The sequence below is a fragment of the Talpa europaea genome (assembly GCF_964194135.1).
Source record: "Talpa europaea genome assembly, chromosome: 10".
Lineage (NCBI taxonomy): Eukaryota > Metazoa > Chordata > Mammalia > Eulipotyphla > Talpidae > Talpa > Talpa europaea.
In genome coordinates this window covers 24,614,426-24,686,514 of record NC_140077.1, presented here as the reverse complement: position 1 = coordinate 24,686,514, position 72,089 = coordinate 24,614,426, and the positions used below count along the sequence as shown (strand labels likewise).

Sequence of the window (72,089 nt, the reverse complement as noted above, 5' to 3'; positions counted from 1 at the left end):
ATAGGAAGGCTACTGACTTTTGCATGTTGATTTTGTATCCTGCCACTTCACTGAATGGATTGATGAGTTGAATTAGTTTTTCTGTGCAGTTTTGGGTTTCTCTATGTATATTATCATATCACCTGCAAATAGTGATAATTTGACTTCTTCTTTTCCTATTTGGATTCCTTGTATGTCTTTTTCTTGTCTTATTGCTCTGGCTAGGACTTCCAGTATTATATTAAAAAGCAGTGGTGAGAGTGGGCATCCTTGTCTTGTTCCAGATCTTAATGGAAATGCTTTCAACTTTTCACCATTGAGAATGATACTGGCTGTTGGCTTGTCATAGATGGCCTTTATGATGTTGAGGTATGTTCCTTGTATCCCAAGAATTTCAAGGGCTTTTATCATGAATGGGTGTTGCGCTTTGTCGAAAGCTTTCTCAGCATCTATTGATATTATCATTTGGTTTTTATATTTCTTTTTGTTGATGTGTTGGATAACGTTGATTGATTTTCGGATGTTGAACCATCCTTGTGTCCCTGGCAGGAATCCAACTTGGTCGTGGTGAATTATCTTATGGATACATTGTGGATTCTGATAGCCTCAATTTTATTGAGGATTTTTGCATGAGTGTTCATTAGGGTGATTGGCCTTCAGTTTTCCTTTTTTGTTTTGTCCCTGTTCAATTTTGGTATTAGTGTAATGTTGGTTACATTGAACATGTTTGGTATTGTCCCTTCCTTCTCAATTTTTTGCAAGATTTTGTGAAGGATAGGCACTAAACCGTCTCTGAATGTTTGGTAGAATTCAATGTAAATCCATCAGGTCCTGGGTTTTGTTTTTGGGGAGGTTTTTGATTACCATTTCAATTTTGCTGCTTGTAATTGTTCTGTTTAGGTGTTCTATTTCTTCTTTATCTAGCTTTGGATGATTATATTATTCTAGGAATTTGTCCATTCTTCTAGATTGTTGAACTTGTCTGCATATGACTGATCACATTAATCTCCGATTATTCCTGTGAGGTTCTTTTAGACTATAGGACTATGTGAAGAAGCCATCAAATTGCTGCTTTTCTTTGTTCTGCGAAAGGTTACATTGAGTCTTGGACTTACGCAATTTGCAGGGTTTTATGGGTAAACTTCTCTGACCCCCGTTTTAGTTAATAATATAATTATTAACTAAATTAATACAACTGGAAGGTCACCATGAGGATGAATCATGCAATGTTGATTCATAGCACACATTCAGTAAATATGGTGACCTGATGAACTGCATGTTTGCTTGGAGGGGATTGTGCATGATAAGCGATATGGGTTCTCCACTATGGAGAGCTGTGTGGAGATTTCTTGACCTACTAAACCTAGAGCTTCCATATGATCCAGCAATTCCACTCCTAGGTATTTACCCAAAGGACACAGAAACATCAGTTCCAAAGAGCACCTGCACCCCTATGTTTTTAGCAGCACTATTTACAATAGCTAAGTTTTGGAAACAACCCAAATGCCCAAAAATAGATGACTGGATCAAGAAGATGTGGTACATATACACCATGGAATATTACTCAGCATTCAAAACAGATAAACACATGCCATTTGCAGCAACATGGATGGCGCTGGAAGGGATCATGCTAAGCGAAATAAGCCTGAAAGAAAAAGAAAACTACAGGATGGTCTCACTCATAGCAGGAATCTAGAAAACTGAAATAAGGGAGCAGGAAAAAGATTAACTATAAGAAAGAAAAAATCAAAATCAACAAACAACTACGAACCAGAGATACCCTATGGGGGTTAGGGGACAGGGAAAGAAGGGCTTGGGGTCAAAATAAGGGGTTTGTAATTGTATGGGGAATATACAAATAAAATTTAAATTAAAAAACAAAAAGAGATGTGGGTTCTAGTCTCAGACCACCACCTGTAGGTACCATGCCTGGTACAAGTTTTGTAGTTTTCAGGCCAAGTTTCCTCATCCCTAAAATGGAACTAAGTTTATCTCAAGCAAGGTAATGAGAGAATCAATAGAGAAAAGATGGGTATGAAAATTCATGAGCAACAGAATTTTTTAATTTGGTCTTGGAAAAAAAAACTTATTTTTCTTACCAATGGAGTTTAAAACCTGTACTAATCAAGTTTGAACACGGGCCTCCCCGGTGGTGCAGCGGTTGAGTGCTGGGTTGCGAAGCTGCCCGTAGCCTCTGCAGCGCCGGTTCGATCCCCGGCTGCTCCCGACCACTGGAGGAGGGTCCCACACGGCGCACAGACCTCTACTGCCGTCCACTGCTCCCCTCAGCAGTGTACTTCAGTCTTTCTGCCTGCTCTGCTCCCTGCTCTGGCTCTGGTGAATTCTCTCACCCTCCCGCGCCTCTCACCCTTCTGACTGTACCCAGTGCTTGAATGAATGAATGAATGAATGAATGAATAAATAAATAAACAAATAAATGTTAAAAAAAAGAGACTAAACAAACATGACCATATCCTTATAAAACTTATGTTTCTAACGCATTGTCATTACTGACCTAATAATGTATCATAGATATTCCACTGATATTTAGTCTTGTGAGCACTAAGTACCATGTCTTTTTTATCTTTATTTATTTATTTACTTATTTATTTACTTATTTTTTCACACAAATATTTTATTTATTTTTTTGTTTGTTTGTTTATAATTTTATTTTTATATTCCCCATACAACTGCAACCCCCTTATTTTGACCCCAATCCCTCTTTCCCTCCCCCACCCCCTATAGTATGTCTCTGGTTCATAATTCTTTGTTGATTTAGATTTTTTTCTTTTTTTAAATTTTATTTTTATATTCCCCATATAATTGCAACCCCCTTATTTTTACCCCAATCCCAGGTTTCCCCCCCTGCCCCCCCATAGTGTCTGGTTCATAGTTGTTTATTGATTTTGATTTTTTCTTTCTTACAGTTATTCTTTTTCCTGGTCCCTTATTTAGGATTTCTAGATTCCTGCTATGAGTGAGACCCTCCGGTATTTTTCTCTTTCTTTCTGGCTTATTTTGCTGAGCATGATCCCTTCCAGCGCCATCCATGTTGCTGCAAATTGCAGTGTTTATCTTTTTTGAATGCTGAGTAATATTCCATGGTGTATATGTACCACATCTTCTTGATCCAGTCATCTATTTTTGGGCATTTGGGTTGTTTCCAAAGCTTAGCTATTGTAAACAGTGCTGCTATAAACATAGGGGTGCCGGTGTTCTTTGGAATTGATGTTTCTGTGTCCTTTGGGTAAATACCTAGGAGTGGGATTGCTGGATCATATGGAAGCTCTATGTTTAGTAGGTCCAGAAATCTCCACACAGCTTTCCACAGTGGTTGGACCAGTTTGCACTCCCACCAACAGTGCAGAAGAGTTCCTTTTTCTCCACACCCTCGCCAACATTTGTTGTTGCTAGTTTTTTTAATATGTGCCATTCTCACTGGTGTAAGATGGTATCTCATGGTAGTTTTGATTTGCATTTCCCTGATGACAAGTGATGTTGAACATTTTTTCATATGCCTGTTGGCCATTTGCATTTCCTCTTCAGAGAAGTTTCTTTTAAGCTCTTCTGCCCATTTTTTGACTGGATTATTTTCTTTGTTGTTGTTGAGTCTCATCAGCTCTTTGCAGATTTTTGTGATCAGTCCTTTATCATTAGTGTTGGGTGCAAAAATGTTCTCCCAGTTGGTGGGGTTTCTCTTTGTTTTTGTTATTGTCTCTTTTGCTGTGCAAAAGCTCTTTAATTTGATGTAGTCCCAGCTGTTTATCTTTGCCTTCACTATCACTGCTTTGGGTGATGTGTCTGTAAAGATGTCTTTGATGTGCAGATCACGTAGTGTTTCGCCTATATTTCCTTCTATATATTTTATGGTTTCAGGTCTTATGTCTAGTTCTTTAATCCATTTTGAGTTGATTTTTGTGTATGGTGTGAGGTGGTGGTCAAGCTTCATTCTTTTGCATGTAGCGACCCAGTTTTCCCAGCACCATTTATTGAACAAACTTTCTTTGCTCCAATGCATATTCTTTGCTCCTTTGTCAAAGATTAGTTGACCATAAATCTGTGGGTTTATTTCTGGATTTTCTATTCGATTCCATTGGTCTGTATGTCTGTTCTTGTTCCAATACCATGCAGTTTTGATGATTATGGCTTTGTAGTATAGTTTGAAGTCTGGGAGTCTGATGCCTCCATTCCCTTCTTTTTTTTTCAGGAGAGCTTTGGCTATTCGGGGTTTTTTGTGATTCCATATGAATTTCATCAATAATTGTTCTATTTCTTTGAAGAATGACATTGAAATTTTGATTGGAATAGCATTGAATCTGTATATTGCTTTTGGAAGGATGGCCATTTTAATAATGTTTATTCTTCCAATCCATGAGCAGGGGATGTCTCTCCATTTCTTTGTGTCTTCTTCTATTTCTTTTAACAGTGTTTTATAGTTTTCTTTGTATAGGTCCTTTACCTCTTTTGTTAGATTTATTCCCAAATATTTGATTTTTTTTGTTTCAATAACAAAAGGGATGGTCTTTTTGATTTCTTCTTCTTCAGATTTATTGTTTGTGTATAGGAAGGCTACTGACTTTTGCGTGTTGATTTTGTATCCTGCCACTTTACTGAACTGATTGATGAGTTGAATTAGCTTTTCTGTGGAGTTTTTGGGGTTCTCTATGTATAATATCATATCGTCTGCAAATAGTGATAGTTTGACTTCTTCTTTTCCTATTTGGATTCCTTGGATGTCTTTCTCTTGTCTTATTGCCCTGGCTAGGACTTCTAGTATTATATTGAAAAGCAATGGTGAGAGTGGACATCCTTGTCTTGTTCCAGATCTTAATGGAATTGCTTTCAGCTTTTCACCATTGAGAATGATACTTGCTGTTGGCTTGTCATAGATGGCCTTTATGATGTTGAGGTATGTTCCTTGTATCCCAAGAATTTCAAGGGCTTTTATTATGAATGGGTGTTGCACTTTGTCGAAAGCTTTCTCAGCATCTATTGATATTATCATATGGTTTTTATATTTCTTTTTGTTGATGTGTTGGATAACGTTGATTGATTTTCGGATGTTAAACCATCCTTGTGCCCCTGGAATGAATCCAACTTGGTCGTGGTGAATTATCTTATGGATACATTGTTGGATTCTGATAGCTAAAATTTTATTGAGGATTTTTGCATCAGTGTTCATTAGGGAGATTGGCCTGTAGTTTTCCTTTTTTGTGTTGTCCTTGTTCGGTTTTGGTATTAGTGTAATGTTGGCTTCATAAAACGTGTTTGGTATTGTCCCTTCCTTCTCAATTTTTTGGAAGAGTTTGTGAAGGATAGGCACTAATTCGTCTCTGAATGTTTGGTAGAATTCATTTGTAAATCCATCAGGTCCTGGGCTTTTGTTTTTGGGGAGGTTTTTGATTACCATTTCAATTTCGCTAATTGTAATTGGTCTGTTTAGGTGTTCTATTTCTTCTTTATCTAGCTTTGGGTGATTGTAGAGTTGTAGGAATTTGTCCATCTCCTCTAGATTGTTGAACTTGTTTCCATATAACTGATCATAGTAGTTACTGATTATTCTTTTGATTTCTGCTGTGTCCGTTGTGATTTCTCCTCTTTCATTGATGATCCTGTTTATTTGTGCTTTCTCCCTTTTTTCCTTTGTGAGCCTGGCTAGGGGTTTGTCTATTTTATTGATTTTTTTCAAAGAACCAGCTCTTGGTTTCATTGATCTTTTGGATTGTTTTTTTAGTTTCAATTTCATTTATTTCTGCTTTGGTTTTTATTATTTCTTTTCTTCTACTGGTTTTGGGGTTTTTTTGTTGTTCTTTTTCTAGATCTTTGAGCTTCGAGATTAGGTTGTTTCTTTGCGTTCTTTCTTGTTTCTTGATGTGAGCTTCTATTGCTATATATTTTCCTCTTATTACTGCTTTTGCTGCATCCCATACATTTAGGATATTGGTGTCCTCCTTGTCGTTCAATTCAAAAAATTTTTTAATTTCTTCTTTGATCTCCTCATTAGTCCAATGGTCTTCCAGTAGTGTGGTTTTTAATCTCCATGAGGTAGGAAAGTTCCTTGCCTTCTTTTTATAGTTTATTTCTAGTTTGATGCCTTCATGGTCAGAAAAGATGGTTGATATGATTTCAATCTTGGTGTATCTGTTGATGTTTGTCTTGTGCCCCAGTATGTGATCGATCCTGGAGAATGATCCGTGTGCGCTTGAGAAAAATGTGTACTCCGTTTTTTTGGGGTTTAGTGTTCTATAGATGTCTGTTAAGCCCAATTGCTCTAGGTCTTTATTTAGAGCTTTGGTTTCTTTACTTATTTTTTGTCTTGTTGATCTATCCATTGTTGATAGTGGTGTGTTGAAGTCTCCCACTACGTATGTGTTTTCTCTGATGTCTGTTTTCAGAGAGGACAACAGTTGTCTGATATATTTTGGTGCTCCTTCGTTTGGTGAGTATATGTTAATGGGTGTTATTTCTTCTTGAAGTATTGTCCCCTTGATCATAATGTAGTGACCATTGGGGTCTCTTTTTATCTTTTTGAGTTTGAAATCTGTTTTATCTGATATAAGTATAGCTGTTCCTGCTTTCTTTTTTTGTCCATTTGCTTGTAGGATTGTTTTCCATCCTTTAACTTTGAGCCTATTTTTATCTTTTGTAGCTAAATGTGTTTCCTGGAGACAGCAAAAGGTTGGGTTTTGTTTCTTAATCCAGGCTGCAACTCTGTGTCTTTTTATTGAAGAGTTTAGTCCATTTACATTTAGAGTTAATATTGATATGTTAACATCGGTATTTGCCATTGTGTTTGTCTTTCCTTTGATTTTATTTATTTATTCTTTTAATAACTTTTTTTTTTTTGGCCTTCTTTCATTGTTATTCGTCGCTCTGAGGTTCTGGCTTTAGGACTCCTTGTAGTATTTTTTGGAGTGGGGGTTTAGTTGCAATGAAATTCCGGAGTTTCTGTTTGTCTGGGAAGGTCCATATTCTTTCTTCAAAGAGGAAGGAGAGCTTTGCGGGATAGAGTATTCTTGGTTGGCATCTGTTTTCTTGGAGTCTGTTGACTATGTCCCTCCACTCTCTCCTTGCCCGTAGTGTTTCTTCGGAGAAGTCTGATGTCAGCCTGATTGGTTTTCCTTTGAATGTTATCTGTTTCTTCCCTCTTGCCAGCTTCATTATTTTTTCCTTGTCCTGGATTCTTGGGAGCTTTACTATTATGTGTCTTGCTGTATTTTTCCTTTCGTCGTGGAAGTTTGGTGTTCTTCTTGCTTCTTGTATATCAATTTTCAGCTCCTTCTTCACATTTGGGAAGTTCTCTTCAATTATCTCTTTGAATATTTTCTCTGTTCCTACATCTCTCTCCTCTCCTTCTGGTATTCCTATAACTCTTATATTTCCTTTCCTCATGGAGTCAGATAGTTCCCGAAGTCTTTCTTCGTTCTTTTTCCTTCGTACTTCTCTTTCCTTTTCTGTTTTGGTTCTTTTTATTTCTGTGTCTTCAAGATTACTTATTCGTTCTTCCATTTCATCTATTCTGCTTTCATTGCTTTTCCCAGAATTCTTTAGTTCTTCCATTAATTCTTTGATCTCCTGCATTTCTTTTACTTCCCTCTTTAGGGACTCAATTTCTTTCTTCTGACCATTGTTTTCCCTCTCTAGGGACTCAATTGCATTCTTCTGATCGTTGATTATTTTTCCCTTATGATTGTTTTCCTTTATGACTTCTGTCAGTTTTTTAATCACGGCAATTTTAAATTCTCTTTCTGGAAGGCTCAGAAATTCTTCCAAGTTATTGTCGTTGCAGTCTGGGGGCTGGCTTTCTTTTTGTGGTGTGCTTTTTCTCTGGAGAGTTGCTAGGTTGCGTGTGGTTCTTCTCCTCCCTACTGTCTGTTTTCTAATTTGCCGTATGCGTTGGGACACTGTGTTGTTGGGACTGGCCGGCATCTTGGGTGGGCTTCTCTGTTCCCCTCTGGTTCTTCCAGGAGTCATCTGTCAGTTTCAAGCAGCCTTTACTGGAGAAAGGTCCCTGTTCTAAAATGCCGATGTGGGGACACACTCCCCTGTGCGCCTGGTCTGCCCTGGCAGTGGGTTCCTGCTCCCCTCTGGGCTTGGACTGCAGGACAGAGGGGGTCTGGCGTGGGCGAACTTCCCCCGCTCACCTCTGGCTCCTGAGGAAGCCTTCTGCAGGTAGTCTTTACTGAAGAAATGTCCCTGTTCTAAAATGGTGATGTGGGACACACTCCCTGCGCTTCTGGTCTCAGGCACACTCTTCTGCGCGCCTGGTCTGCCCCGGCTGTGGGTGCTCGCTCTCCCTGTGGGCTCAGACTACTTGTTCGGAAGGGGCCCGGTGTGGGCTAACTCCCCAGCTGGCCACTAGCTCCTTCAGTAGCCTGTGCTGGGGTCAAGTCGCTAGGTGGCGCCAGAGATCTCTCCTAGAGCCCTTGGGGAGCTGATTTTCCACCCCGTGGGACAGGGAGCAGAGCGGGGATGGTAGGGTACACCTCAACGGCTTTGGGGTGCTGTGTCTGCCTTGTGCCCCACCGTCGTGGGGAACCCACGCCCCTAATTTCGTGCCCCGGGTCTCAGTTCCAAAGCCCTCAGTTCCAGGACGCGGGCTGTAGCCCAGATCAGTGGCGCGGGAATGGTGCCTTTTGAATCCCGCTCCCCTGCCTGGGCGCCTTGTTCCTGCTCACTCAGGGAGGGCCTCCGCCCGGGTCTCAGTTCCAAAGCCCTCAGTTCCAGGATGCGGGCTGTAGCCCAGATCAGTGGCTCGGGAATGGCGCCTTTTGAATCCCGCTCCCCTGCCTGGGCACCTTGTTCCTGTTCACTCAGTGAGGGCCTCCGCCATCTCCCCGCAAGCCTAGGTCGCAGGCGCGGGGACCTGGGCAGCTGCAATCTGAGCGCTGCTTTCGCGCAAGCTTACCGGGCGGCCTGGGCTGTGTGCTGGTGCTGGTCTCCTCCTGGGGGGCGTGGCTCTCTTTAATGGCGCCTGGAGCTCACCTCCACGGCGGATCCTGCAGGGTTCGCCTCAGCTCCCGTTCACGGGGTGTGGTGGCTGAAATAGTTCCTTTCCACTCACAGTCCCACTTGCTGCATCCGTTTTTCTTGTTGGGCGTTTTGGTTTGTTGTTTCCCTCCTCTCTGCCGGTCGGAGAGTGCCGACTTTGTGGGCGGGGGAGGGGAGCAGGGTTCTGCGCTTCCCTCCCTTCTGGTCCTCTTTTATGGCAACTTTCTTCTTTGGGCAGTTTGCTGGAGTCGTCCGTTTATCTTCCGTGTCCCAGTTCTCACTGGGACCTGCCGCTTTTCCTCCCTATTAACTTTTTTTAATGGGAGATCTTACTCGCAGAGTCTCCTCGCCGCCATGTTGCTCCGCCCCCTCCTCATGTATTTATTTATTAAACAAAAAGCTTTCAAGTCCTTAACTATTCCCTCTATCTGTATGGAAGCTTAACTCTCTGTAGACTTTGTGTACAAGTGAGGCTCAGCACTGATAACTTTATTAATAGTTATATAAAAATGGTTTTAAGGCCTCACTGGTGACTCAAGGGGTTAAGTGTCAGCACTACACTGAAGCCATTCCCAGTCAGGGAATTACCACATGGCACGACCTCTCCTGTCCGACCTCTCCTGTCGTGCCCACTGCTCCCCTTAGCAGTGTATTCCAGTCAGTCTGCTAGTTCTGCTCCCCACTCTGTCTCTGGTAGACCCTCTTACTCTCCACACCTCTGGGCCACACCTCTGCTCTTGTATGCATAAAGAAATAAAATAAATCTTAAAAATATTTTTTTTGTTATTTTCTTTCTTTTAGCCTATTATTAAGTCAACCTGATTGGAAAGTGTATGAACAAAGACAATGGAAGTAAATAGAATATTCAAAAATAACCACTATTTAACTAGCTTGGTTGAACCATATGTCCCAGGTTAATGAAAAAGTGATAGGTGATTTCAATTTTTATGATCATTATTATGGAGACCATGATTTAAAACACTGTGTATGTTTTAGGGCTATAGCTTCACAGTGCTGCCATCATATGTTGCCACACCATGCTTCCCACCCAAGCTCCCTTAATCCTTCACCATGAGCTCCTTCCTCCTTTCCTCCCATCCTTTTTTGTTTTCTTTTTTAGTTTTTCTTTTTTTTCATAATAAAATTTATTTTTATATTCCCCATAAAATTGCAACCCCCCCATTCTGATCCCAATCCCTCCCCTCCCTCCCCCACCCCCCCAATAGTGTCTCTGTTTCATAGTTTTTTGTTGATTCTGATTTTCACTTTCTTAGAGTTATTCATTTTCCTGGTCCCTTATTTAAGTTTTCTAGATTCCTGCTATGAGTGAGACCATCCGGTATTTTTCTTTTTCTTTTTGGCTTATTTCGTAGTTTCCTCCCATCTTTTATCTTACTTTCTGGTAGCCTCAGTTCTGCAATTAGATTTCAAGGGTCTGTTTGGGTCTGTTCCTTTGCTTTGTTTCTTTATATTCTCATATGCATGAAATCATCCAGTGGATCTTTTACATTGTGACTTCTTTTTTTAGCATAATCCTCTCCTTTCCACCTATGTTGTTTCACGTGGCAAGATTTCAGACCTGAATACTAGTGAGTAGTATTCCCTCGTGTATACATATCCCATTTTCATTTCCATGATCTGGTGATAGATACTTAGGTTATATCCAAACGTGACTATTGTAAATAGTGCTACAGTAAACGTAGAGTGCATATACCCCTTCAAATTAGTGTTTTTGTATTCTTTGGTGATACTTAGGAAAGAGATTGCTGGATCATATGATAGATCTATTATACAATATTTGGAGAAATCTCCATGCGGTTTTCCACAGAGCCTGCACTAGTCTACATTCACTGATATGTTCCTTTTATAAATGATGTCTCTTGCAATTAAAGGAATTTATATATAAGGCAATGAACTTCCTTAAATATTTTTTCCTGTTATCTAAAACAAAGTGTTTTCCTTTCTGTATATATGTGTGTGTGTGTATGTATTTTGCTTAATAGTGTTTTCAAATTGTTTCTGATTTTTTAGCTTCACCCTGTGATCCCACTTTTATCTTGGCCTGTGCACCCTGCAATATAATCTGCTCAATAATTTTCCAGAATCGTTTTGATTATAAAGATACAATGCTTTTAAACATAATGGAAAGATTCAATGAAAATGTATTGATTTTGAGCTCTCCATGGACGCAGGTGAGGTCCTGATCCTTTTTTCAGAGGAATTGTTTATGTTCTTTTGTCTAAAAAGTCCAAATCTCCTCATGTACCAAGCTGTGAAGTGAATGCGTGAGCACCACAGTCCTGCCAAGATAGATTCAGCCTCAGAGAGTGGTCATCTGGGAACGATGGCCTAGACAATTAAAGATACAGAAGAAATCATATTCTCAGAACACAGACCTGGATCCAATCCTATTGACACTATTTCGTGTTGTTTCTACTACACTTCAAAACCCAGATTCCATGTACTTTGGTAACTTCCTCAAACCATGTCCAAAGAATGAAATAGACCCCAGGTCCTTGTTGAAAGACTTCCATCCCCCAGAACTCTGTCATCCTGTTAACTCTCAAGAAGTATAATTCACATTGTTGGCAGAAATAGGCAAATTTAGGAAGAAAAAGAGTATCTCTTTCAAGGAGGAAGAATAGTCAAGACAGTAGAAGCTGCAAGGAACACATATTAGGGTTGGGGTGTTTGATGCATCAAATGGGATCCTACCTGTGAAGGTACTTGTTTTGGGGATGATGAATTGATTGATTTTATGGTAACTAGCCCATAACAAATCTCACAATTTCCCCTGTGCTGTTCCAATGTGTTTTGTAGACTGCCTGATACATAATGATATGTCTAGAAAATGTCAGTTCACTACAATTGTGCAGTTTTATTACACATAAAATGTTGAGGTGTGTTTCCTGGTATCTTCAGTACTCTCCCTGTTCTCAAGTACTGATTCTGTGTTTGAGGCTACTAAACATATATAGAAATGGCTGAGACTAACTATGCCGAGCTTTATATAAGGTTCCCCAAGCTTCCTTCATCTCTATTGTCTTAGTCATAGTAATTTATGCCATCCATATTTCCAGTATTGACATAAGCAAAAAGGGAATTTATATAAAATTAGCATGTAGTATAAGTGTAATGTTTGAGAATGGAAAATGATACCCTGATCAGAAATGTCTCTCTCCAACACTCTTAGCTGTCTATAAAATTATACATGTGTAAGATAAAAATTTTCCTCAAGATATAGACCACATTTTATGAGTATTTATAATGTAGTCTCTACCCAAGCCTTGTCTATGTCATATAAGTTTTCAGTAATTTTTTTTATTGAGTAAACTCTAATTTTCTCTTCTAGATCTGTAATATGTTCCCTATTCTCCTTGACTTCTTTCCTGGGAGTCATAAAAAATATTGAAAAATAGTGCATATATAAAAAGTTATGTTTTGGCAAAAACATTGGAACACAAAGCCTCTCTTGATATTAGTAATCCTCGCGACTTTATTGATTGTTTCCTTATCAAAATGGAAAAGGTAAAAATTAATGACAGTTGTTTTTCTACTTAATTGCTTGTGTATATTATGGTTCATGGAATTGTTCTGTATTTATCAGGGATGTTTCAATGGTCAGTGGCTAAGCCTTCCAAGCTATTTTGTACCTACATTGTATGTGCCATTACACTAAGTATTATGGAAGTCATAAAATTAAACAGCTAATTAAGTGGAATACATTGATCTTGTTTCTAGATACCAATTTCAGTGTTGTTTTGGATGTTCTGGTTCCCTTGTATTTCATTATGAATTTAGCATAATGTAATTTCTGTAAAGAAGCCAGTGAAGAGTTTGATACACCTTGCTTGCCTTACATGTGAGGCAGTAGAAAATGATACTTGAGTCTTCTGACCTTCAGTGTTTTGAATACCATATGGGAATTTTTCTAGAACTGAACATGCAGTTTACTTTTGGTGAAAAATTCGTAACAGTCTGAATATTTTTGGACTAACTATAATTCTGGCAAAATAATTTGTCAAGTCATTTCATCATTCCTAGGAAAAACACAATCAAAACTTGAAATTAACTCTAGAATCCTTGGCAGTTACTGCGCTTGATCTGCTTGGAGCTGGGACAGAGACTATGAGCACCACCCTGAGATATGCTCTCCTCCTGCTGCTGAAGCACCCAGAGGTCACAGGTATGACCAATGTGGTGGGCAGGGTGAATTTCAGGGAAGTTGCTGAAAGACACTGCAAGTGCTCATTGCCTCCTGTTTCTCTTAGAGAACCTTCATTATTTCATTATCTATCTGACGAGCTTAATGTTCCCAAGTGTAATGAAGATATAATAATGGGACATCTTTATATAATATGGTAGGATGAATAGGAGTAAAGTCTCCATGGGCAGTCAGAAAAGCCATCAGGTAGTGACTGCATTTCACGGGAGCTTATTTGTGGCAGGCCCGTCCATATGAATCAACCTGGGACTGCATATTGGTTTTCCTAAGAAAGGGTCCCTTAGAAAGTAGGTAAATTATCCGAGATCTCTAGTATTCTGAAAATGCATGTTCTAAAGCCGGGTTAAAAAAAATGAAAATTTCCCTATTAAACATATGTGGAAAGCTTTGAAATCTTGTTGTCTGCCTGAGATAATTTCTGCAGTCAAGGAAGTAGTCAAAAAATTAAATCACATGTGTGTGTTTCTACTACTCAGTCTTTTTTTTTTTTTGCAATTTTTAAAAATGTTAGCATTTAATTAATAATAATTTGTGACCACAAAAGTTATAATATTTACAAAATACAAGGTTTCTTCAATACGATTCTTTTAAAATGCTTAAAAAGAATACTCGAATGCATTTTATTGTATATCCAGTAAGAAAGGAACTTCACATTTGCCATTTAAATCATCATCAAGACAGCTATTTTCAAAGCCAAATGTGGGAAAATGTGTGTGGCATTAGACCTTGGTTATGAAGAAGAATGAATCATAGAAATATTTAAGTTGGTCTATGCTGACTATATTTCTTTTTTTTTAAAAGATTTATTTATTTATTTATTCTTTTTTTTTAAATAATAAATTTTATTTTTATATTCCCCATACATTTGCAACCCCCCCATTCTGTCCCCAATCCCTCCACTCCCACCCCCCACTCCCCAAAAAGTGTCTCTGGTTCATAGTTTTTTGTTGATTTTGATTTTCACTTTCTTATAGTTATTCATTTTCCTGGTCCCTTATTTAAGTTCTCTAGATTCCTGCTATGAGTGAGACCATCCGGTATTTTTCTTTTTCTTTCTGGCTTATTTCGCTGAGCATGATCTCTTCCAGCGCCATCCATGTTGCTGCAAATTGCATGTGTTCATCTTTTTTTGAATGCTGAGTAATATTCCATGGTATATATGTACCACATCTTCTTGATCCAGTCATCTATTTTTGGGTATTTGGGTTGTTTCCAAAGCTTAGCTATTGTAAATAGTGCTGCTATAAACATAGGGGTGCAGGTGTTCTTTGGAATTGATGTTTCTGTGTCCTTTGGAAAAATACCTAGGAGTGGAACTGCTGGATCATATGGAAGCTCTATGTCCAGAATTCTCCACACAGCTAGGTCCAGAAATCTCCATACAGCTCTCCATAGTGGTTGGACCAGTTTGCACTCCCACCAGTGCAGGAGAGTTCCTTTTTCTCCACACCCTTGCCAACATTTGTTGTTGCTAGGTTTTTTAAAATGTGCCATTTTCACTGGTGTAAGATGGTATCTCATGGTAGTTTTGATTTGCATTTCCCTGATTACAAGTGATGTTGAACATTTTTTCATATGTCTGTCGGCCATTTGCATTTCCTCTTCAGAGAAGTTTCCTTTTAGCTCTTCTGCCCATTTTTTGACTGGATTATTTTCTTTGTTGTTGTTGAGTCTCATCAGCTCTTTGCAGATTTTTGTGATCAGTCCTTTATTATTAGTGTTGTTTGCAAAAATGTTCTCCCAGTTGGTGGGGTTTCTCTTTGTTTTTGTTATTGTCTCTTTTGCTGTGCAGAAGCTCTTTAATTTGATGTAGTCCCAGCTGTTGATCTTTGCCTTCACTATCACTGCTTTGGGTGATGTGTCTGTAAAGATGTCTTTGAGGTGCATATCACGTAGTGTTTCGCCTTATTTCCTTCAATGTATTTTATGGTTTCAGGTCTTATGTCTAGTTCTTTAATCCATTTGGAGTTGATTTTTGTGTATTTTGTTAAGTAGTGGTCAAGATTCATTCTTTTCCATGTAGCGACCCAGTTTTCCCAGCACCATTTATTGAACAAACTTTATTTGCTCCAATGCATAGTCTTTGCTCCTTTGTCAGAGATTAGTTGATCATAAATCTGTGGGTTTATTTCTGGATTTTCTATTTGATTCCATTGGTCTGTATGTCTGTTCTTATTCCAATACCATACAGTTTTGATGATCATGGCTTTGTAGTATAGTTTGAAGTCTGGGAGTGTGATGCCTCCATTCCCTTCTTTTTTTTTCAGGAGAGCTTTGGCTCTTCGGTTTTTTTTGTGATTCCATATGAATTTCATCAATAATTATTCTATTTCTTTGAAGAATGACATTGAAATTTTGATTGGAATAGCATTGAATCTGTATATTGCTTTTGGTAGGATGGCCATTTTAATAATGTTTATTCGTCCAATCCATGAGCAGGGGATGTCTTTCCATTTCTTTGTGTCTATTTCTTTTTATTTTAACAGTGTTTTATAGTTTTCTTTGTATAGGTCCTTTACCCCTTTTGTTAGATTTATTCCCAAATATTTGATTTTTTTTGTTTTGATAATAAAAGGGATAGTTTTTTTTATTTCTTCTTCTTCAGATTTATTGTTTGTGTATAGGAAGGCTACTGACTTTTGCGTGTTGATTTTGTATCCTGCCACTTTACTGAACTGATTGATGAGTTGAATTAGTTTTTCTGTGGAGTTTTTGGGGTTCTCTATGTATATTTTCATATCATCTGCAAATAGTGATAGTTTGACTTCTTTTCCTATTTGGATTCCTAGTATGTCTTTCTCTTGTCTTGTTGCTCTGGCTAGGACTTCCAGTATTGTATTGAAAAGCAGTGGTGAGAGTGGACATCCTTGTCTTGTTCCAGATCTTAATGGAATTGCTTTCAGCTTTTCACCATTGAGAATTATACTGCCTGTTGGCTTGTCATATATGGCCTTTATGATGTTGAGGTATGTTCCTTGTATCCCAAGAATTTCTTTTTTTTTTTTTTTTTTTTTTAATAAATTTTATTGTTATATTCCCCATACAATTGCAGCCCCCCATTCTGACCCCAATCCCTCCCCTCCCGCCCCCGCCCCCCTAAAAGTGTCTCTGGTTCATAGTTTTTTGTTGATTTTGATTTTCACTTTCTTATAGTTATTCATTTTCCTGGTCCCTTATTTAAGTTTTCTAGATTCCTGCTATGAGTGAGACCATCCGGTATTTTTCTTTTTCTTTTTGGCTTATTTCGCTGAGCATGATCCCTTCCAGCGCCATCCATGTTGCAGCAAATTGCATGTGTTTATCTTTTTTGAATGCTGAGTAATATTCCATGGTATATATGTACCACATCTTCTTGATCCAGTCATCTATTTTTGGGCATTTGGGTTGTTTCCAAAGCTTAGCTATTGTAAACAGTGCTGCTATAAACATAGGGGTGCAGGTGTTCTTTGGAATTGATGTTTCTGTGTCCTTTGGGTAAATACCTAGGAGTGGAATTGCTGGGTCATATGGAAGCTCTATGTTTAGTAGGTCCAGAAATCTCCACACAGCTTTCCACAGTGGTTGGACCAGTTTGCACTCCCACCAACAGTGCAGAAGAGTTCCTTTTTCTCCACAACCTCGCCAACATTTGTTGTTGCTAGTTTTTTTAATATGTGCCATTCTCACTGGTGTAAGATGGTATCTCATGGTAGTTTTGATTTGCATTTCCCTGATGACAAGTGATGTTGAACATTTTTTCATATGCCTGTTGGCCATTTGCATTTCCTCTTCAGAGAAGTTTCTTTTAAGCTCTTCTGCCCATTTTTTGACTGGATTATTTTCTTTGTTGTTGTTGAGACTCATCAGCTCTTTGCAGATTTTTGTGATCAGTCCTTTATCATTAGTGTTGGGTGCAAAAATGTTCTCCCAGTTGGTGGGGTTTCTCTTTGTTTTTGTTATTGTCTCTTTTGCTGTGCAAAAGCTCTTTAATTTGATATAGTCCCAGCTGTTTATCTTTGCCTTCACTATCACTGCTTTGGGTGATGTGTCTGTAAAGATGTCTTTGATGTGCAAATCACGTAGTGTTTCGCCTATATTTCCTTCTATATATTTTATGGTTTCAGGTCTTATGTCTAGTTCTTTAATCCATTTTGAGTTGATTTTTGTGTATGGTGTGAGGTGGTGGTCAAGCTTCATTCTTTTGCATGTAGCGACCCAGTTTTCCCAGCACCATTTATTGAACAAACTTTCTTTGCTCCAATGCATAGTCTTTGCTCCTTTGTCAAAGATTAGTTGACCATAAACCTGTGGGTTTATTTCTGGATTTTCTATTCGATTCCATTGGTCTGTATGTCTGTTCTTGTTCCAATACCATGCGGTTTTGATGATTATGGCTTTGTAGTATAGTTTGAAGTCTGGGAGTGTGATGCCTACATTCCCTTCTTTTTTTTTCAGGAGAGCTTTGGCTATTCGGGGTTTTTTGTGATTCCATATGAATTTCATCAATAATTGTTCTATTTCTTTGAAGAATGACATTGAAATTTTGATTGGAATAGCATTGAATCTGTATATTGCTTTTGGAAGGATGGCCATTTTAATAATGTTTATTCTTCCAATCCATGAGCAGGGGATGTCTCTCCATTTCTTTGTGTCTTCTTCTATTTCTTTTAACAGTGTTTTATAGTTTTCTTTGTATAGGTCCTTTACCTCTTTTGTTAGATTTATTCCCAAATATTTGATTTTTTTTGTTTCAATAACAAAAGGGATGGTCTTTTTGATTTCTTCTTCTTCAGATTTATTGTTTGTGTATAGGAAGGCTACTGACTTTTGCGTGTTGATTTTGTATCCTGCCACTTTACTGAACTGATTGATGAGTTGAATTAGCTTTTCTGTGGAGTTTTTGGGGTTCTCTATGTATAATATCATATCGTCTGCAAATAGTGATAATTTGACTTCTTCTTTTCCTATTTGGATTCCTTGGATGTCTTTCTCTTGTCTTATTGCCCTGGCTAGGACTTCCAGTATTATATTGAAAAGCAATGGTGAGAGTGGACATCCTTGTCTTGTTCCAGATCTTAATGGAATTGCTTTCAGCTTTTCACCATTGAGAATGATACTGGCTGTTGGCTTGTCATAGATGGCCTTTATGATGTTGAGGTATGTTCCTTGTATCCCAAGAATTTCAAGGGCTTTTATCATGAATGGGTGTTGCACTTTGTCGAAAGCTTTCTCAGCATCTATTGATATTATCATTTGGTTTTTATATTTCTTTTTATTGATGTGTTGGATAATGTTGATTGATTTTCGGATGTTAAACCATCCTTGTGTCCCTGGAATGAATCCTACTTTGTCGTGGTGAATTATCTTATGGATACATTGTTGGATTCTGATAGCTAAAATTTTATTGAGGATTTTTGCATCAGTGTTCATTAGGGAGATTGGCCTGTAGTTTTCCTTTTTTGTGCGTCCTTGTTTGGTTTTGACATTAGTGTAATATTGGCTTCATAGAATGTGTTTGGTATTGTCCCTTCCTTCTCAATTTTTTGGAAGAGTTTGTGAAGGATAGGCACTAATTCGTCTGTGAATGTTTGGTAGAATTCATTTGTAAATCCATCAGGTCCTGGGCTTTTGTTTTTGGGAAGGTTTTTGATTACCATTTTAATTTTGCTGCTTCTAATTGGTCTGTTTAGGTGTTCTATTTCTTCTTTATCTAGCTTTGGGTGATTGTAGGGTTGTAGGAATTTGTCCATCTCCTTTAGATTGTTGAACTTGTTTCCATATAACTGTTCATAGTAGTTACTGATTATTCTTTTGATTTCTGCTGTGTCTGTTGTGATTTCTCCTCTTTCATTTATGATCCTGTTTATTTGTGCTTTCTCCCTTTTTTCCTTTGTGAGCCTGGCTAGGGGTTTGTCTATTTTATTGATTTTTTCAAAGAACCAGCTTTTGGTTTCATTGATCTTTTGGATTGTTTTTTTAGTTTCAATTTCATTTATTTCCGCTTTGGTTTTTATTATTTCTTTTCTTCTACTGGTTTTGGGGTTTTTTGTTGTTCTTTTTCTAGATTTTAGATCTTTGAGATTAGATTGTTTCTTTGAGTTCTTTCTTGTTTCTTGATGTGAGCTTCTATTGCTATATATTTTCCTCTTATTACTGCTTTTGCTGCATCCCATACAGTTAGGATATTGGTGTCCTCCTTGTCATTTAATTCAAAGAATTTTTTAATTTTTCTTTATCTCCTCATTAGTCCAGTGGTCTTCCAGTAGTGTGGTTTTTAATCTCCATGAGGAAGGAAAGTTCCTTGCCTTCTTTTCATGTTTATTTCTAGTTGATGCCTTCATGTTCAGAAAAGATGTTTGGTATGATTTCAATCTTGGTGTATCTGTTGATGTTTGTCTTGTGTCCCAGTTTGTGATCGATCCTGGAGAATGATCCGTGTGCGCTTGAGAAAAATGTGTACTCCCTTTTTTGGGGGTTTAGTGTACTATAGATGTCTGTTAAGCCCAAATGCTCTAGGTCCTTATTTAGAGCTTTGGTTTCTTTACTTATTTTTTGTCTTGTTGATCTATCCATTGTTGATAGTGGTGTGTTGAATTCTCCCACTACGTATGTGTTTTCTCTGATGTCTGTTTTCAGAGATGACAACAGTTGTCTGATATATTTTGGTGCTCCTTCGTTTGGTAAGTATATGTTAATGAGTGTTATTTCTTCTTGAAGTATTGTCCCCTTGATCATAATGTAGTGACCATTGGGGTCTCTTTTTATTTTTTTGAGTTTGAAATCTGTTTTATCTGATATAAGTATAGCTGTTCCTGCTTTCTTTTTTGGTCCATTTGCTTGTAGGATTGTTTTCCATCCTTTAACTTTGAGTCTATTTTTATCTTTTGTAGCTAAATGTGTTTCCTGGAGGCAGCAAAAGGTTGGTTTTTTTTTCTTAATCCAGGCTGCAACTCTGTGTCTTTTTATTGAAGAGTTTAGTCCATTTACATTTAGAGTTAATAGTGATATGTTAGCATCTGTATTTGCCATTGTGTTTGTCTTTCCTTTAATTTTATTTATTCTTTTAATAACTTTTTTTTTTGGCCTTCTTTCGTTGTTATTCGTCCCTCTGAGTTTCTGGGTTTAGGACTCTTTGTAGTATTTTTTGGAGTGGGGGTTTAATCGTAATGAAATTCCAGAGTTTCTGTTTGTCTCTGAAGGTCCTTATTCTTTCTTCATAGAGGAAGGAGAGCTTTGCGGGATAGAGTATTCTTGGTTGGCATCTGTTTTCTTGGAGTCTGTTGACTATGTCCCTCCACTCTCTCCTTGCCCGTGGTGTTTCTTCAGAGAAGTCTGATGTCAGGCTGATTGGTTTTCCTTTGAAAATTATGTGTTTCTTCCCTCTTGTCAGCTTCATTATTTTTTCCTTGTCTTGGATTCTTGGGAGCTTCACTATTATGTGTATTGCTGTATTTTTCCTTTCGTCGTGGAAGTTTGGTGTTCTTCTTGCTTCTGGTATATCAATTTTTAGTTCCTTCTTCACATTTGGGAAGTTCTCTTCAATTATTTCCTTGAATATTTTCTCTGTTCTTACATCTCTCTCCTCTCCTTCTGGGATTCCTATAACTCTTATATTTCCTCTCCTCATGGAGTCAGATAGTTCCCGAAGTCTTTCTTTGTTCTTTTTCATTCGTACTTCTCTTTCCTTTTCTGTTTTGGTTCTTTTTATTTCTGTGACTTCAAGAGTACTTGTTCGTTCTTCCATTTCATCTATTCTGCTTTCATTGCTTTTCCCAGAGTTCTTTAGTTCCTCCATTAATTCTTTGATCTCCTGCATTTCTTTTGCTTCCTCTTTAGGGACTCAATTTCATTTTTCTGACCATTGTTTTCCCTCTTTAGGGACTCAATTTCCTTCTTCTGATCATTGTTTTCCTTTATGAGTTCTGTCATTTTTTTAATCACGACAATTTTAAATTCTCTTTCTGTAAGGCTCAGAAGTTCTTCCAAGTTACTGTCGTTGCTTTCTGGGGGGTGGTTTTCTTTTTGTGGTTTGCTTTTTTCCTGAGGAGTTGTTAGGTTGCGTGTGGTTCTTCTACTCTCTACTGTCTGTTTTCTAATTTGTCATATGCATTGGACTCTGTGTTGCTGGGACTGGCCAGCATCTTGGGTGATTTTCCCCGCTCCCCTCTGGCTCCTCCAGGAGCCATCTGTCGGTTTCAAGCAGTCTTTACTGAAGAAAGGTCCCTGTTCTAAAATGCCGGTGTGGGGACACACTCCCCTGTGCACTTGGTCTGCCCCGGCGGTGGGTTTTCGCTCCCCTTCTGGGTTTGGACTGCAGGCCAGAAGGTGCCTGGCGTGGGCGAGCTTCCCCGCTCACCTCTGGCTCCTGAGGGAGCCTTCTGCAGGCAGTCTTTACTGAAGAAAGTCCCTGTTCTAAAGTGGCGATGCGGGATGCACTCCCTGCGCGTCCGGTCTCAGGCACACTCTTTAGCGCGCCCGGTCTGCCCTGGCCGTGGGTGCCTGCACCCCTGTGGGCTCAGACTGCTGGTCTGAAGGGGCCTAGGGTGGGCTAACTTCCCAGCTGGCCACGGGCTCCTCCAGGAGCCTTCTGCTGCTTTCAAGCAGTCTTTTCTGAAGAAAGGTGTTAGTGGCTTTTTTTCTGGTCACTAGGTGGCGCCAGAGATCTCTCCTATTGTTGTTGGGGAGCTGCCTTTTTCACCCCTTGGGACAGGGAACAGAGTTGGAATGGTAGGGAAAACCTCAACGGCTTTGGGGTGCTGTGTGTGCCTTGTGCTCCACCGACGTAGAGGACCCACGCCCCAAATTTCGTGCCCTGGGTCTCAGTTCCAAAGCCCTCAGTTCCAGGACATGGGCTGTAGCCCAGTTCATTGGCATCCGGAATGGCTCCTTTTGCACCCCGCTCCGTGTCCGGGTGCCTGTTTCCTCATTACTCAGTGAGGGACTTTCACCTCATTGAGGGCCCCCGCACATCTCCCCGCAAGCCTAGGTCGCAGGCGCGGGGACCTGGGCAGCCGCGATCCCGATCCGCGTTTGCTTTTCAGGCACGCTGCTTTTCCGAGCAAGCTTACCTGCTGGCCCACGGCCGTGTGCGCGTCTCCAGAGTCTCTTTGTTCTCTAATGGCGCTGGAGCGGTTCGCTCACCGCCGCGGCAAATCCTGCAGGGTTCTCCACAGCTCCAGTTCACGGGGTCTGGTGGCTGAAATAGTTCCTTTCCACTCCCAGTCCCTCTTGATGCGTAGTTTGTTCTTTTTTTTTTTTTCCTTGACTTTCATAATGATTAATTTACACAAAGCTTTGGGTTTGCAGGTGATTCATCTTGATGTTTGGAAGCATAAAAGGGATGTGTGTGTGCGCTCGTGCACATATATACAATTACAGCAATGCTAATTATTACAAATTGAGAAACATTTCATTGCTCTTTTTAGAAAACATCCACCATTTTAACTTTCTCCCTCTGATCCTCTCTGCTCTCTCAGCAACATGTTCCAACCTCTACCCTTCCCCCCGCCAGTGAACAATGCTTCCCATTTCATACAGAGCAATTAAACTTTCTCAATCTCATATCCCCAAATCCAACCTTCTGCCCACTTGTGCTTATCCAACTCTCATTGTTGTTTTTCAGGACTCAAGGGACATCTATATAGAGTGTCATTACTTTTCTTGTCCCTATTTAAATATTTACTTTCCCACTGGCAGGAATTGTAGCAACTTTTTTTTTTTTTTAAAAATAAATTTTATTGTTATATTCCCCATACAATTGCAGCCCCCCCATTCTGACCCCAATCCTTCCCCTCCCGCCCCCGCCCCCCTAAAGGTGTCTCTGGTTCATACTTTTTGGTTGATTTTGATTTTCACTATCTTATAGTTATTCATTTTCCTGGTCCCTTATTTAAGTTTTCAAGATTCCTGTTATGAGTGAGACCATCCGGTATTTTTCTTTTTCTTTTTGGCTTATTTCGCTGAGCATGATCCCTTCCAGCGCCATCCATGTTGCTGCAAATTGCATGTGTTTATCTTTTTTGAATGCTGAGTAATAGTCCATGGTATATATGTACCACATCTTCTTGATCCAGTCATCTATTTTTGGGCATTTGGGTTGTTTCCAAAGCTTAGCTATTGTAAACAGTGCTGCTGTAAACATAGGGGTGCAGGTGTTCTTTGGAATTGATGTTTCTGTGTCTTTTGGGAAAATACCTAGGAGTGGAATTGCTGGATCATATGGAAGTTCTATGTTTAGTAGGTCCAGAAATCTCCACACAGCTGTCCATAGTGGTTGGACCAGTTTGCACTCCCACCAACAGTGCAGAAGAGTTCCTTTTTCTGCACACCCTCGCCAACATTTGTTGTTGCTAGTTTTTTTAATATGTGCCATTCTCACTGGTGTAAGATGGTATCTCATGGTAGTTTTGATTTGCATTTCCCTGATGACAAGTGATGTTGAACATTTTTTCATATGCCTGTTGGCCATTTGCATTTCCTCTTCAGAGAAGTTTCTTTTTAGCTCTTCTGCCCATTTTTTGACTGGATTATTTTCTTTGTTGTTGTTGAGTCTCGTCAGCTCTTTGCAGATTTTTGTGATCAGTCCTTTATCATTAGTGTTGGGTGCAAAAATGTTCTCCCAGTTGGTGGGGTTTCTCTTTGTTTTTGTTATTGTCTCTATTGCTGTGCAGAAGCTCTGTAATTTGATGTAGTCCCAGCTGTTGATCTTTGCCTTCACTATCACTGCTTTGGGTGATGTGTCTGTAAAGATGTCTTTGATGTGCAAATCACGTAGTGTTTTGCCTATATTTCCTTCTATATATTTTATGGTTTCAGGTCTTATGTCTAGTTCTTTAATCCATTTGGAGTTGATTTTTGTGTATGGTGTGAGGTAGTGGTCAAGCTTCATTCTTTTGCATGTAATGACCCAGTTTTCCCAGCACCATTTATTGAACAAACTTTCTTTGCTCCAATGCATAGTCTTTGCTCCTTTGTCAGAGATTAGTTGATCATAAATCTGTGGGTTTATTTCTGGATTTTCTATTCGATTCCATTGGTCTGTATATCTGTTCTTGTTCCAATACCATGCAGTTTTGATGATTATGGCTTTGTAGTATAGTTTCAAGTCTGGGAGTGTGATGCCTCCATTCCCTTCTTTTTTTTTCAGGAGAGCTTTGGCTATTCGGGGTTTTTTGTGATTCCATATGAATTTCATCAATAATTGTTCTATTTCTTTGAAGAATGACATTGAAATTTTGATTGGAATAGCATTGAATCTGTATATTGCTTTTGGAAGGATGGCCATTTTAATAATGTTTATTCGTCCAATCCATGAGCAGGGGATGTCTCTCCATTTCTTTATGTCTTCTTCTATTTCTTTTAACAGTGTTTTATAGTTTTCTTTGTATAGGTCCTTTACCTGTTTTGTTAGATTTATTCCCAAATATTTGATTTTTGTTGTTTCAATAACAAAAGGGATGGTTTTTTTGATTTCTTCTTCTTCAGATTCATTGTTTGTGTATAGGAAGGCTACTGACTTTTGTGTGTTGATTTTGTATCCTGCCACTTTACTGAACTGACTGATGGGTTGAATTAGTTTTTCTGTGGAGTTTTTGGGGTTCTCTATGTATAATATCATATCATCTGCAAATAGTGATAGTTTGACTTCTTCTTTTCCTATTTGGATTCCTTGTTTGTCTTTCTCTTGTCTTATTGCTCTGGCTAGGACTTCCAGTATTATATTAAAAAGCAGTGGTGAGAGTGGGCATCCTTGTCTTGTTCCAGATCTTAATGGAAATGCTTTCAACTTTTCACCATTGAGAATGATACTGGCTGTTGGCTTGTTATATATGGCCTTTATGATGTTATGGTATGTTCCTTGTATCCCAAGAATTTCAAGGGCTTTTATCATGAATGGGTGTTGCACTTTGTCGAAAGCTTTCTCGACATCTATTGATATTATCATTTGGTTTTTATATTTCTTTTTGTTGATGTGTTGGATAACGTTGATTGATTTTCGGATGTTAAACCATCCTTGTGTTCCTGGCATGAATCCTACTTGGTCGTGGTGAATTATCTTATGGATACATTGTTGGATTCTGATAGCTAAAATTTTATTGAGGATTTTTGCATCAGTGTTCATTAGGGAGATTGGCCTGTAGATTTCCTTTTTTGTGTTGTCCTTGTTCAGTTTTGGTATTAGTGTAATGTTGGCTTCATAGAACGTGTTTGGTATTGTCCCTTCCTTCTCAATTTTTTGGAAGATTTAGTGAAGGATAGGCACTAAACCGTCTCTGAATGTTTGGTAGAATTCATTTGTAAATCCATCAGGTCCTGGGTTTTGTTTTTGGGGAGGTTTTTGATTACCATTTCAATTTCGCTGCTTGTAATTGTTCTGTTTAGGTGTTCTATTTCTTCTTTATCTAGCTTTGGATGATTATATTATTCTAGGAATTTGTCCATCTCTTCTAGATTGTTGAACTTGTCTGCATATAACTGTTCACATTAACCTCCGATTATTCCTGTGAGGTTCTTTTAGACTATAGGACTATGTGAAGAAACCATCAAATTGCTGCTTTTCTTTGTTCTGGGCAAGGTTACATTGAGTCTTGGAGTTACGCAATTTGCAGGGTTTTATGGGTAAACTTCTCTGACCCCCGTTTTAGTTAATAATATAATTATTAACTAAATCAATACAACTGGAAGGTCACCATGAGGATGAATCATGCAATGTTGATTCATAGCACACATTCAGTAAATATGGTGACCTGATGAACTGCATGTTTGCATAGAAGGGATTGTGCATGACAAGCAATATGGGTTCTCCACTATGGAGCGCTGTGTGGAGATTTCTTGACCTACTAAACATAGAGCTTCCGTATGATCCAGCAATTCCACTCCTAGGTGTTTACCCAAAGGACACAGAAACATAAGTTCCAAAGAGCACTTGCACCCCTATGTTTATAGCAGCACTATATACAATAGCTAAGTTTTGGAAACAACCCAAATGCCCAAAAATAGATGACTGGCTCAAGCAGATGTGGTACATATACACCATGGAATATTACTCAGCATTCAAAAAAGATAAACATATGCAATTTGCAGCAACATGGATGGAGCTGGAAGGGATCATGCTAAGCGAAATAAGCCAGAAAGAAAAAGAAAAATAACGGATGGTCTCACTCATAGCAGGAATCTAGAAAACTGAAATAAGGGAGCAGGAAAAAGATTAACTATAAGAAAGAGAATATCAAAATCAACAAACAACTATGAACCAGAGATACTCTATGGGGGTTAGGGGGCAGGGAAAGAAGGGCTTGGGGTCAAAATAAGGGGTTTGTAATTATATGGGGAATATACAAATAAAATATAAATTAAAAAAAAAAAGAGATGTGGGTTCTAGTCTCAGACCACCACCTGTAGGTACCATGCCTGGTATAAGTTTTGTAGTTTTCAGGCCACGTTTCCTCATCCCTAAAATGGGACTAAGTTTATCTCAAGCAAGGTAATGAGAGAATCAATAGAGAAAAGATGGGTGTGAAAATTCATGAGCAATAGAATTTTTTAATTCGGTCTTGGAAAAAAAAACTTATTTTTCTTACCAATGGAGTTTAAAACCTGTACTAATCAAGTTTGAACACGGGCCTCCCCGGTGGTGCAGCGGTTGAGTGCTGGGTTGCGAAGCTGCCCGCATCCTCTGCAGCGCCTGTTCGATCCCTGGCTGCTCCCGGCCACTGGAGGAGGGTCCCACACGGCGCACAGACCTCTCCTGCCGTCCACTGATCCCTTCAGCAGTGTATTTCCATCCTTCTGCCTGCTCTGCTCCCTGCTCTGGCTCTGGTGAATTCTCTCACCCTCCCGCGCCTCTCACCCTTCTGACAGTACCCAGTGCTTGAATGAATGAATGAATAAAAAATAAACAAATAAATGTTAAAAAAAAAAAAGACTGAACAACCATGACCATATCCTTATAGCACTTATGTTTCTAACGCATTGTCATTACTAACCTAATAATGTATCAAAGATATTCCGCTGATATTTAGTCTTGTGAGCACTAAGTACCATGTCTTTTTTATCTTTATTTATTTACTTATTTATTTACTTATTTTTTCACTCAAATATTTTATTTATTTTTTGTTTGTTTGTTTTTAATTTTATTTTTATATTCCCCATACAATTGCAACCTCCTTATTTTGACCCCAATCCCTCTTTCCCTCCCCCACCCCCTATAGTATGTCTCTGGTTCATAATTCTTTGTTGATTTAGATTTTTTTCTTTTTTTTAAATTTTATTTTTATATTCCCCATATAATTGCAACCCCCTTATTTTTACCCCAATCCCAGCTTTCCCCCTCCTGCCCCCCCCATAGTGTCTGGTTCATAGTTGTTTATTGATTTTGATTTTTTCTTTCTTATAGTTATTCTTTTTTTTTTAAATCAAAAAAATTTTTTAAGATTTATTTATTTATTTATTTATACAAGCACGGGGTAAAGTCAGAAACACGGGAGGGTGAGAGAATTCACCAGAGCCAGAGCAGGGAGCAGAGCAGGCAGGACCGAAGTACACTGCTGAGGGGAGCAGCAGGAGGCAGGAGAGGTCTGTACGCCATGTGGGACTCTCCTCCGGTGGCCGGGGAGCAGCCGGGGCTGGAACTGGTGCAGCATAGGCTGCGCAACACAGCGCTCAACTGCTGCGCAATTGGGAGGCCCTCTTATAGTTATTCTTTTTCCTGGTCCCTTATTTAAGATTTCTAGATTCCTGCTATGAGTGAGACCATCCAGTATTTTTCTTTTTCTTTCTGCCTTATTTTGCTGAGCATGTTCCCTTCCAGCGCCATCCATGTTGCTGCAAATTGCACGTGTTTATCTTTTTTGATTGCTGAGCAATATTCCATTGTGTATATGTACCACATCTTCTTGTTCCAGTCATCTGTTTTTGGGTGTTTGGGTTGTTTCCAAAGCTTAGCTATTGTAAATAGTGGGTGCTATAAACATAGGGGTACAGGTGCTCTTTGGAATTGATATTTCTGTGTCTGTTGGGTAAATAACTAGGAGTTAAATTACTGGATCATTGGAAGCTCTCTCTTTAGTAGGTTGAGGAATATCCACACAGCTTTCCATAATGGTTGGACCAGTTTGCACTCCCACCAGTAGTGCAGGAGAGTTCCTTTTTATCCACATCCTCGCCAACATTTGTTGTTGCTAGTTTTTTTAATATGTGCCATTCTCACTGGTGTGAGATGGTATCTCATTGTAGTTTTGATTTGCATTTCTCTGATTGCAAGTGATGTTGAACAATTTTTCATATGCCATTTGTATTTAGTCTTCAGAGAAGTTACTTTTTAGCTCTTCTGCCCATTGTTTTGACTGGATTATTTTCTTTGTTATTGTTGAGTCTCATCAGCTCTTTGTCGATTTCTGTGATCAGTCCTTTATTATCAGTGTTGTGTACAAAAGTGTTCTCCCAGTCGGTGGGGTTTCTCTTTGTTTTGGTTATTGTCTCTTTTGCTGTGCAGAAGCTCTTTAATTTGATGTAGTCCCAGCTGTTTATCTTTGCCTTCACTATCACTGCTTTGGGTGATGTGTCTGTAAAGATGTCTTTGATGTGCATATCACGTAGTGTTTTGCCTATATTTCCTTCTATGTATTTTATGGTTTCAGGTCTTATGTCTAGTTCTTTAATCCATTTTGATTTGGTTTTTGTGTATGGTGTGAGGTAGTAGTCAAATTTCATTCTTTTGCATGTAGCGACCCAGTTTTCCCAACACCATTTATTGAACAAACTTTCTTTGCTCCAGTGCATCTTCTTTGCTCCTTTGTCAGAGATTATTTGACCATAAATCTGTGGGTTTATATCTGGGTTTTCTATTCAGTTCCATTGGTCTGTAAGTACCATTTCTTATTAAGGTCTGCATATGTGGTTTGTGCTGTGGGTCTGTTTAGTGAAGTCCCTGACTCTAGTCCTCCACTGGATGCAAAACTCTTACTCTCTCTCTCTTGTCTCCTTTCCTTGATCTGCATACTTCATTCTTTTTTTCCCCACAATACAGATTCAAAAGCCCATTGAAAAAGCAGCTGTGCTGGGAGAAAGCAACTGGCAGATCAGGGAAGTCATTCTTTTTTTAATCCTTACCCCTAAATTCTCTGCACTTGGCTCTTCCAATTACTTATAGTGAGCAAGTTTCACCATAGTGATACAGAGGGTAGAATCTTTTTCCCAATTTTAAATTTCTTGAGAATCTATGACTCCTTTATTCTTGGAATCAAGTGACAAGTAAGCCTGTTAATTTTGTGCCCAGAATGGGGGATAGGGGGGCAGAAGGGAGTATTATATGAAGAGTAATGATTTTGGGAGATTAGTTTTGCTAAAATTGTTCTTGATGCACCTGGTGTGTGAGAGCATTCAATGAACTCACATCTCATTTTGAATCCTGGTTTAATCAATTTGAGCTGTGTGATAGGACACTGCACAGACATCCCGTTTACCCAGAGACACCATTCTCCCCTTTCAAATATCTCTTTTATAGTGTTTTCAGAGTTAGGGCAGTGAGAAAGGATAACATGGTAAAAGACATGGAAATCTATTTAGCTAATTATTTTATTTTACTTTCAAATTTTTTATTGAGATCACTTCAGTTTACATTGTTCTAGTATTTTGAAAATATGGGCTCCCCCTCGTAGAGCTGTTACCACAGTGCTCCCACCACCAAAGTACTCATCCTCCACCACCATAAATCATTGTGCTCCCTCCCGCTGTGTCCTCACCACTTCCCCATCCCCTCAGTCCCAGAATGGCTCAGTTCTCTAGGGAGCTTTCAAGGGTTAGTTCTTAAGTTTGAATCTTTAACCAAAGCTTTAGTTGGTTTCTCTGTATTCCACTTGTAAGTGACACCATCTGGTATTTGTCTTTCTCCCTCTGACTTAATTTACTTTAGTAGTTGTGTGCTTGGTCATTGAAGTTTAAGTTAACTATTTTCTATATAGGCAGCTGTAATAGAAATACAGTATTTCAAAATATTTAAGGACCCTTCAATTTCCACAGGAAAATATCCTATGTTAATATAGCTTGAACTTAGTTATTTTCAATATAAAGTTGTAGAACACCAGATTCTCCTCAAATTAAAATATTCCCAGTTGGTGATTGCCTTGAGTCCAGAGATTTGAGTCATTTTGGCATCAAATTATTTTCAACAGTGGTTTTGAGCCCTGGCTGCACATTGGAACTGGTTTTTCTTTCTTTCTTTCTTTTTTAAGTTATCAATACAGTCCTTAGTCCAATATAGTTGAACTAAAGGTCCAGAGTGATGACTGGAGAGAAAGTAAACAAGACAAAAAAACAATTTTTTTTTTAATCTTTATCAGTGGACCAAAGGCCACTGAGAGGGGAATATGAGTAGATGTAGCTGATTGGCCTCCTTGTATTGCAAAGCAGCGAAAGTTGGAATAACAAGGGGTGTTGTTATAAAAGCTTTAGAATTCACCCTCGGTTTTCTGATAAGAAGAGAAAGCTACAATGGACCTGAGTGTGGCCCTAGTGCTCTGTCTCTCCTGTTTGCTCCTACTTGCTCTCTGGAAACAGACTTCTGAGAGAGGGAAGCTCCCACCCGGCCCCTTGCCACTTCCCATTATTGGAAATATCCTCCAGTTAGATGTTAAGGATATCACCAAATCTCTAAACAACGTGAGTATGTTTTATGTTCCTCTGTGGCGTGCAAATGGTAAGTAACTTAAATGCAATTAAAAAAAAACTTCTTGTTTGCCCATCAATTCTAATAATAAAATATTAGCATGGTGGCATGCTATCAAAGTAGGTTTTGAAATTCAAATGCTCCCAGTCATTTTGCTATTTCTCTGCATTTAGTGAGTAGACAAACAGGTCTTGGATGGTAGAATTGAAAATATAAAGTGACAGAACGGAGGAGTGTTCTTTGTTCTGCTGCCATTTGCTCTGATTTTGGTGGATGGTGAATGTTAGAAGAAGTGTTTTGTGATTACAGATGTTATTCCAGAAGTCATCTACTACATGGCTGTGTGTTTTGTTGAGATTGTTACTAAATTTAACATCTGTGAAGAAACACATTCTGTCTGTATCAAGAGAGGACTCTGGGCTCAGGAAGAGCGTGAGTCAACCAAAAGACGAAAAGAAGTAACCGGGCAGGACCAAAGTGTGGGAACATCATTCACTTGGGTCTACACAGCTGGTGTCTGATCTTAATGACTATTTCAGGGTGGAAAAAATTATCCTTCCTTCAGATGCCTTGGCCCTGACAATGCCTCTGTAGTGCCCACTCCTTGTTACTAATACCAGCAGATCACAAGCTGGGCTGGGTATTAGAATTAGATGAATTGATTCTTTAAAATACAAATTTTTAGGATTCATCATAGGGCTAATGTATCACAGCTTCCTCAGGAGGACTCTGTAGGTGATCCTGAAGCAACGAGCTCGGTTTTGGTCTATAGATGGAATCTGAAGTTATTTGTCAAGGATCAGAGAACCATGAAGAAGCTCAAATTTGAATCTTCTGTATAGTGGTCAACTGATCCTAGAAATACATTGAAATTTTCTGATGTTAGTTTCCTTATTTGTAAGCAGGGCAAATAAACTTGGTGAAGGTTCAAATGTGAGGGTAATAGTAAACAATGTGTCAAATACTTATTTAGGCCATTCCTGGCACATCCCAAGCCATCCAGAAATGGCAACTCTAATAATCACCCATATTGATGTCTTAAATTCAAAAATACTCAGGCTTTGTGGGGCAATCTACCCAATATGAAAGTAGTATTCCAAATTAGGCACAATACATTACCAAGTAATGACTTCTTTTGCTATATGCACGTGCTTTCCCAGCTCTCCAAAGCCTATGGCCCTGTTTTCACTCTGTATTTTGGCATGAAGCCCACTGTGGTGTTGCACGGATATGAAGCAGTTAAAGAAGCGTTGATTGATATGGGAGAGGACTTCGCTGGAAGAGGCAATTTCCCCCTTGCAGAAAGAATTAATAAAGGAGAAGGTATGTGTGGGTGTGACACGTGCACTATGATTATTGTGGTGGGGAGGACAGAAAATGGGGCTTGAAGATCTCCTAAATATTCTTTGTCCATCCCCTTAACTGTGAAGTGTCAGCTTTCTTCTTCCCTTGGACCCCACCCCAGTTTATATTTACCCTCTGTTAGGAGTTGTTTTCAGCAATGGAAAGAAATGGAAGGAGATGCGCGGCTTCTGCCTCATGACCCTGCGGAATTTTGGGATGGGGAAGAGGAGCATTGAGGACCGAGTTCAAGAGGAAGCCCGCTACCTTGTGGAGGAGTTGAGAAAAACCAATGGTGGGTGATTCTGTGCTCAGTCGCTGTGACCTTAACACACTGTATTCTCTAGTGTCATCCTAGGGGACACATCAGGGTGGTCAAATCTTCCATTAGGGGTGGTGGTTGTTAACCCTTGTGTGGAGACAGAGAGTTTGAAGCACAGAGTCAGGAGCATTTGTTTATGTATGCTGTGTGTGCGTGTGCGTGAGTGTGTGTATGTGTTCATTCATGATTGTGTGTACAGTGTAGGTATCAAAGGTCCTTTCATCTGTTTTTCTCCTGAAGTCTATTTGTTTTTAAATGAGAAATCACAAGGAATATTTTGAGTCATTTTCTGAATGAGTGAGAGAGCGGTGTTTCATACTGCAGCACATTTCACCAGGGCTGCCAGCCAAGTAGGTAGTGGGAGTGACCTCGGGAAGCAAGTGACATGTGTTTTCACTTCACTCGATGTGTTTAACATGGACAGAACTCACACCCTTATGATAGTCACTGCCTCAGACCAGGTCTGTAGTTTTGGCCAGTAATAATGCCATCTGTTGATAGATTTTAATCAGGTAGGCATGTCCTTTTGCTAATCTCAGCAATTGTGGTTTCTCATTTAATTTCATTAGGAAATACTTTCTCACTTTTCAAAATTCCTTATGCAGGTAACTGCTACTATCTCTCTAAGGGATCACTTTCTGATATTTCTTTCAGACCTGTTCTGAGAGTTGTTTCCTGAATTCTTGTGTGTTTTTTTTTTAATTTTGTGGGGATCCAACATTTAAGTAAATGTATAATTTCCCTGTCTTTATGGATTGCCTTATTGTAAGGCAAAGTCCTACCAAGTATTCCTAGTTAGATTTTCCAGGAGAGCCTGAATTTTCTTTATTTATACATGAAGTTTCTGTGTGACACTGTGTATACCTTCAAAGTTAGTGAGGCTATGGGTTTCGTTGTAATGGGTGCTTGAAATTTGTGCTCCCATGTATTACTGCAACTCCTTAGCTGGCTTCACAAAATGTGCTAGGAGATTTTCAGACTCTCTATCATTGCTAAATCAGTGCTTTCATGCAAGAATAATGGCTGGCACTTTCTACTCTGCCAATTTCTTGATGTCACTGTTATGCAATACATTGATTCAAATCTTTTGTAATGACATCTACAGGGGTGAATTTTAGACCTTTACCTTAAACAATCTTTCAATGGTGATTAAGTTGCCACAATGGGGTTTGCAGATCTCTTACCAAGGAAATAAACCCGTTTTCCCTGTATAATTTCTTTACTGAGTGTTGAATTGACCTAACCTAGATCTGGAAACATTTTAAAAATCAATGAAAATACTAGTTTTTCTTCTTACTGAACATAATCTTACAAGTTTATGTAGCATAACTTTTCCCAAATAAATAATTGTTGCTGGTGAGTAGAAATAATGGATATTTGCTTTCTAGGGATGGTAGTTTATTTCCAGTGATGTGAAATAATGAAAACTAACAATTTTCATTTTGGTTTGAGTTTCCTGGGAATTATATTGGAAATGCAAATTTCTCTTTTGATTTCTGCTTTAAACAAAGTGTCCTAAAATTTCTTTCTTATTTTTTGAAAGTTTTATTTATTTTTTTTAAATAATAGATTTTAATTTTATATTCCCCATACAATTGCAACCCCCCCAATTTGACCCTAATCCCTCCCCTCTCACCCCCTCCCCCCAAAAAGTGTCTCTGGTTCATAGTTTTTGTTGATTTTGATTTTCACTTTCTTATAGTTATTCATTTTCCTGGTCCCTTATTTAAGTTTTCTAGATTCCTGCTATGAGTGAGACCATCCGGTATTTTTCTTTTTCTTTCTGGCTTATTTTGCTGAGCATGATCCCTTCCAGCGCCATCCATGTTGCTGCAAATTGCATGTGTTTTCTTTTTGAAGCTGAGTAATATTCCATGGTATATATGTACCACATCTTCTTGATCCAGTCATCTATTGTTGGGCATTTGGGCTGTTTCCAAAGCTTAGCTATTGTAAACAGTGCTGCTATAAACATAGGGGTGCAGGTGTTCTTTGGAATTGATGTTTCTGTGTCATTTGGGTAAATACCTAGGAGTGGAATTGCTGGATCATATGGAAGCTCTATGTTTAGTAGGTCCAGAAATCTCCACACAGCTCTCCATAGTGGTTGCACCAATTTGCACTCCCACCTGTAGTGCAGGAGAGTTCCTTTTTCTCCACACCCACGCCAACATTCGTTGTTGCTAGTTTTTTTAATATGTGCCATTCTCACTGGTGTAAGATGGCATCTCATGGTAGTTTTGATTTGCATTTCCCTGATTACAAGTGATGTTGAACATTTTTTCATATGCCTGTTGGCCATTTGCATTTCTTCTTCAGAGAAGTTTCTTTTTAGCTCTTCTGCCCATTTTTTGACTGGATTATTTTCTTTGTTGTTGTTGAGTCTCATCAGCTCTTTGCAGATTTTTGTGATCAGTCCTTTATCATTAGTGTTGGGTGCAAAAATGTTCTCCCAGTTGGTGGGGTTTCTCTTTGTTTTTGTTATTGTCTCTTTTGCTGTGCAAAAGCTCTTTAATTTGATGTAGTCCCAGCTGTTTATCTTTGCCTTCACTATCACTGCTTTGGGTGATGTGTCTGTAAAGATGTCTTTGATGTGCAAATCCCGTAGTGTTTCGCCTGTATTTCCTTCTATGTATTTTATGGTTTCAGGTCTTATGTCTAGTTCTTTAATCCATTTAGAGTTAATTTTTGTATGGTGTGAGGTAGTGGTCAAGCTTCATTCTTTTGCATGTAGCGACCCAGTTTTGCCAGCACCATTTATTGAACAAACTTTCTTTGCTCCAATGCATAGTCTTTGCTCCTTTGTCAAAGATTAGTTGACCATAAATCTGTGGGTTTATTTCTGGATTTTCTATTCTATTCCATTGGTCTGTGTGTCTGTTCTTGTTCCAATACCATGCAGTTTTGATGATTATGGCTTTGTAGTATAGTTTGAAGTCTGGGAGTGTGATGCCTCCATTCTATTCTTTTTTTTTTTTTCAGGAGAGCTTTGGCTATTTGGGGTTTTTGGTGATTCCATATGAATTTCATCAATAATTGTTCTATTTCTTTGAAGAATGACATTGAAATTTTGATTGGAATAGCATTGAATCTGTATATTGCTTTTGGTAGGATGGCCATTTTAATAATGTTTATTCTTTCAATCCATGAGCAGGGGATGTCTTTCCATTTCTTTGTGTCTTCTCCTATTTCTTTTAACAGTGTTTTATAGTTTTCTTTGTATAGGTCCTTTACCTCTTTTGTTAGATTTATTCCCACATATTTGATTTTTTTTTTCTTTCGATAATAAAAGGGATGGTTTTTTTTATTTCTTCTTCTTCAGATTTATTGTTTGTGTATAGGAAGGCTACTGACTTTTGCGTGTTGATTTTGTATCCTGCCACTTTGCTGAACTGATTGATGAGTTGAATTAGTTTTTCTGTGGAGTTTTTGGGGTTCTCTATGTATATTATCATATTATCTGCAAATAGTGATAGTTTGACTTCTTCTTTTCCTATTTGGATTCCTTGTATGACTTTCTCTTGTCTTATTGCTCTGGCTAGGACTTCCAGTATTATATTGAAAAGCAGTGGTGAGAGAGGACATCCTTGTCTTGTTCCAGATCTTAATGGAATTGCTTTCATCTTTTCACCATTGAGAATGATATTGGCTGTTGGCTTGTCATATATGGCCTTTATGATGTTGAGGTATGTTCCTTGTATCCCAAGAATTTCAAGGGCTTTTATCATGAATGGGTGTTGCACTTTGTCGAAAGCTTTCTCGACATCTATTGATATTATCATATGGTTTTTATATTTCTTTTTGTTGATGTGTTGGATAATGTTGATTGATTTTCGGATGTTGAACCATTCTTGTGTTCCTGGCATGAATCCTATTTGGTCGTGGTGAATTATCTTATGGATACATTGTTGGATTCTGATAGCTAAAATTTTATTGAGGATTTTTGCATCAGTGTTCATTAGGGAGATTGGCCTGTAGTTTTCCTTTTTTGTGTTGTCCTTGTTCGGTTTTGGTATCAGTGTAATGTTGGTTTCATAGAATGTGTTTGGTATTGTCCCTTCCTTTTCAATTTTTTGGAAGAGTTTGTGAAGGATAGGCACTAATTCGTCTGTGAATGTTTGGTAGAATTCATTTGTAAATCCATCAGGTCCTGGGCTTTTGTTTTTGGGGAGGTTTTTGATTACCATTTCAATTTCACTGCTTCTAATTGGTCTGTTTAGGTGTTCTATTTCTTCTTTATCTAGCTTTGGGTGATTGTAGGGTTGTAGGAATTTGTCCTTCTCCTTTAGATTGTTGAACTTGTTTCCATATAACTGTTCATAGTAGTTACTGATTATTGTTTTGATTTCTGCTGTGTCTGTTGTGATTTCTCCTCTTTCATTTATGATCCTGTTTATTTGTGCTTTCTCCCTTTTTTCCTTTTTGAGCCTGGCTAGGGGTTTGTCTACTTTATTGATTTTTTTGAAGAACCAGCTCTTGGTTTCATTGATCTTTTTGATTGTTTTTTTAGTTTCAATTTCATTTATTTCTGCTTTGGTTTTTATTATTTCTTTTCTTTTGCTGGGTTTGGGGTTTTTTTGTTGTTCTTTTTCTAGATCTCTGAGCTTTGAGATTAGGTTGTTTCTTTGAGTTCTTTCTTGTTTCTCGATGTGAGCTTCTATTGCTATATATTTTCCTCTTATTACTGCTTTTGCTGCATCCCATACATTTAGCATATTGGTGTCCTCCTTGTCATTCAAGTCAAAGAATTTTTTAATTTCTTCTTTTGATCTCCTCATTAGTCCCGTGGTCTACCAGTAGTGTGGTTTTTAATCTCTATGAGGTAGGAAAGTTCCTTGCCTTCTTTTTATGGTTTATTTCTAGTTTGATGCCTTCATGGTCAGAAAAGATGGTTGGTATGATTTCAATCTTGGTGTATCTGTTGATGTTTGTCTTGTGCCCCAGTATGTGATCGATCCTGGAGAATGATCCGTGTGCGCTTGAGAAAAATGTGTACTCCTTTTTTTTGGGTTTAGTGTTCTATAGATGTCTGTTAAGCCCAATTGCTCTAGGTCCTTATTTAGAGCTTTGGTTTCTTTACTTATTTTTTGTCTTGTTGATCTATCCATTGTTGATAGTGGTGTGTTGAAGTCTCCCACTACGTATGTGTTTTCTCTGATGTCTGTTTTCAGAGAGGACAACAGTTGTCTGATATATTTTGGTGCTCCTTCATTTGTTGAGTATATATTAATGAGTGTTATTTCTTCTTGAAGTATTGTCCCCTTGATCATAATGTAGTGACCGTTTGGGTCTCTTTTTATCTTTTTGAGTTTGAAATCTGTTTTATCTGATATAAGTATAGCTGTTCCTGCTTTCTTTTTTGGTCCATTTGCTTGTAGGATTGTTTTCCAACCTTTAACTTTGAGTCTGTTTTTATCTTTTGTAGCTAAATGTGTTTCCTGGAGAAAGCAAAAGGTTGGGTTTTGTTTCTTAATCCATGCTGCAAATCTGTGTCTTTTTATTGACGCGTTCAGTCCATTTACATTTAGAGTTAATATGACACGTTCAGTCCATTTACATTTAGAGTTAATATTGATTTGTTAGCATCTGTATTTGCCATTGTGTTTGTCTTTCCTTTGATTTTATTTATTTATTCTTTTAATAACTTTTTTTTTTTTTGGCCTTCTTTCGTTGTTTTTCTTCCCTCTGCGGTTCTGGCTTTAGGATTCCTTGTAGTATTTTTTGGAGTGGCGGTTTAGTCGTAATGAAATTCAAGAGTTTCTGTTTGTCTCTGAAGGTCCTTATTCTTTCTTCATAGAGGAAGGAGAGCTTTGCAGGATAGAGTATTCTTGGTTGGCATCTGTTTTCTTGGAGTCTGTTGACTATGTCCCTCCACTCTCTCCTTGCCCGTAGTGTTTCTTCAGAGAAGTCCGATGTCAGTCTGATAGGTTTTCCTTTGAATGTTATCTGTTTCTTCCCTCTTGTCAGCTTCATTATTTTTTCCCTGTCCTGGATTCTTTGAGCTTTACTATTATGTGTCTTGCTGTATTTTTCCTTTCGTCGTGGAGGTTTGATGTTCTTGCTTCTGGTATATCAATTTTCAGTTCCTTCTTCACATTTGAGAAGTTCTTTTCAATTATCTCCTTGAATATTTTCTCTATTCCTACATCTCTCTCCTCTTCTTCTGGAATTCCTATAACTCTTATATTTCCTCTCCTCATGGAGTCAGATAGTTCCCGAAGTCTTTCTTCGTTCTTTTTCCTTCGTACTTCTCTTTCCTTTTCTGTTTTGGTTCTTTTTATTTCTGTTCTTCAAGAGTACTTATTCGTTCTTCCATTTCATCTATTCTGCTTTCATTGTTTTTCCCAGTCTTTAGTTCCTCCATTAATTCTTTGATCTCCTGCTTTTCTTTTGCTTCCCTCTTTAGGGACTCAATTTCATTCTTCTGATCATTGTTTTCCCTCTTTAGGGACTCAATTTCCTTCTTCTGATCATTGTTTTCCTTTATGAGTTCTGTCATTTTTTTAATCACGGCAATTTTAAATTCTCTTTCTGGAAGGCTCAGAATTTCTTCCAAGTTACTGTCATTGCAATCGGGGGGGTCATTTCTTTTTGTGGTGTGCTTTTTTCCTGAGGAGTTGTTAGGTTGCGTGTGGTTCTTCTACTCCCTACTGTCTGTTTTCTAATTTGTCGTATGCATTGGGACACTGTGTTGCTGGGACTGGCGGCATCTTGGGTGAGCTTCTCTGCTCCCCTCTAGCTCCTCCAGGGGCCATCTGTCTGTTTCAAGCAGTCTTTAGTGAAGAAAGGTCCCTGTTTTCAAATGCTGATGTGGGGACACACTCCCCTTTGCGCTTGGTGTGCCCCGGCGGTAGGTTCCCGCTCCCGCTCTGGGTTTGGACTGCAGGCCAGAAGGGGCCTGGCATGGGAGAGCTTCCCTGCTCACCTCTGGGTCCTGAGGGAGCCTTCTGCAGGCAGTCTTTACTGAAGAAATGTCCCTGTTCTAAAATGGCGATGCGGGGCGCATTCCCTGCACGTCTGGTCTCAGGCACACTCTTCTGCCGCCCGGTCTGCCCCGGCCGTGGGTGCCCGCTCCCCCTGTGGGCTCAGACTACTGCTCGGAAGGGGCCTGGCATGGGCTAACTTCCCAGCTGGCCACTGGCTCCTCCAGGAGCCTTCTGCTGGTTTCAAGTCGCTAGGTGGCGCCAGAGATCTCTCCTAGAGCCCTTGGGGAGCTGATTTTTCCACCCTGTGGGACAGGGAACAGAGCGGGAATGGTAGGGTAAACCTCAACGGCTTTGGGGTGCTGTGTCTGCCTTGTGCCCCACTGTAGTGGAGAACCCACGCCCCAAATTTTGTGCCCTGGGTCTCATTTCCAAAGCCCTCAGGTCCAGGACTCAGGCTGTAGCCCAGTTCAGTGTCCGCAAAAATGGAGTCTTTTGCACCCAGCTCCTGTGCCTGGGTGCCTGGTTCCTGGTTACACATTGAGGGGCTTTCACCTCAGTGAGAGTCCCCGCGCATCTCCCCGCAAGCCTAGGTCACAGTCGCGGGGACCTGGGCAGCCACGATCCCGATCCGCGTTTGCTTTTCAAGTGCGCCGCTTTTCAGCACAAGCTTACCTGCCGGCCCACGGCTGTGTGCAGGTCTCCTCCGGGGGTCTCTGTTGTTCTCTAATGGCGCCTGGAGCCATTCGCTCACCGCCGCGGCGAATCCTGCAGGGTTCTCCACAGCTCCAGTTCACAGGGTGTGGTGGCTGAGATAGTTCCTTTCCACTCCCAGTCCCGCTTGATGCATAGTTTGTTCTTGTTGGTCGTTTTAGTTTGTTGTTTTCCTCCTTTCTGTTGGTCGGAGAGTGCCAACTCTGTGGGTGGGGGAGGGTAGCAGGGTTCTGTGCTTTCCTCCCTTCTAGTCCTCTTTTATGGCAACTTTCTTCTTCAGGTAGTTTGCTGGAGTTGTCCGTTTATCTTCCGTGTCCCAGTTATCACTGGGACCTGCCGCTTTTCCTCCCTATTAACTTTTTTTTTTAATTGGAGATCTTACTCGCAGCGCCTCCTCGCCGCCATGTTGCTCTGCCTCCGGTGACATCAAGATTTATTTATTTTTTATATAAGAATCTGGGTACAGGCCATATGCGTGGGACGGTGAGAGGATTCACCGGGACAAAGCGGGACACAGAACAGGAAGACTGACGAAATACACTCCTGAGGGGAGCAGCAGGCGGGACAGGAGAGGTCTGCTTCGTCATGAGGGATTCTGGCCGGGATCGAACCAGCACTGCAGAGACTGCGGACAGCTTCATAGTGTGGTGCTCAACTGCTCGCGCCACAAGGAAGGCCTAGTGTTTATAATTTCTATTCACTTGTTTAATTTCTTGTAGGTCAAATTGATGTGTCCGACTCTTTTGTATTTATTCTTTCAAGTACATGATTTTACCCATAATCTTTCCCTCTCTTTCCTTTGCCCTCTGCTGATACTGTGTATTTCATGTATTTATTTATTAAACAAAAAGTTTTCAAGTCCTTAACTATTCCCTCTATCTGTATGGAAGCTTAACTCTCTGTAGACTTTGTGTACAAGTGAGGCTCAGCCCTAATAACTTTATTAACAGTTATATAAAAATGGTTTTAAGGCCTCACTGGTGGCTCAAGGGGTTAAGTGTCAGCACTACACTGAAGCCATTCCCAGTCAGGGAATTACCCACATGGCACGACCTCTCCTGTCGTGCTCACTGCTCCCCTTAGCAGTGTATTCCAGTCAGTCTGCTAGTTCTGTTCCCCACTCTGTCTCTGGTAGACCCTCTTACCCTCCACACCTCTGGGCTACACCTCTGCTCTTGTATGCATAAAGAAATAAAATAAATCTTAACAATAAGAAAGTGTTATGAACAAAGACAATGGAAGTAAATAGAATATTCAAAAACAACCACTATTTAACTAGCTAGGTTGAACCATAAGTCCCAGGTTAATGCAAAAGTGATAAGTTGATTTCAATTTTTATGATCATTGTTATGGAGACCATGATTGAAAACACTGTGTATGCTTTAGGGCTATAGCTTCACAGTGCTGCCATCGTATGTTGCCACACCATGCTTCCCACCCAAGCACCCTTATTCCTTCACCATGTACATGAGCTCCTTCTGTTAGGGGGAAGTGATGTCCTGAGTTAATCCCATACAGGCTTTGTGGACTCCACCCCCAATCCAGACTAAAGCCATCAAGACTCTGGGAAAGACAAATCCCATCACCACCAAGGGAGGGTGGCTGGGACCTGAGGGTGGAGTTGGGCAGCCAGGTTGGGTATAAAAAACCAAACACGTGGGCCTTGGGCTCTCTCTGGCTCGCGATCGCTCGCCTCCTGGCTTCACCGCTCCTGGCTGGCGGCCAACTCTGAGAGCGCCATTTTGGGATTCCTGATCAGCGGATCAGGTAGGACTCATTTAAAACTTTGTCTCCCGCTTTTCTCCCAGAGCTGTACATTTCCTCATTTCCCCTTTCCTTGTAAATAAACCTTTTATTAACCTTTCACGTGTGCCTGCAGTAGAGCATTGATAAGTCCTTTTAAGCGCGCGGGTGAGGACCCACAGTCAGGCATCGGGGTTGCTCTACAACACTTCCTCCTTTCTTCCCCTCTTTTACCTTACTTTCTGGTAGCCTCAGTTCTGCAATTAGATTTCAAGGGTTTGTTTGGGTCTGTTCCTTTGCTTTGTTTCTTTATATTCTCATATGCATGAAATCATCCAGTGGATCTTTTACATTGTGACTTCTTTTTTTAGCATAATCCTCTCCGTTCCACCTATGTTGTTTCAAATGCAAGATTTCAGACCTGAATACTAGCTGAGCAGTATTCCCTCGTGTATACATATCCCATTTTCATTATCCATCATCTGGTGATAGATACTTAGGTTATATCCAACCGTGGCTATTGTAAATAGTGCTACAGTAAACGTAGAGTGCATATACCCCTTCAAATTAGTGTTTTTGTATTCTTTGGTGATACTTAGGAAAGAGATTGCTGGATCATATGGTAAATCTTGCTGCGGACCAGCACAGCAGTCGACGATGAGGCCACCTCAGGGTTGAGAGAAGCGTGCAGGGTGGTCAGGGCGTCGGTGAAAGAAATGACAAACAGACACACTTCAAGAGTGAAACTCTGAGTGTAATTTTCTTTGAGTTTGTGACCAGTATATATATGTTTTCCAAAAGCACAGGAACAATGAATATCAATGAAATGAGCTTGCTCATGGGCTCAGCCTATCACCGACAGGGCGGTGATCTAAATCTGGACTCAGCCTCATTCCTAAGTAGATAGACCATTAGTTTTGTTTTTAAACTATATAATCGTATTTTTTATTAACTACTTTTTTACCTATACTATATTTTAATTATTACAGGGTTTAGTAATGTTTCATTTGAGTCAGCCTTGTTTTAAGGATTTCATGATTTTTTAATTAACAAGCAATGACCTTTATAGAAGAAAGAAGGAAGTTTAGAAAGACAATAAGGGATTAAAGTTTGTAGTTCTAGAAAGACAGGATAAGGTTATTTAGCATTCTTGTAGTGGTTCCTGGTGGTCGTTATCTTTTGATAAGCCTCTGTCTTTTCAGGGAACTTCTCTGTACTTCCCCTGCTTTAGGGTGTTTTGCTGTTCTCCCCCTGCATGCTGGTCGCCCAGCTGGACCTAGGGACCGTGGCGAAAGCCATTCCTAAAGGTCACTGCAGGGGGAGGTGCAGCAGGTATGTCTTCAGGGGGTTTTGCTGTTCTCCCCCTGCGCGCTGGTCGCCCAGCCGGACCTAGGGACGGTTAGCCCTAAAGGTCACTGCAGGGGGAGGTGCAGCAAGATCTATTATTCAATATTTGGAGAAATCTCCATGCGGTTTTCCATAGAGCCTGCACTAGTCTACATTCACTGATATGTTCCTTTTATAAATGATGTCTCTTGCAATTAAAGGAATTTATATATAAAGCAATGAACTTCCATAAATATTTTTTCCTGTTATCTTAAAACAAAGTGTTTTCCTATCTGTATATATGTGTGTGTGTGTATTTTGTTTAATAGTGTTTTCAAAATGTTTCTGATTTTTTAGCTTCACCCTGTGATCCTACTTTTATCTTGGCCTGTGCACCCTGCAATATAATCTGCTCAATAATTTTCCAGAATCGTTTTGATTATAAAGATCCAATGCTTTTAAACATAATGGAAAGATTCAATGAAAATGTATTGATTTTGAGCTCTCCATGGATGCAGGTGAGGTCCTGATCCTTTTTTCAGAGGAATCATTTAGTTCTTTTGTCTAAGAAGTCCAGATCTCTGCATGACCAAGCTGTGAAGTGAATGCGTGAGCACCACAGTCCTGCCTAGATTCAGCCTCAGAGAGTGGTCATCTGGGAACGATGGCCTAGACAATTAAAGATACAAAAGAAATCATATTCTCAGAACACAGACCTAAATCCAATCCTATTGACACTATTTCATGTTGTTTCTACTACACTTCAAAACCCAGATTCCATGTTCTTTGGTAACTTCCTCAAACCATGTCCAAAAAATGAAATAGACCCCAGGACCTTGTTGAAAGACTTCCATCCCCCAGAACTCTGTCATCCTGTTAACTCTCAAGAAGTCTAATTCACATTGTTGGCAGAAATAGGCAAATTTAGGAAGAAAAAGAGTATCTCTTTCAAGGAGGACAAATAGTCGAGACAGTAGAAGCTGCAAGGAACACATATTAGGGCTGGGGTGTTTGATGCATCAAATGGGATCCTACCTGTGAAGGTACTTGTTTTGGGGATGATGAATTGATTGATTTTATGGTACGTAGCCCATAACAAATCTCACAATTTCCCCTGTGCTGTTCCAATGTGTTTTGCTGTCTGCCTGATACATAATGGTATGTCTAGAAAATGTCACTTCACTACAATTGTGCAGTTACATTACACATAAAATGTTGAGGTTTGTTTCCTGGTATCTTCAGTACTCTCCCTGTTCTCAAGTACTGATTCTGTGTTTGAGGCTACTAAACATATATAGAAATGGCTGAGACTAACTATGCCGAGCTTTATGTAAGATTCCCAATCTTCCTTCACCGCTATTGTCTTAGTCATAGTAATTTATGCCATCCATATTTCCAGTATTGACATAAGCATAAAGGGAATTTATATAAAATTAGCATGTGGTATAAGTGTGATGTTTGAGAATGGAAAATGATACCCTGATCAGAAATGTCTCTCTCCAACACTCTTAGCTGTCTATAAAATTATACATGTGTAAGATAAAAATTTTCCTCAAGATAGAGACCACATTTTATGAGTATTTATAATGTAGTCTCTACCCAAGCCTTGTCTATGTCATATAAGTTTTCAGTAATTTTTTTTTATTGAGTAAACTCTAATTTTCTCTTCTAGATCTGTAATATGTTCCCTATTCTCCTTGACTACTTTCCCGGGAGTCATAACAAAATATTTAAAAATACTGCATACATAAAAAGTTATATTTTGGAGAAAACATTGGAACACAAAGCCTCTCTTGATATTAGTAATCCTCGGGACTTTATTGATTGCTTCCTTATCAAAATGGAAAAGGTAAAAATTAATGACAGTTGTTTTTCTACTTAATTGCTTGTGTTATGGTTCATGGAATTGTTCTGTATTTATCAGGGATGTTTCAATGGTTGGTGGCTAAGCCTTCCAAGCTCTTTCATACCTACATTGTATGTGTCTGTACACTAAGTATTATGGAAGTCTTAAAATTAAACAGCTAATTAAGTGGAATACATTGATCTTGTTTCTAGATACCAATTTCAGTGTTGTTTTGGATGTTCTGGTTCCCTTGTATTTCATTATGAATTTAGCATAATGTAATTACTGTAAAAAAGCCAGCGAAGAGTTTGATACACCTTGCTTGCCTTACATGTGAGGCAGTAGAAAATGATACTTGAGTCTTCTGACCTTCAGTGTTTTGAATACCATATGGGAATTTTTTTAGAACTGAACATGCAGTTGATTTTTTGGTGAAAAATTTGTAACAGTCTGAGTATTTTTGGACTAACTATAATTCTGGCAAAATAATTTGTCAAGTCATTTCATCATTCCTAGGAAAAACACAATCAAGACTTGGAATTAACTCTAGAATCCTTGGCATTTACTGTGCTTGATCTGTTTGGAGCTGGGACAGAGACTACGAGCACCACCCTGAGATATGCTCTCCTCCTGCTGCTGAAGCACCCAGAGGTCACAGGTATGACCAAGATGGTGGGCAGGGTGAGTTTAAGGGAAGTTGCTGAAAGACACTGCAAGTGCTCATTGCCTCCTGTTTCTCTTAGAGAACCTTCATTATTTCATTATCTATCTGATGAGCTTAATGTTCCCAAGTGTAATGAATATAATAATGGGACATCTTTATATAATATGGGAGGATGAATAGGAGTGAAGTCTCCATGGGCAGTCAGAAAAGCCATCAGGTAGTGACTGCATTTCACTGGAGCTTATTTGTGGCAGGCACGTCCATATGAATCAACCTGGGACTGCATATTGGTTTTCCTAAGAAAAGGTCCCTTTGAAAGTAGGTAAATTATCCGAGATCTCTCCTATTCTGAAAATGCATGTTCTAAAGCCGGGTTAAAAAAAATGAAAATTTCCCTATTAAACATAAGTGGAAAGCTTTGAAATCTTGTTGTCTGCCTGAGATAATTTCTGCAGTCAAGGAAGTGGTCAAAAAATTAAATCACATATGTGTGTTTCTACAACTCAGTCTTAAGATGTGCATGAAGGTTTTGAATTCAGAAGTCTGTGTCCAGTAACGTGATATTTGCCAAAATGAATTTTGTGGGTCCGTGCTTTTCTGTCTTTTACAAAGATCTTTATGTTTTACATTTAATAAGTTGCAGTTATGCATTATGGATAGAAACATGCATTATATTATCCTGTGAGGAACCTGCTGAAATGACTATAGCCAATGAAAAATGAGAATTTGTCCTTGAAATCTAGACAGACTAACTCAGGAAACAGTTACCAAATACAGTTTCTAAATCACAAATAGCATTTTGATCAGTGATGGTGACTTAGTAGAAAGGTAGAAGTTGTCATGTAAATGTCAGACATATATGAAGAAGTCTATTGTATCCCGCTAGGTTGTAGCATTGGCAGAGTCAAAAAAGAATGAGGAGAAGGAGGCAGAAGGTAACTTTCCCTGCCCAGATTCCCTCCACAACTCGTTTTATCAGGTATTTGTTTTGATCCAATAAAATGAGAGAAGTTTAATATGTAGAGAAGTTGGGGGCCTCCCCTGGTGGCGTGCGGTTGAGTGCTGGGCTACGAAGCTGTCTGCAGCCTCTGCAGCGCCAGTTCGATCCCCAGCCGTGGGCGAGGGTCCCACATGGCACGCAGACCTCTCCTGGCACACCCACTGCTACCCTCAGCAGTTATTTCGTCAGTCTGCCTGTTCTGTTCCCCGCTCTGGCTCTGGTGAATTCTCTCACTCTCCCACGCTTCAGACTGTACCCAGTGCTTGTATAAATAAACAAATAAACAAACAAACAGAGAAATAAATAAATAAATAAGAATTTAAAAAAATATGTAGAGAAGCTGAATCTAAAAGACCTTGCCCTCCGGACCTGCCCTCGTGGTGCAGGTGGTTGATCTCCACACTGTGAAGCTGTCCGCAGGCTCTGCAGTGAGGGTCCCATATGGCACTGCAGACCTCTCCTGTCCCGCCCGCTGCTCCCCTCAGCAGTGTATTTCATCATTCTGCCTGTGCTGCTCCCCACTCTGTTTCTAGTGAATCTTCTCACCCTCCCATGCATCTGGTCTGTACCCTGGTTCTTATATAAAAACAAAAAAAGAAAAAGAAAAGACCTTGCCCTCAGAGACACTGGCAGGTGGAAATAGGTTAGGTAAGAAAATCTGTTTCTTGAATTCAGAGACTCTTAGCTCCTTTTCTAGCTTGTTTCCTGAAATTCAGCAGTAGGAGAATAAAGTCCAGAGAGTGAACAACTCTGGCATCATAGGTAGGAAACTTGCATTTGTGCTAATATATAAGTATTAAATTTGTATCTTAATTCTAGCTTATAAGAGAGTTATATGTATCTATATTGTGGCTATTATCCCTCTAGGTCTAGGTATATTTCTTGGTACAGGGCTGAAGTTTTTAATGATGTCGGGAGACTGATACAATGCTCCATGTATCCCTTAACTGATATGCAGATGTGATGGGTGTTCTCTTTTCTCATCAGTCTTACTTGTGTTTTGTCAGCAAAGGCGCAGGAGGAGATAGAACGTGTGATTGGCAGACACCGGAGCCCCAGCATGCAGGACAAGGGCCACATGCCCTACATGGAAGCCTTGGTGCACGAGATCCAGAGACACATTGACATCGTCCCCATACCCCTGCCCCATGCAGTGACCCGTGACATCAGATTCAGGAACTATTTCATCCCCAAGGTAGGTTGGTTGTTCTTTTACTGACTCATGATTCTACTCAGAAGTTCCTCTTTTCACAGCATGGGTCCAATCCTCTGGACTAGATGAGCAAATTATAAAAATCATATATGTGTCAGGTTGATAGGTTTTGTGTTGTTTCTGTTTGAGACCAAATTTTGATAATAGCACCTTTCTATTTATATGTGTAAGAGACATTTGTGATTGGTGGTGTACTTTCCTGATGATTACAGTTTGTTCCAGGGATTAGGATCAAATTCTCTTTTTTCACCATAGGACATAATGAGGAGAAGAGTTCTTGTGGAATATTGGGGTCAAAGAGCAATATTTAATTGAACTCATTCTGCTATTTCAAGGCCAATAAAAATGGGGCAGTGGGCTAAGTAGGATTGTACATGTTTCCCATCTGCCCCAATTGGGAATGATCATTCCCCTTTTTTTGGGATACACTGACATAGACTAGGCAGCACTGCAGGGCTGAGTGTGCCTTCTACCATTTACATACTGTTTTCTAATCCAAACCGGATCCACGGATCAAGGTACAGTCTAAGACAGAAGCTGGTAAAAAAACTTTCCCTAGTGGGCCAGATTTTAAACATTTCAAATTTTATGGGGCTTGGAGTATCTGATGCCAGTGTTGACCTCTGTCATTGTAGCAGGGAATCCATCACAGACATTTGTAAACAAATGTGGGTGACAACTTCTCAATTTTATGAAAGCCCAAGTTTAGACTTCATACACTTTTCATGTGCCAAAGATATTTATTCTGCCTCAGTTTTTTTTCTTTTTTTCTTTTTTTTTTTTAATTTAAATAACATGTTTATTGTAGCCAACCCCCCAACATTATTTCAATAATTTTTAAATTATTGAGATCTTTTATTCATTTTAACTTTTTTTTTTTTTTTTTTTTTATAAATTTTATTGTTATATTCCCCATACAATTGCAGCCCCCCATTCTGACCCCAATCCCTCCCCTCCCGCCCGCGCCCCCCTAAAAGTGTCTCTGGTTCATAGTTTTTTGTTGATTTTGATTTTCACTTTCTTATAGTTATTCATTTTCCTGGTCCCTTATTTAAGTTTTCTAGATTCCTGCTATGAGTGAGACCATCCGGTATTTTTCTTTTTCTTTTTGGCTTATTTCGCTGAGCATGATCCCTTCCACCGCCATCCATGTTGCAGCAAATTGCATGTGTTTATCTTTTTTGAATGCTGAGTAATATTCCATGGTATATATGTACCACATCTTCTTGATCCAGTCATCTATTTTTGGGCATTTGGGTTGTTTCCAAAGCTTAGCTATTGTAAACAGTGCTGCTATAAACATAGGGGTGCAGGTGTTCTTTGGAATTGATGTTTCTGTGTCCTTTGGGTAAATACCTAGGAGTGGAATTGCTGGGTCATATGGTAGCTCTATGTTTAGTAGGTCCAGAAATCTCCACACAGCTTTCCACAGTGGTTGGACCAGTTTGCACTCCCACCAACAGTGCAGAAGAGTTCCTTTTTCTCCACACCCTCGCCAACATTTGTTGTTGCTAGTTTTTTTAATATGTGCCATTCTCACTGGTGTAAGATGGTATCTCATGGTAGTTTTGATTTGCATTTCCCTGATGACAAGTGATGTTGAACATTTTTTCATATGCCTGTTGGCCATTTGCATTTCCTCTTCAGAGAAGTTTCTTTTAAGCTCTTCTGCCCATTTTTTGACTGGATTATTTTCTTTGTTGTTGTTGAGTCTCATCAGCTCTTTGCAGACTTTTGTGATCAGTCCTTTATCATTAGTGTTGGGTGCAAAAATGTTCTCCCAGTTGGTGGGGTTTCTCTTTGTTTTTGTTATTATCTCTTTTGCTGTGCAAAAGCTCTTTAATTTGATATAGTCCCAGCTGTTTATCTTTGCCTTCACTATCACTGCTTTGGGTGATGTGTCTGTAAAGATGTCTTTGATGTGCAAATCACGTAGTGTTTCGCCTATATTTCCTTCTATATATTTTATGGTTTCAGGTCTTATGTCTAGTTCTTTAATCCATTTTGAGTTGATTTTTGTGTATGGTGTGAGGTGGTGGTCAAGCTTCATTCTTTTGCATGTAGCGACCCAGTTTTCCCAGCACCATTTATTGAACAAACTTTCTTTGCTCCAATGCATAGTCTTTGCTCCTTTGTCAAAGATTAGTTGACCATAAATCTGTGGGTTTATTTCTGGATTTTCTATTCGATTCCATTGGTCTGTATGTCTGTTCTTGTTCCAATACCATGCAGTTTTGATGATTATGGCTTTGTAGTATAGTTTGAAGTCTGGGAGTCTGATGCCTCCATTCCCTTCTTTTTTTTTCAGGAGAGCTTTGGCTATTCGGGGTTTTTTGTGATTCCATATGAATTTCATCAATAATTGTTCTATTTCTTTGAAGAATGACATTGAAATTTTGATTGGAATAGCATTGAATCTGTATATTGCTTTTGGAAGGATGGCCATTTTAATAATGTTTATTCTTCCAATCCATGAGCAGGGGATGTCTCTCCATTTCTTTGTGTCTTCTTCTATTTCTTTTAACAGTGTTTTATAGTTTTCTTTGTATAGGTCCTTTACCTCTTTTGTTAGATTTATTCCCAAATATTTGATTTTTGTTGTTTCAATAACAAAAGGGATGGTCTTTTTGATTTCTTCTTCTTCAGATTTATTGTTTGTGTATAGGAAGGCTACTGACTTTTGCGTGTTGATTTTGTATCCTGCCACTTTACTGAACTGATTGATGAGTTGAATTAGCTTTTCTGTGGAGTTTTTGGGGTTCTCTATGTATAATATCATATCGTCTGCAAATAGTGATAGTTTGACTTCTTCTTTTCCTATTTGGATTCCTTGGATGTCTTTCTCTTGTCTTATTGCCCTGGCTAGGACTTCCAGTATTATATTGAAAAGCAATGGTGAGAGTGGACATCCTTGTCTTGTTCCAGATCTTAATGGAATTGCTTTCAGCTTTTCACCATTGAGAATGATACTGGCTGTTGGCTTGTCATAGATGGCCTTTATGATGTTGAGGTATGTTCCTTGTATCCCAAGAATTTCAAGGGCTTTTATCATGAATGGGTGTTGCACTTTGTCGAAAGCTTTCTCAGCATCTATTGATATTATCATATGGTTTTTATATTTCTTTTTGTTGATGTGTTGGATAACGTTGATTGATTTTCGGATGTTAAACCATCCTTGTGCCCCTGGAATGAATCCAACTTGGTCGTGGTGAATTATCTTATGGATACATTGTTGGATTCTGATAGCTAAAATTTTATTGAGGATTTTTGCATCAGTGTTCATTAGGGAGATTGGCCTGTAGTTTTCCTTTTTTGTGTTGTCCTTGTTCGGTTTTGGTATTAGTGTAATGTTGGCTTCATAGAACGTGTTTGGTATTGTCCCTTCCTTCTCAATTTTTTGGAAGAGTTTGTGAAGGATAGGCACTAATTCATTTCTGAATGTTTGGTAGAATTCATTTGTAAATCCATCAGGTCCTGGGCTTTTGTTTTTGGGGAGGTTTTTGATTACCATTTCAATTTCGCTAATTGTAATTGGTCTGTTTAGGTGTTCTATTTCTTCTTTATCTAGCTTTGGGTGATTGTAGAGTTGTAGGAATTTGTCCATCTCCTCTAGATTGTTAAACTTGTTTCCATATAACTGTTCATAGTAGTTACTGATTATTCTTTTGATTTCTGCTGTGTCCGTTGTGATTTCTCCTCTTTCATTGATGATCCTGTTTATTTGTGCTTTCTCCCTTTTTTCCTTTGTGAGCCTGGCTAGGGGTTTGTCTATTTTATTGATTTTTTCAAAGAACCAGCTCTTGGTTTCATTGATCTTTTGGATTGTTTTTTTAGTTTCAATTTCATTTATTTCTGCTTTGGTTTTTATTATTTCTTTTCTTCTACTGGTTTTGGGGTTTTTTTGTTGTTCTTTTTCTAGATCTTTGAGCTTCGAGATTAGGTTGTTTCTTTGCGTTCTTTCTTGTTTCTTGATGTGAGCTTCTATTGCTATATATTTTCCTCTTATTACTGCTTTTGCTGCATCCCATACATTTAGGATATTGGTGTCCTCCTTGTCGTTCAATTCAAAGAATTTTTTAATTTCTTCTTTGATCTCCTCATTAGTCCAATGGTCTTCCAGTAGTGTGGTTTTTAATCTCCATGAGGTAGGAAAGTTCCTTGCCTTCTTTTTATGGTTTATTTCTAGTTTGATGCCTTCATGGTCAGAAAATATGGTTGATATGATTTCAATCTTGGTGTATCTGTTGATGTTTGTCTTGTGCCCCAGTATGTGATCGATCCTGGAGAATGATCCGTGTGCGCTTGAGAAAAATGTGTACTCCGTTTTTTTGGGGTTTAGTGTTCTATAGATGTCTGTTAAGCCCAATTGCTCTAGGTCTTTATTTAGAGCTTTGGTTTCTTTACTTATTTTTTGTCTTGTTGATCTATCCATTGTTGATAGTGGTGTGTTGAAGTCTCCCACTACGTATGTGTTTTCTCTGATGTCTGTTTTCAGAGAGGACAACAGTTGTCTGATATATTTTGGTGCTCCTTCGTTTGGTGAGTATATGTTAATGAGTGTTATTTCTTCTTGAAGTATTGTCCCCTTGATCATAATGTAGTGACCATTGGGGTCTCTTTTTATCTTTTTGAGTTTGAAATCTGTTTTATCTGATATAAGTATAGCTGTTCCTGCTTTCTTTTTTGGTCCATTTGCTTGTAGGATTGTTTTCCATCCTTTAACTTTGAGCCTATTTTTATCTTTTGTAGCTAAATGTGTTTCCTGGAGACAGCAAAAGGTTGGGTTTTGTTTCTTAATCCAGGCTGCAACTCTGTGTCTTTTTATTGAAGAGTTTAGTCCATTTACATTTAGAGTTAATATTGATATGTTAGCATCTGTATTTGCCATTGTGTTTGTCTTTCCTTTGATTTTATTTATTTATTCTTTTAATAACTTTTTTTTTTTTTTTGGCCTTCTTTCATTGTTATTCGTCGCTCTGAGGTTCTGGCTTTAGGACTCCTTGTAGTATTTTTTGGAGTGGGGGTTTAGTTGCAATGAAATTCCGGAGTTTCTGTTTGTCTGGGAAGGTCCATATTCTTTCTTCAAAGAGGAAGGAGAGCTTTGCAGGATAGAGTATTCTTGGTTGACATCTGTTTTCTTGGAGTCTGTTGACTATGTCCCTCCACTCTCTCCTTGCCCGTAGTGTTTCTTCGGAGAAGTCTGATGTCAGCCTGATTGGTTTTCCTTTGAATGTTATCTGTTTCTTCCCTCTTGCCAGCTTCATTATTTTTTCCTTGTCCTGGATTCTTGGGAGCTTTACTATTATGTGTCTTGCTGTATTTTTCCTTTCGTCGTGGAAGTTTGGTGTTCTTCTTGCTTCTTGTATATCAATTTTCAGCTCCTTCTTCACATTTGGGAAGTTCTCTTCAATTATCTCTTTGAATATTTTCTCTGTTCCTACTTCTCTCTCCTCTCCTTCTGGTATTCCTATAACTCTTATATTTCCTTTCCTCATGGAGTCAGATAGTTCCCGAAGTCTTTCTTCGTTCTTTTTCCTTCGTACTTCTCTTTCCTTTTCTGTTTTGGTTCTTTTTATTTCTGTGTCTTCAAGATTACTTATTCGTTCTTCCATTTCATCTATTCTGCTTTCATTGCTTTTCCCAGAATTCTTTAGTTCTTCCATTAATTCTTTGATCTCCTGCATTTCTTTTACTTCCCTCTTTAGGGACTCAATTTCTTTCTTCTGACCATTGTTTTCCCTCTCTAGGGACTCAATTGCATTCTTCTGATCGTTGATTATTTTTCCCTTATCATTGTTTTCCTTTATGACTTCTGTCAGTTTTTTAATCACGGCAATTTTAAATTCTCTTTCTGGAAGGCTCAGAAATTCTTCCAAGTTATTGTCGTTGCAATCTGGGGGCTGGCTTTCTTTTTGTGGTGTGCTTTTTCTCTGGAGAGTTGCTAGGTTGCGTGTGGTTCTTCTCCTCCCTACTGTCTGTTTTCTAATTTGCCGTATGCGTTGGGACACTGTGTTGTTGGGACTTGCCGGCATCTTGGGTGGGCTTCTCTGTTCCCCTCTGGTTCTTCCAGGAGTCATCTGTCAGTTTCAAGCAGCCTTTACTGGAGAAAGGTCCCTGTTCTAAAATGCCGATGTGGGGACACACTCCCCTGTGCGCCTGGTCTGCCCCGGCGGTGGGTTCCTGCTCCCCTCTGGGCTTGGACTGCAGGCCAGAGGGGGTCTGGCGTGGGCGAACTTCCCCCGCTCACCTCTGGCTCCTGAGGAAGCCTTCTGCAGGTAGTCTTTACTGTATAAATGTCCCTGTTCTAAAATGGTGATGTGGGACACACTCCCTGCGCTTCTGGTCTCAGGCACACTATTCTGCACGCCTGGTCTGCCCCGGCTGTGGGTGCTCGCTCTCCCTGTGGGCTCAGACTACTTGTTCAGAAGGGGCCCGGTGTGGGCTAACTCCCCAGCTGGCCACTAGCTCCTTCAGTAGCCTGTGCTGGGGTCAAGTCGCTAGGTGGCACCAGAGATCTCTCCTAGAGCCCTTGGGGAGCTGATTTTCCACCCCGTGGGACAGGGAGCAGAGCGGGGATGGTAGGGTACACCTCAACGGCTTTGGGGTGCTGTGTCTGCCTTGTGCCCCACCGTCGAGGGGAACCCACGCCCCTAATTTCGTGCCCCGGGTCTCAGTTCCAAAGCCCTCAGTTCCAGGACGCGGGCTGTAGCCCAGATCAGTGGCGCGGGAATGGCGCCTTTTGAATCCCGCTCCCCTGCCTGGGCGCCTTGTTCCTGCTCACTCAGGGAGGGCCTCTGCCCGGGTCTCAGTTCCAAAGCCCTCAGTTCCAGGACGCGGGCTGTAGCCCAGATCAGTGGCGCGGGAATGGCGCCTTTTGAATCCCGCTCCCCTGCCTGGGCACCTTGTTCCTGCTCACTCAGGGAGGGCCTCCGCTGTCTCCCTGCAAGCCTAGGTCGCAGGCGCGGGGACCTGGGCAGCTGCAATCCGAGCGCCGCTTTCGCGCAAGCTTACCGGGCGGCCGGGGCTGTGTGCTGGTGCTGGTCTCCTCCTGGGGGGCGGGGCTCTCTTCAATGGCGCCCGGAGCTCACCTCCGCGGCGGATCCTGCAGGGTTCGCCCCAGCTCCCGTTCACGGGGTGCGGTGGCTGAAATAGTTCCTTTCCACTCACAGTCCCACTTACTGCATCCGTTTTTCTTGTTGGGCGCTTTGGTTCGTTGTTTCCCTCGTCTCTGCCGGTCGGAGAGTGCCGCCTCTGTGGGCGGGGGAGGGGAGCAGGGTTCTGCGCTTCCCTCCCTTCTCGTCCTCTTTTATGGCAACTTTCTTCTTTGGGCAGTTTGCTGGAGTTGTCCGTTTATCTTCCGTGTCCCAGTTCTCACTGGGACCTGGCGCTTTTCCTCCCTATTAACTTTTTTTAATGGGAGATCTTACTCGCAGCGTCTCCTCGCCGCCATGTTGCTCCGCCCCCCCGCCTCAGTTTTTTTTCAATGGAAAATGCTTACCTCCTGGGCTAACCAAAAACATAGGATAGACTTGATTGCACATGGGTTGTTATTTTTCCGTGTCTGTCTAACAGCACGCTTTGAAATGATGTGAGGTGATTTGTGTTTTTCTGGGACCCATCTGAAGGAAATTTTCCAGCCCAGGGTTCAAGGTATACCTCCATTTATTTTTGAAACTTATCATTTTAGTTCCCATGTTTAATACTGATCCATTCAACTAATTTTTACTCATGCAAAAGCAGTGGTGAAGTAGTGGTCATGCTTCGGTATGAGTATCCATTGTTTGAACAACACTTGATGAGATTATATTGGCTGTATTTTTTTTTGCTTTTTTGTATCTTAAAAATGTTTTTCATATTTGATTATTTCAATATAAGCAGAATAATTTTTCCAATAGAAATATAGAATTTTTATATGGTAAACTTAGGGAATGGAATTTTCTACAAATTTGCATTAAATTTAAAAAAATCTGAACACATTAAAGGTATATAAATGAATATGTAATGGATGAAATCATCTACCCTGCATACCCCAGGTCTTCAATGTATATATCCAAAGAACGATTTTTAGACAGAAAAGCAGATTTCACTAGAGTTACCATTATGAAATAATGTTTAATGTGCAGCCTATGTGCAGCCTATGTAGTGTTCCCAGCTTCCCTAAAGTATCCCAGAATAACTTTTCTTTTCTCTGTATTCCATCAAGGAACCACATGTAGTTTGTTTGTCTTTTCTATTTATTTTTCTGGGTCAGTTGTCTTTGCTCTGTTTGTTTCTTTTAGTTCATTCAGCTTTGTGAAGAGTCTGGCTGTGGTCACAAAAATATTCCTCAGAGTTATGTTGGGCAAAGTTTCCTAGGGACTAGCTTCCCATTATGATTTTGCCCAGAGAAGTACATAGTGCTCTGAATGTCCCACTGAAACCCAGTGAGTCAGCTGAGGGCACATGAAGTCACTTATTCCATTATGGCCATGCTATGTTCCCCACATAATATCGTGGTAACTGCCAGATTGTGAGTATGGTGCTACCTAACCGTTCATCCAATCCTAAATCCTTTGATAACAATCGATTGAATTAATGATCATAAGATAGTTGTTGCAAAATGACTATATTCCTCTTTTTGTCATCCTTTCTGTCTTTGGCTGGGATCAATCTATGATGAAATCTATCCCATATTTTTTTTATTTTAGCGTTTATAATTTTTAGCACTTTTTTAGACAATATTTGCTTCCTCCACCCCCTCAGATTGAGTCCCCCATAGAATTTCCTTCCCTATGGTACACATGCACCATCACCACAGTCTCCTGTGCTCCGCCCTCCGTCCCTCTCACCCCTCTCCCTCCTCCTACCCTGCAGTATGTCTCTGGTTTATAATTGTTTGTTTTTGCTTTGTTGTGGTTTGTACTGTTATTATTTTTTTTTACACTGAAGTCTTATTTGGTTCCCCTACATTCCAGTTATAAGTGAAATCATCTGATATTTTTCTTTTTCCTTCTGGCTTATTTCAGTGAGCATAATTCCTTCTAGCTCCATACCCCATATTTTTGAATTAATAGAAACCACTTGCTGGCACAGTGATAAAGACAGTGTAGTTGCTACTGTACTTACTTATCACATAAGTTATTTTTAATTTGATTGTCTGATTACAACAGGTCTATGGATAACTGCAGATATTTCAAGCTTAGACAGAGATTTCCATTTGTAAGCATAATCCATATATGAGATGAGTAAACAGTGAAATGATAAAATCAAGGTACTGACGAGGAAATACCCCCAGGTCTAAATATGATGAACAGAATGACTTCAGAGGCCTGGCACCTGAGGGTCCGGGCACTCACTACTTCAGGTGCCACTTAGCAGCATCACGGCCACTGGTCATATGCTCGTTCTTGTTATTACTTATTCTGGCTGACTTAAAATGCCCTTTCCTTCATGGTGTTAGGCTTTTTTTAATCTTCAGATGCTAAGATTGAACTAAATGACTTGTGGTTTTTCATGAAGCTCCACGGCTTCAGAAGACATTTTAAATCTTTTCTTCCAGGGCACCACCATATTGGTGTCGCTGACTTCTGTGCTGCATGATAGCAAAGAATTCCCCAACCCAGAGGTGTTTGACCCTGGTCACTTCCTGGACGAGAGTGGCAACTTTAAGAAGAGTGACTACTTCATGGCTTTTTCAGCAGGTAGTGTGTCTTTTGTATTCTTTGTGCATCAGAGGACAAGACACCTTGTGAGGATTGTTAGGAGCTTCCACAGTACCCTCTCCAAGGCTGGTGCAGATGCGCTTGTCTGTTAGCAGGAGCACCGAACCCTGTGTCCATGCACTTTCCCTCCTCATGATGCAGTCTTCTCGTTGAGCCAGATCACTGCAGAACTGGGGAATTGATCCAATTCTTCAAATTCAGAAATGATTTAGTATGAGGGCCTGAAAATATAAGAGTCATGCATCTTGCCAAAGGAACAGCACTGTAATATAAAACTTTGCGGTGCATTGGAGAGTGGCAGAGAGCAGGTCTATGTGGAGTGCAGAACTGAGACAGTGAAGAATGAGAAGATCATGAGCCACCAGATCCATGCAGAAGAAAGCACGGCCAAAATATGTGTTTCTAGAAAGATATGGCTGGAAAATTGAGGTGTCAAACAGGCAGTTATAATTTGAGAATCCTTAATGAACTATTCAGTACAGTGCTGATACTGAGTAAACATTTGTTGTAAGGAGGGTACCTGTTCCTTTAACATTCAAGTCAGAGCACGTGTTTCAACCCTTTGTCCAATTATATCCAACCATCCCGTTCCATCCATCCATTCACCCTGTCATCAATTATTTATTGAAATTCCCTTTCTCTTTTTTCCATTTCCACTTTCCAATACATCATCGTATTCCCCATAGTTCTCCTGCCACTGTATCACCCGCCAGCCATCACCATATCCCTTGGATTCATCCCTTCCCTCTTTTGCTCCTTCTCCAGTTCCCTTCCCGTCCTGTGTTGTGTGGCTGAGTTCTGTGTTCAGCTGCCAGTTTTGACTTTTCTTGACCTTTTGTTTGGTTTCTCTGTATTCTCCTTGTAAGTGATACCATCCAGTATGTTATACATTCCTTTTCTGACGTCAGAAACACAGTGTTCAAGGATCATCTCCTCTGTGCGCTTGTTATTTTCAGGAAAACGGGCATGTGCAGGAGAGGGCCTGGCCCGCATGGAGCTGTTTTTATTCCTGACCACCATCTTACAGAAGTTTACCTTGAAGTCTGTTGTTGACCCCAAGGACATTGACACCACCGCAGTTGTCAATGGGTTGGCTTCTCTGCCTCCTCCTTACCAGATCTGCTTCATTCCTTTGTGAGGCTTCTGCTGTGATGTCCACATCTCCCACTCACCTGATGCCCCTGTCATCTCCTTTTGTCTCCCTTCCCTTTCTGGAAAAGTCATCTCCGACCTCTCCTCTACTCATCACCCCATTCTGTCAGGATCCAGGCAAGAACATCCATCTCCACTAAAGGAGGATTTCCAGTTTCACTAAACAGATACATGTTTCACTTAACAGATGGAGATATTCTCCTGCTCTGTAACATTGTATTGGGCATCTCAAATGCAAACACGTAATCTGGTTGAGTAGTTAGTTCTGTGTCATCAGTGTAACAGTGAGATGACTGGTGTATGTAATACAGACATTTTTCTTTTGCATGTTCTAAATAAAACTCACAATGTGATGAACCAGTTCTCATGCTTTCATTCCTTTGTGTATAATGCAGTTAGCAGATGGAAGAAAATATTTTACAAAGAGACCATGCACAGAAAAGGACAAAATTTTGAGGGTAGACCAGCATGTCACCTAGAATTACTTGCGATTTGGAAATGCAAGTGCGAGAATGTGTTCAGGAGCAGCTTCATCTGAAGAAAAATATGACATTAGCGATTCAAAAGTGTCTATTTCTATCGCGTTCTAGATGAGGCAAACGTAATCTGTGGTGCTAGAATCCAGAGCATTGTTAACTTTGAGGAAGGGGAGTGACTGGGAAAGATCTTGGGCCTTTTCATGGAATTTGGATTTTTTTAAAAGTTTATTCATTTTTATACAAGAACTGGGGTACTGGTCAGATGTGCGGGAAGGTGAGATAATTCACCAGAGACAAGTGGGGAACACAACAGGCAAACGGACCAAAGTATACTGCTGAGGGGAGCAGCAGGTGAGACAGGAGAAGTCTGCCCCCCCATGTGGGTATCTCCCTGACCTTGTGAGAATTGAACCAGTGCTGCGGGGCTGCAGACAGCTTCACAGTGGTGCACTGGGTGGCCCGAATTTGGATTTTTCTATGCCTTGCTCTGACTGGTTTCCTTAGGTGTTGGTGTTTGAGTATGATGTGAGCTGTAGTTCTGTCTGAACCACTGATCAGTGGTTGTCAGAGTGAGATAGAGGAATGGTAAGAAATGGAGCCCAGGATTTTTAGGACAGTGAACGTATTCTGTGTGATGCTATAATGTTGGATACATGCCCTCCTATATTATCAAAATCCATAGACTATACAACACTTGAGGGAACACTATGCACTTTTTTTTTTAAGATTTATTTATTTATTTGTTTGTTTCTTTGTTTATACATATAAGTACTGGGTACAGTCAGAAGCGCGGGAGGGTGAGAGAATTCACCAGAGCCAGAGCGGGGAGCAGAACAGGCAGAAGGACCGAAGTACACTGCTGAGGGGAGCAGCGGGCAGCAGGAGAGGTCTGCGCGCCATGTGGGACCCTCCTCCAGTGGCCAGGGAGCATCTGGCGATGGACAGGCGCCTTGCAGAGGCCGCGAGTAGCCTGTATGCACTTTATAAGGTCAATGTTGTTACATCAGTTGTTACAAATGCGTTACAAATGATCACATTAGGAGGTGATCTTCCTAATGTTGGGAAGACTCATGTGGGTGGAGAGGGGTATGTGGGAACTGTACTTAATGTTTAGTTGTGCTTTGAACCTAAAACTTTAAAAAATATATAGTCCTTTAACAAAAAGAAAACCCCTACATGACAAGTCTAAGCCAAGGTGAGGTTTACATTACTCTGACCACAGAAAGCTTAATGTCCTGTTGGTCATTGGATAGAGATGGGACGGCTATTTCATATGAGATGCCACTGAACTGGTAGGGGAAATCTGAAATTAGAAGAAAAGGTCTTGTACTGATAAAATGGTGATCCTTTTTTTCCTTTTATTTATTCACGCATACAAGAGCTGGGGTGTAGGCATGCTACCACAGTGCTCCCACCATCGAAGTACTCATCATCCACCACCGAAAATCATTGTGCTTTCTTCCGCTATGTCCTCACCACTTCCCCATCCCCTCAATCGCAGAATGCCTCAGTTCTCTGGTCAGCTTCCAAGGGTTAGTTCTTACATTTGGCTTTATCTTTAACCAAAGCTTTCGTTGGTTTCTCTGTATTCCACACGTAAGTGACACCTCTGGTATTTGTATTTTTCCTTCTGACTTATTTCACTTTAACTAGTTGTATGCTTGGTCACTGAAGTTTAATTTATTTTAACTAACTTGTATGTAGACAACTGTAGTATAAATACAATATTTAAAAATATTTAAATCCTTTCATTTTCCACAGGGAAATAACCTATGTTACTATAGCTTGAACTTAATTATTTTCTATATAAAGGCATAGAATACAGATTTTCCTCAAATTAAAATATTTCCTATTGGTTATGGCCTTGAGTCCAGAGATTTGGTCATTTGGTATAAAATTATTTACAAGAGATGGTCTGAATCCTGGCTGCATTTAGAACTGGTTTTTCTTTCTTTCTTTCTTTCTTTTTTTAAGTTCTCAATAGGTATCCTTAGTGCAGTACAATTGAACAAAAGGTCCAGAGTCATGACTGGAGAGATAGAAAACAGGACTAAAGAACAATTTCTTTTTATCTTTATCCATGGACCAAAGGCCACTTAGAGGAGAATATGAGTAGATGAAGCCTATTGGCTTCTTGTATCTCAGAGCCGCACATGTTGAAATAACAGGGGTGTTGTTAAAAAAGTTTGACAATTTACCCTTTGTTTTCTGATAAGAGAGAAAGCTACAATGGACCTGGGTGTGGCCCTAGTGCTCTGTCTCTCCTGTTTGCTCCTCCTTGCTCTCTGGAAACAGACTTCTGGGCAAGTGAAGCTCCCACCTGGCCTCTTGTCGCTCCTATTATTGGAAATATCCTCCAGTTAGATGTTAAGGATAGCAGCAAATCTGTAAGCAACGTGAGTATGTTTTATGTTCCTCTGTGGCTTGTAAATTAAGTGTGGTAAGTAAATTAAGTGCAATTTTAAAAAGTTCTTTATTTTCCCCTCAATTTTACTAATAAAATATTAGCATGGTGGCATGCTAATAAAGTAGGTTTAAAAATCAAGCGCTCCCTGTTATTTTGAATTTCTCCTATTTTCAAGCCTTTCATTGTCACAAATGGTCCACCAGCACACCGCTGGTGTCCAATCTCAGTGAGTGTTCTGGGGTGGAAGAAATTGTTCTTCCGTGAGATGCCTTTGCTGGACAACGCCTCTGTGGTGCCCACTCTGTCTATGTTAGTAATACCAGCAAATCACAGGCTTCTTCCCCCAAAATCGCCTTTTCTCCAATTTGAGATGTGTGAAATAATGTCTCTAATTTGCAGTGTTTTGGCGAGGGTGAGTTTCATGTAAAAGGCATATCAATTTACTGAGCTGATTTTCAGAAATGGATTTTTACTTGAAAATCTTACAGGAAATTGGCAGAAGGCTCCCAGAGGAGTTAGAGGTAGCTGGGAAGTTCACCCAAGCCAGGATCCTTCTGGCCAGGAACAGAGCCCAGAGGGGAAGCAGGCACCCAAGGCTGGGGCAGATCGGGCACATGGAAGAGTGTGCCTGTCTCCAAATTGCCATTTTAGAATAGGGACCATTCTTCAGTAAAGACTGTTTGAAACTGGCAGAAGCTCCCAGAGGAGTCAGAGGTGGGAAGCGGGCACCCAAGGAGACAGAGGGGAAGCGGGCACCCAAGGCCGGGGCAGACCGGGCGCGCGGGGGAGTGCGTACCCGCATTGCCTTTTTGGAACAGGGACCTTTCTTCAATAAAGACTGCTTAAAACTAGCAGAAGGCTCCTGGAGGAGCCAGAGGTGAGCTGGAAGTTTCCCCATGCAAGGCCCCTTCTGGCCAGCAGTCTGAGCCCAGAGAGGGAGCAGGTACCCACAGCCAGGGCCAACCAGGCACACAGGAGAGTGCAACTGTCTCCGAATCGCCATTTTAGAATAGGGACCTTTCTTCAATAAAGACTGCTTGAAACCAGCAGAAGGCTCCTGGAGGAGCCAGAGGTGAGCTGGGAAGTTCACCCAGGCCAGGCCCCTTCTGGCCAGCAGTCCAAACCCAGAGAGGGCGTGGGCACCCTCGGCCGGGGCAGACTGGGCGTGGGGAAGAGTGTGCCTGTCTCCAAAGTGCCTTTTAGAACAGGGAACTTTCTTCAATAAAGACTGCTTGAATTTAGCAGAAGGCTCCCCATGGAGCCAGAGGGAGAAGGTTCCCTGCACAGTCAGAGGTGGGCTGAAGGTCCCCACAAGCCCTTTCCCACCTGGCAGGAAGTCGGAGCCCAGAGGAGGATCCAGAGATTTGGAACCCAGAGAGCAATCCAGTTGCCCCACCTTTAGGGAAGTCTGTGTGACTTTAAGACTCACCTTTGTAACTAAACACAGAAGGAGTAGAGATTCTGTGACAGTGACTATTAACATACTCAAAGTACCACTGCCTCACTAGACTTCTGGCATAACAATTTTTGACTCGTTTGGATTGCCAGCTTCTGAAAATCACGAAAGAACATACCAAAAAGATGCCAGACAGTACCAGCGGCACAGTGTCCCAACACATAAGGCAAATTAGAAGACAGACAGCAGGGAAGAGAAAAACTACAAGCAAAGTAGCAACGCCTCAGAAAAAAGACACACCACAAAAAAAAAAAAAAAAAAAACCACCCACCAGCTTGCAACTATGGTGACTTGGAAGAACTTCTAACCTTCTAGAAAAAGAATTTAAAATTTCCAAGATGGGAAAATCAACTCAAAATGGATTAAAGAACTAGACATAAGACCTGAAACCATAAAATATATAGAAGGAAATATAGGCGAAACACTACATGATTTGCACATCAAAGACATCTTTACAGACACATCACCCAAAGCAGTAATAGTGAAGGCAAAGATAAACAGGTGGGACTACATCAAATTAAAGAGCTTCTGCACAGCGAAAGAGACAATAACAAAAACAAAGAGAAACCTCACCAACTGGGAGAACATTTTTGCACCCAACACTAATGATAAAGGACTGATCACAAAAATCTGCAAAGAGCTGATGAGACTCAACAACAACAAAGAAAATAATCCAGTTAAAAAATGGGCAGAAGAGCTAAAAAGAAACTTCTCTGAAGAGGAAATGCAAATGGCCAACAGGCATATGAAAAAATATTCAACATCACTTGTCATCAGGGAAATGCAAATCAAAACTACCATGAGATACCATCTTACACCAGTGAGAATGGCACATATTAAAAAAACTAGCCACAACAAATGTTGGCAAGGGTGTGGAGAAAAAGGAACTCTTCTGCACTGTTGGTGGGAGTGCAAACTGGTGCAACCACTATGGAGAGCTGTGTGGACATTTCTGGACCTACTAAACATAGAGCTTCCATATGATCCAGCAATTCCACTCCTAGGTATCTACCCAAATGACACAGAAACATCAATTCCAAAGAACACCTGCACCCCTATGTTTATAGCAGCACTGTTTACAATAGCTAAGCTTTGGAAACAACCCAAATGCCCAAAAATAGATGACTGGATCAAGAAGATGTGGTACATATATACCATGGAATATTACTCAACATTCAAAAAAGATAAACACATGCAATTTGCAGCAACATGGATGGCGCTGGAAGGGATCATGCTCAGCGAAATAAGCCAAAAAGAAAAAGAAAAATACCAGATGGTCTCACTCATAGCAGGAATCTAGAATACTTAAATAAGGGACCAGGAAAATGAATATAAGAAAGTGAAAATCAAAATCAACAAAAAACTATGAACCAGAGACACTTTTAGGGGGGCGGGGGCGGGAGGGGAGGGATTGGGGTCAGAATGGGGGGCTGCAAATGTATGGGGAATATAACAATAAAATTTATAAAAAAAAAAATAAAAATCAATGGTGAAAATGTGAAAGATTTCCCTATAAGTTCTGGCACAAGCTCAGAAGAATGAAATTGAGTCCCTAAAGGGGGAAATAAAAGAAATGCAGGAGATCAAAGAATTAATGGAGACGCTAAAGAACTCCGGGAAATGCAATGAAAGCAGAATAGATGAAATGGAAGAAAGAATAAGTACTCTCGAAATCACAGAAATAAAAAGAACCAAAACAGAAAAGGAAAGAAAAGTATGAAGGAAAAAGACCAAAGAAAGACTTTGGGAACTATCTGACTCCAGGAGGAAAGGAAATATAAGAGTTATAGGAATCCCAGAAGGAGAGGAGAGAGTTGTAAGAATAGAGAAAATATTCAAGGAAATAATTGAAGAGAACTTCCCAAATGTGAAGAAGGAGCTGAAAATTGATATACCAGAAGCAAGAAGAACACAAAACTTCCACGATGAAAGGAAAAATACAGCAAGACATATAATAGTAAAGCTCCAAGATTCCAAGACAAGGAAAAAATAATGAAGCTAGCAAGAGGGAAGAAATAGATAACATTCAAAGGAAAACCAATCAGACTGACATCAGACTTCTCCGAAGAAACACTTCGGGCAAGGAGAGAGTGGAGGGACATAGTCAACAGACTCCAAGAAAACAAATGCCAACCAAGAATACTCTATCCTGCAAAGCTCTCCTTCCTCTATGAAGAAAGAATAAGGAAATTCCCAGACACACAGAAACTCTGGAATTTCATTACGACTAAACCGCCACTCCAAAAAATACTACAAGGCGTCCTAAAGCCAGAACCTCAGAGGGACGAAAAACATTACACTAATACCAAAACTGAACAAAGACAACACAACAAAAGAAAACTACAGGCCAATCTCCCTAATGAACACTGATGACAAAATCCTCAACAAAATCCTTGCCAACGGAATCCAACAAAGTATCCATAAGGTAATTCACCACGACCAAGTAGGATTCATTCCAGGGACACAAGGATGGTTCAAATCTGAAAATCAATCAACGTCATCCAACACATCAACAAAAAGAAATATAAAACCATATGATAATATCAATAGATGCTGAGAAAGCTTTCGGGCAAAGTGCAAACCCATTCAAGATAAAAGCCCTTGAAATTCTTGGGATACAAGGAACATACCTCAACATCATAAAGGCCTTATCATTCTCAATGGTGAAAAGCTGAAAGCATTTCCATTAAGATCTGGAACAAGACAAAGATGTCCACTCTCACCACTGCTTTTCAATATAATACTGGATGTCCTAGCCAGAGCAATAAGACAAGAGAAAGCTATACAAGAATCCAAAGAGGAAAAGAAGAAGTCTAACTATCACTATTTGCAGATGATATGATAATATACGTAGAGAACCCCAAAAACTCCACAGAAAACCTAATTCGACTAATCAATCCGTTCAGTAAAGTGGCAGGATACAAAATCAACACGCAAAAATCAGTAGCCTTCCTATACACAAACACTAAATCTGAAGTAGAAGAAATAAAAAAACCCATCCCTTTTATTATCAAAACAAAAAAACATCGGGCCTCCCTGGTGGTACCGCGGTTGAGCGCCGGGTTGTGAAGCTGCCCACAGCCTCTGCAGCGCTGGTTTGATCCCCGGCTGCTCCCCGGCCACCAGAGGAGGGTCCCACATGGCGCACAGACCTCTCCTGCTGCCTGCTGCTCCCCTCAGCAGTGTACTTTGGTCCTTCTGCCTGCTTTGCTCCCCGCTCTGGCTCTGGTGAATTCTCTCACCCTCCATCACTTCTCACTGTACCCAGTACCTGTATAAATAAATAAATCAATCTTAATAACCAAGGCCAAAACAAAACAAAACAAAAAAAAATTATTAAAAAAAAATCAAATGCTTGGGAATAAATCTCTCAAAAGAGGTAAAGGACCTATACAAAGAAAACTGTAAAACACTGTTAAAAGAAATAGAAGAAGACACAAAGAAATGGAAAGACATCCACTGCTCATGGATTGGAAGAATAAACATTATTAAAATGGCCATCCTACCAAAAGCAATATACAGATTCAATGCTATTCCAATAAAAATTCAATGTCATTCTTCAAAGAAATAGAACAATTATTGATGAAATTCATATGGACTCACCAAACCCTGAATAGCCAAAACCCTCCTGAAAAAAAAAAGAAGGGAATAGAGGCATCACACTCCCAGACTTCAAACGATACTACAAAGCCATAATCATCAAAACTGTATGGTATTGTAATAAGAACAGACACACAGACCAATGGAATTGAAGAGAAAATCCAGAAATAAACCCACAGATTTTTGGTCAACTAATCTTTGACAAAGGAGCAAAGATATGCATTGGAGAAAACAAAGTTTGTTCAATAAATGGTGCTGGGAAAACTGGGTCGCTACATGCAAAAGAATGAAGCTTGACTACTACCTAACACCATGCACAAAAACCAACTCAAAATGGATTAAAGAACTAGATATAAGACCTGAAATCATAAAATACATAGAAGGAAATATAGGCGAAACACTACATGACATGGACATCAAAGATATCTTTACAGACGCATCACCCAAAGCAGTGATAGTGAAGGTAAAGATAAACAGCTGGGACTACATCAAACTACAGAGCTTCTGCACAGCGAAAGAGACAATAACCAAAACAAAGAGAAACCCCACCAACTGGGAGAACATTTTTGCACACAACACTAATGATAAAGGACTGATCACAAAAATCTACAAAGAGCTGATGAGACTCAACAAACGCAAAGAAAATAATCCAGTCAAAAATGGGCAGAAGAGCTAAAAAGAAACTTCTCTGAAGAGGAAATGCAAATGGCCAACAGGCATGAAAAAATGTTCAACATCACTTGTAATCACGGAAATGCAGATCAAAACTACAATGAGATACCATCTCACACCAGTGAGAATGGCACATATTAAAAAACTAGCAACAACAAATGTTGGCAAGGTTGTGGAGAAAAAGGAACTCTCCTGCACTGTTGGTGGGAGTGCAAACTGGTCCAACCACTATGGAGAGCTGTGTGGAGATTTCTTGACCTCTTAAACATAGAGCTTCCTTATGATCCAGCAATTCCACTCCTAGGTATTTAACCAAAGGACACAGAAACATCAGTTCCAAAGAGCACCTGCACCCCTATGTTTATAGCAGCCCTGTTTACAATAGCTAAGCCTTGGAAACAACCCAAATGCCCAAAAATAGATGACTGGATCAAGAAGATGTGGTACATATACACCATGGAATATTACTCAGCATTCAAAAAAGATAAACACTGCAATTTGCAGCAACATGGATGGAGCTGGAAGGGATCCTGCTCAGCGAAATAAGCCAGAAAGAAAAAAAGAAAAATACCAGATGGTCTCACTCATAGCAAGAATCTAGAAAACTTAAATAAGGGACCAGGATAAAGAATAACTCTAAGAATGAAAATATCAAAATCAACAAACAACTATGAACCAGAGACACTCTATGGGGGGTGGGCGGCGGGGAAAGGAGGGATTGGGGTCAAAATAAGGGGATTGTAATTGTATGGGGAATGTAAAAATAAAATTTAAATAAAATGTGAAAAAAATAAAATCAGTCATGGAAACTTAAAACAAAAAGAAAAGAAAATCTTACAGATATTAGTACATTATTTGTTACCCTGAATATAAAGATTTTCCTCATTCATCATCCATGTAGATAGAAGCTATTAACAAATCTGATGGAGGAGATATTTTCTACACTCCTGTGTAATTTATACATGGAGAATGGGGAACCAGTGGTATAGTAGTACACAAATTAAGTCAGCTGGCATCACATTAGAAAGCGGACAAGGAAAATATTCTACTTGATCAGATTTAAGATTCAAACATGACAGAACTGTGTACAAGATAAAGTCAGTAACTTTAGGACACTACAGATTATAATGGAGTAACAGGTTTGGGAGGCTGTAGTGCGGAGTACAATAAAATGGCAAGGAAGTGCTAACTATATAGAAAGGCTGGAATGAGGGATTTTCACCAAAGGAAGTTATATTCTTCACAACTTCCAAACGGAACAGTTTATGACAATAAACTGTAGATATGTTATGCCAGTTTTTGTGTGGCAGCTAAAGTTAGAATTTCTTCCCTGGTGCGTATGCATCATTAGTAGTCACAATAAAGTTATTTTTGCATTTGCTGAAATTTAGGTATGTTTTAGGTGGAGTATTAATTTTACATCCTGCAAAAACATGAAGGCAATGTTCATTCTGTGCCAGAGGATGACCGACGACCTTGTTTATAAATTGCTCTAGCCCCTCCCTACTGCCTTCAATACTGATCCACTGAAACACACTGGTGAGGGGAGCAATGGGCCTAACACTTGGGATTGAAATCAGCCACCAAGAAGGCCCTCTTTTCAGTCCTTTAATGCTTGTGGTGTTACTGCTGACATCCAATGGGTGTTAACATTCTGTTACCCTCTTTCTCTTCAAGTTTTTAATATTTTGTCTTTGTCATTGGTTCTCAACAGGTTATTATTAAGCGTCTTGGTGGATGTAGGACTGGTAGTATTTTGTTTGTAATTCTTTGGGCCTCTTGGATTACAGTATCTGGTTCATTTCACAGGTTGAGGTGGTATTTTTGAGATTACTTCTTTAAGTAAATTTTCTATGCCTTTCTGAAATGCGGCCATTGTAACAAATAGAGAGTAACCTTAAGAATTTAATGCAGCAAAGAAAGTCAAAGTGATAAAAACAAATACTGGGCATTTACAAAGCAGACAATTTGACAGCATAAAATACTCAAAAATCGGTGACATTGATAAACATTCTGAAGGCTCTGAAGGATGGGCAGGGAAAGGGACAAGGCGACATGTGCAATGGTGGTAGGGGAATTAAAAACGGAAAAAAGTCACTTTTTTAAAAGACAGAAAAATAAAGATGTATAATTATATTTTTTAATGAGAATTAATAAGCTAGCCTGTATGACTGTACCATATGTAAATGTTATATGTAACTAGTTAAAGAAATAGCTGTTAATATGGGAAATGCGGTAGACATAAACTCATGAACTTCAATTGTCATGTTGGATTGTTTCTCCCAAAACAAATAAAAAAATGGTCTAACTACATAATTATTTCTCTGTAATTGAGGGTATTGTTACATTCACTGTATGTGATTCAGAGGTATAGCATCTCAGCTGCTCAGATGCCTGTCCTCACACATTCTGTGATATTGTTTGAACATTTCATCATTTCTCTTTGTATATCATGTATGCTAATTAATAGGTACATATAGATACACATTAATCCAAGCTTATGTGAGAGTTGTGTGTGTGTGTGTGTATATATATATATATATATATACATATGATGCAATTACCTCTTTAGGTGTATTTCTTGGTACATATTGATGCTAATAATGGTGTCGGGGACTGATATAATAGGTGTTCTCTTTTCTCATCAGTCTTACTTGTGTTTTGTCAGCTAAGGCGTAAGAGGAGATAGAACGTGTGATTGGCAGGCACCGGAGCCCCAGCATGCAGGACAAGGGCCACATGCCCTACATGGAAGCCTTGGTGAACGAGGTCCAGAGATACATTGACCTCCTCCCCGGGAACCTGCCCCATGCAGTGAACCTTGACACCAGATTCAGGAACTATCTCATCCCCAAGGTAGGTTGGTTGTACCTTTACTGACATCATGATTCTACTCAAAAGTTCCTCTTTTCACAGCATGGGTCCAGTCCTCCAGACAAGCTGAGCAAAATATAAAAATCATGTATGTGACAAGTTGATGAGTTTGGTGTTGTTTCCATTTGAGACCATGAAGTTTGATATTAGTTTTTGGGCACCAGCACCGTAAGTCTTTCACATTAGTTCTGTCTCTTTAATGAGTGGCTACTCTTACTATTTATATTACCAAATAATGTTAGCACCACTGAGTCAATATTCCAAAAGAGAGTTCTGGATTATATTAGATCAATTCAGAAAGAGTTAACATCTTGATATATTGAATTTTTCTTTAATATTCTCTTTTTTTTTAGTATATTAGCTTGCAAATTTTGTGTTTGATTTTTCCTAAGTACTTAATGTTATTGTTGTCACAATAATCTTTAAGTGCCTTTTACATTACTTTTATCTGTCATATTGAAGTAAAATCACTTTCAAACTTTGATGACCTTACATGGAGAAACTTTTTTTTTTAAATAATTAATTTATTTATGCATACAAGAACTAGGGTATAGGACAGAGGTGCAGGGGGTGAGAAGATTCACCAGAGACAGAGTGGGGAGCAGAACAGGCGGATTGACTGCAATACACTGCTGAGGGGAGCAGCATGGGAGACAGGAGAGGTCTGCTGTACCACGGGGGTCACCTCCCTGGCCAGGGATCAAACTCATGCTGCAGAACTCGTGCTGCAGTAGCTGCGGATTGCTTCATTGTGCTGACACTTAACCACTTGCGCCACCAGGGAGGCCCAAGAACCTTTTGACTTTAGAGCCATTACTAATAATTTGTTTCTAGACTACTTTGTAATTTCTGCATATATCATGCTGCTATCTTTATTTCTTTTCTGATATGTAGGAGAGTGGAAGATTATCATCTAACTCTTGGAAAGACGGTCTTATGTATATCTTGGAAGAAACCCTTCATCAGATTAGGAACTGTATCCTCTTATTTTTTATCATTTTTTGTCAGAATGTATATCAAGTTTATCATATCAATTTCCGTCTCTATTGGTATAGCTTTCCATATTAGCTTCACTTTTCCTGGTAGATATCCCTCTTTTAAGTATACACATGGCTTGATTTGAGTTGCTACATTTTGTTCAGGACTTTCCTATTTCCATTAGTAAGAGACTTTTGTGAGATGGTGGTCTACTTTCATTATTTTGCTGGGGGCTGTCCAGTGTTCCCAGGATTATTTATTGGAGAAATTTTGCTTGTTCTGTCATTTACTATTGGCTCCTTGGTCTTGATTAATTCTCCCTATGTGTTGGGGTGTATTTCAGGACTCTCAGTTTTCTCCCATTGGTCTGTGTGTTTTTGTTCCATCCAGTGCTTTCTAACACGTCATTTCTGTGTCTATTCACTCCTCCTACTTGGTATTCTGCAAGCTACTGTTTAATTTGAAACCAGGATATTTGCTATTAAAATTTAAAAATCAGATAAATTGTAATTAGTATTTTGTTGGGGAAAGAATATAACAAGATGCAAGACTAATGCTCATCTTTGGAGAAGAGGGAATTAATGGCTTTGCTAGGAGGTCATGGGGCTTGCCTGATTATTGCAGCTTTGTTTCAAGGATTAGGATCACATTCATTGTTTTTACCAAAGGACATAATGAGGAAAATGCTTCCTGTGTTTATAGTTGGGTCAAAGAGTAATTGAACTCATTCTCCTATTTCAAGTTCAATAATAATAGGGCCTGGGGGTAAGTAGGATTGTCCATCTATCCCATTTGCTCTCATTGGGTATGATCATTCCCTACTGCTTGGGAAACACTGA

The 72,089-nt window shown here is 39.7% G+C and overlaps 1 protein-coding gene across 3 annotated transcripts; it reads left to right on the top strand.

Moving 5' to 3' along the window:
• Nucleotides 1-30,664: 30,664 nt before the first annotated feature.
• LOC311179107 (cytochrome P450 2C9-like) lies at nucleotides 30,665-58,770 on the top strand (the record flags this gene model as incomplete). 3 transcript variants are annotated; one of them, XM_084246036.1, is made up of 9 exons in its annotated part: nucleotides 30,665-30,832; nucleotides 32,000-32,162; nucleotides 32,326-32,475; nucleotides 43,566-43,726; nucleotides 44,881-45,057; nucleotides 45,571-45,712; nucleotides 47,726-47,913; nucleotides 57,470-57,611; nucleotides 58,589-58,770. In XM_084246036.1, the coding sequence occupies 9 exons, from the start codon at nucleotides 30,665-30,667 to the stop codon at nucleotides 58,768-58,770; spliced, it is 1,473 nt and encodes a 490-aa protein (XP_084102162.1). The 3 variants fall into 3 exon arrangements, with proteins under 3 accessions (XP_084102162.1, XP_084102161.1, XP_084102163.1); XM_084246035.1 differs by having other exon boundaries at nucleotides 32,000-32,174; nucleotides 32,305-32,475; XM_084246037.1 differs by lacking the exon at nucleotides 44,881-45,057.
• Between the last annotated feature and the right edge of the window lie 13,319 nt (nucleotides 58,771-72,089).